At 33.5% G+C, this 72,089-nt stretch overlaps 3 long non-coding RNA genes across 3 annotated transcripts; 1 reads left to right on the top strand and 2 right to left on the bottom strand.

Moving 5' to 3' along the window:
• Positions 1-14,444: 14,444 nt before the first annotated feature.
• On the bottom strand, positions 14,445-15,269 carry LOC138141577 (uncharacterized). The gene is made up of 2 exons (XR_011163192.1): positions 14,974-15,269; positions 14,445-14,924 (listed from the first exon to the last, which is right to left on the bottom strand). It is a non-coding gene; the product is annotated as an uncharacterized lncRNA (long non-coding RNA).
• A 34,533-nt stretch (positions 15,270-49,802) lies between these two features.
• LOC138130769 (uncharacterized) lies at positions 49,803-56,219 on the top strand. Its single transcript, XR_011159645.1, has 4 exons — positions 49,803-50,025; positions 50,079-50,205; positions 50,255-54,599; positions 54,653-56,219. It is a non-coding gene; the product is annotated as an uncharacterized lncRNA (long non-coding RNA).
• A 3,713-nt stretch (positions 56,220-59,932) lies between these two features.
• On the bottom strand, positions 59,933-60,802 carry LOC138136851 (uncharacterized). Its single transcript, XR_011161459.1, has 2 exons — positions 60,330-60,802; positions 59,933-60,269 (listed from the first exon to the last, which is right to left on the bottom strand). It is a non-coding gene; the product is annotated as an uncharacterized lncRNA (long non-coding RNA).
• Positions 60,803-72,089: the final 11,287 nt, after the last annotated feature.

The raw sequence follows: 72,089 nt of genomic DNA, 5'->3' as shown, positions 1-72,089 counted from the left end.
ATTCAATTATATTTATTTCTGCAAAAAATTCTTTTTTCATTTCAGTCCTATTTATATTAAATGATAATTTAAGAACTTATTGGTTTTTACACCTAAGTACTAGAAATGCCTGAATTATTCAAAATCGTGGCCACATAAACGAAGAAAAACTAAATATATGTAAATAAGCTATAGTAATTTAATATAATTTCTTATAATGACAGCGGAATATGCAGTAGCTCTTCCAGGTCATATACAGATGAAGGTCAATCAAAAACCCCTTGTAGTCTATAATTATGCAACGCCGCCTCGATTTAGAGCAAATCCAGTAGCAAAATCTAATTTGGTAATGTAATTGAAATGCAAAGGAAAACATGTCATTATTAGGTTATTTCTCTTTCAATTACAGGAGCAAGAATTTTTGCTCTTAATTTTATTTCATTAAAATACCTTCCTTATTATACTTTATTAGAAATGATTTCACAACAGAAAGAAGTTAAAAAATAGCTTGTCTAGTTGCTTATTTATATGCTGTCACTGGCAAAAGATGATACGCTAGCAAAATAAAATAACATCGGACGTGAAATTCAAAGAAACAAAGTGTTACAAATTACAATTTCAGTGTAAATTTAGCGAATATTATTGACAATCAACCCCATTTGCGCCGTGAGAGAATTGGTTTGATGATGATTGCTAACCATTTGTCTGTTCACACGATCTGAAACCTGAACTATTATAACCAATTATTTGGGTTGTGTTATACATATCACGCTTCGCCTGATATGGAGATGCAAACGTGAACACGTATCGGTAATCTTTCGTTGGTATGCAGAATAAAAACCTTCTCGGAACAAGGTTATTAAGTAAATACTATATTTACGCTCTACTATTGTATAATCTTTTATAATAAAAAACGCTATTGTTATTTGACCTTTGAAAATATTTCCGCCGAAACACTTTTAATGAAGGAGAACATTTCATTATTTAAATGCGGAATTAAAAAGCACACTACCATTATCAAAGCGGCCTAATGGTCAGATGTCGAAAATCATTGTACTTTAAATTAATAACAAACGGGTCTATAAAAAATTTCGAAAGTTGTTGCTGAATTTATGTTCATTATTCTACAAGTGTGATTACATATTTCGTAAGTAAATCAGAGTGAAAAACACGTTTGAACTTTTTTGTGTAGTACAGCGGACCATAATTTGAGCCCATTTTCTTTAGGATCCATTTAGGAAGGTTTAACAAGAACTGTTTAACACAATGGCTATATAATTTATGGGAATGCGCAACTGCATACTCAGTTCGATACTGTACATCCACCCGTTGCAATAAATAAGCGGTTGCTGCGACAGAACAGCCCGCCTGTCTGATCAACATTTGGATTAAATGTTAAACTGTAATACATTCTTTTAATTCCTGTAGCTACGCAGTTATGTGAGGCTTCTTCTCGGAACTGCGGTGTTTTATTGATACCAAACCATACATTCAGGCTAGATGCATGCAATTGAACTATTCAATATATTTTTGTTGCCGGTAAAGTTCACTTTACCTACCTCGTATTTGTTGAAACTGTGCTGCTTAGTAATTGCTTTAAATGTTAAATGCGCTTATTACCGGAATTGCAAGGAAAATTATAATTGCAAAAACACAACTAAAATTTAAAGGCTGATTTACCTTTTTTTGGCAAATAAGAAACATTTTAACTTACTTTTGTATTAAGAATCGAAACACATTTTCAAAGTTTATTTTCTAAAATGCTAAGGTTCTAGAATAACGATAAAACATTAATTGTCATATAGCAGACAAAAAGTTTGTAAAATCGGCAATGAAATGGAAAAATTGTAATTTCTTGTAACAATATTGGGTGCCCCAAAATTCTTGGAACAGCTGAACAATATGTTGTTAAGTAATAATTAAAATATCAGGTAAAAATGATTTTAAAAAATCAATCTTTCTTTTTGTAGAAGATATGGAACTATTTTGTTACACGAAGACCGGGATTTATAGTCGCCATTTGAGTTCGTCTTATTATTATGAGTCCAACTAAAATTCTCAAATTTTATTTTATAAAACGTACTTGAGTGTCAAGTTCAACTCAAGCCTGGGATAAGTTTGAGTCACCTCAAACCGGAACTTAAGTCTAGTTTATGGAAGTGAATGACGTGAGTGACGTTTTAAAAACGTTTTCGTTCTTTTCCTTTATTGTAAAATTTTGAATTGTAAAAACGGAAATTGACAGATAACCTAATAAATACAATCTGACGCATTTTTCACCAAACAGTGTTGCCGGTTGTATTTCCAACGTACAATGCAGTGTTGGTGGAAATTTAGAATTGAGACAGACTTTAGCGTAATTATGACCGCGAGAAATTCGGCAACACGTTATGTATTGAGTGATTCAAAATGATTATGGATAAGTATGGCAACTATGTACGAAAATTTATGTGGCAACTGTGTGGGTGGGATAAAGTTGACATTTGTATGAGATTGCATTGATTTGACAATTTCTAAATTGCGCCACTATGAACTGTCAAAGAAATGTCAACTCTATCCTACAGTTGCCACATAAATTTTCGTACATAGTTGCCATACTTATCCACAATCATTTTGAATCACCCAATATATTTTGATAGGTCCACATGTCAGGTAGGTACTTTAGGTGACAGAAATCAAACAGTGTGTCCAACATTTAAAAATGAAATCATAGCCTCCCCTTATGCCAAAACAACGTGAATGGTATATACAGGCGGTTTCCTAAAAAACGCAGTAAGCCGTAGCTCCGTTATTTATTATCCGATTTTAATAAACAAAAGAAACAGTATAATGGTTAAAAAATACTATAAAACTGCGTAATTTTTTATTTGTTTCAACATTAACTGTTATGTCAAATAAGTGTCACTTTGTTTTTTTAAATGGAAATATATATTTATTTATTTTTATTCTGGTAAAGAATGTTTTTCTGATTTTAATGATGCCTAACACGTTGACTTTGTGCAATAAAAATTCAAGAAAATAAATAAAAAGATTTATTCTATTTTAGTCAATATACGCCTCCAAACGAGGGCATAAATTGGCCTTTATGGCACAGATCTGTCAAAAATTTGCCAAGCAACGGTTGGTTTAATTATTCAAACAATGGTATCAAACATTATTTTATTAAAGAAAATCGTACATTATACTGGGTGCCGCAAAACTCGCGGAACTCAATGGGGCAATGTCAACTCTTGTTAGAAAATAATGAGAGAAATAATTAAAAAATTCTATACCTCTTAGATTTGAAGAAATGGGAGTTCAAAAGGTGCAGCTTTGATCTCATTTATTTTAAACATTAAAAAGGATTTTGACTATTTATCGTGTACTAGCCAGTGGCATAATAATTCTGAACGATTGTGATCGGATTTGCAATTGTTTTCTTCATTATTTCCAGCATTTCCAAATAGTAATTTTATGTCCGTTTTACCTCAAATAACGTACGGCAACATGGCTTTGATTTTTCTCTCTTAAACAAAAGTGAAATATTTGCAGACTATTGGGATACATAGAATGTTTTTAAATGTTGCCACATTTAGTGTAACGAATAGATCCATATCTTCTACAAAAAAGAAGATTGAATGTTTTAAACATTTTTACCGGATATTTTAATGGCTACTTAACAACGTACTGCTAAGTTGTTCCGCGAATTTTGGGGCACCCAGTATACACAGTAACCCTAATAACATCAAAATAGCTAACTAAATTTGTATGGACACAACTTTTAGTTGATTTCCTTTAAGGAATACTAAATATTTGTTTGAATCTTTTAGAAATTATAAAATAGAATAAAACCTTGTATGTACGGTGTCGGAATTAAAATTTCGGGAAACATTTTTCTGTCACTTCATCAAAATCTCTGTAAAGCGCCTTCTACTATCATCATGACTGACATTAAATCATCGCTTTGATATGTTGCCTACCCGTTATTATGCCACAAATGACAACAACAATTTTTGAATGCCAAAAAGACAAAAACATGGCAAGAGTAAAAAATACGGTTATTAACGTAAAGGTTGTTTTAGAGTTTATATCATGACATTGACAATAGTGCCCGAAATTTTAATTCCGCAACTGTACCACGGGCATAGTTGTCGATTATGGCTCTCGGCAATGTTCGTTCCTCGGGCTTTAAACATTCCCTCGTACCATAATCTCCTGATTATGCTCTTAATACATAAATGATATTAATGTCCTATTGTGTTGTTATTGAACGATAATGACATAGTTTTCTGATAAGTTATTAGAGAAATAATCCCCTAGGGCATTATCTTCAAATAACAGGCTCTAGGGCGTTATAAGGTCTTCGTTGCTTAGTTACGACCAAATTTTAACTGATAGGTATAAATTAATCAAATCATTGTCAATCCAAAAACACACGAAATCAGTCGGACATTAAGTTTTGAAGGCACCACGAGTGTTGATACGCCCTTGGTCGGGGTACTCCCCTCGGGCCGGAGGCCGTCGGGTTTCTCTCTGCCCACCTCGCGCATTATCAACCTTATAACACCCTTGATACCTTAATAACTATTTTTGGAAATGGGCTACATTTTCTTATTACAAATCGTAAAGAAAAGTATAAAAACACCGGAATTAACCGAAATACGAATTACCTAATTAATATCTTTATAACTGGTAATCGGATGGGCACGATAAAAAAAATGGCACAGGAGTGATCCCACTACTGATGTTAGCAATGATGCAATAATTGGAAGTAAAATATTAGATTACTGAAACTGTACCAAAATCCTAACATGTATTATTCTTAAAAACAAGTAAGTTCTTCTTTACTCATCGCGTTTCTAATCTCGGCTGCGCCTCGATTAGAAAGATCGCGATTCGTAAAGAAAAAGAAGACTTTTCTTTCCTTATAATACAAATTACTATTTTTTATCATAATATTTTATTATTTTACAATGCTTTAAATAATGAACATCAGTAGATAACGTAATTTTGAAAAACTCGATCACTGAAATGACTTCCCATATTAAACATCAAGCTGAAAGCTTAATTTAGTAGATGACAAAAACTAATGCTTTCAGAAAAGTACATTATTTTAAAATAATGCATAAAATTTTAATTTATTGAGTACTTTTAATTCAATTATGCAAATGGAAAATTATATTTAGAAGCATTTTAGTAATTTATTTATAGACGGCGTCATAAAATTTCGTAACATTACGTTTAATAAAATTTATAGACCATCCACAGGTACCATTAAATAAAAATTTGAAGTTCAAATTAGACTTAATTTTAACAGGTTCGATAAAGGAAGAAAACATACAATTAAATTTATAGATGGTACTCACATTCCGGGTGAGCACTTTCGAAATTATTTATATGCAGACATTACCTGATGCGTTTATATAATAAAAAACAACTTGTAAGCTACGGGCTGTAAAATTTAATGCTTGAAATTTATAGCATCGCACCTAATAAAGTATGTCTTAGTGCAGCCGGCAGGTCATGGACATTTATATTTTAAAAAACTGGACCAGCCGTAATGAACTAGGCTAAAAAATATAAAGGACTATAAAATAACCATAGAAATGTGCAGAAGAAAGCGATACCTGAACTGAAGCAATTAGCTAATTCATTAATTAATTCTCTATTGACAGTTACAGGAATTTTAACAAGACAAATATAACAGCCGCAATCAGTTCAACTGGCAGTCAATAAGACCGTCACATGTATTTATGCACGTTCAATGGGATTCATCCATTAACAAAGGCATAGATATTCATTATCATTAGTATAATGCGAGTCGATATGTGTATTGCAGAAAACGTTGTCTACTTGCATATTACTAAGTAAATTATACGATGAAAATTAGTTGTTAAATTGTTCAAATTTCTCTGTTAAAAGTACAAAATTTATTCCTTGTATTCTATACAACAACTATCTAACTTTGATTAGAAAGATATTCTTGTAAATACCAAATTGATATTGGTATGACAATAACTGAAAATTTCTCAAATGATATTGGGATGAGTTTTGGTATTCATACGTGTAAAACGCAATCAATATGTCGCGGTCATTACGAAAATTTAGAATATACATATAACTAAAGAAGGAGAAATCATTAAAAATTTAAATAAAGGAGAATTTTCTAAATATTTAGGTATTAATCAATCGAATCATATTCAATATTCAATTATAAAAGAAAATTTAGAAAAACAATTTTATTTAAGAATTAAATATCTTTAAAATCAAAATTAAACGGTAATAATTTAATTAAAGCAGTTAATACATATGCTGTTCCATTGTTGACCTATTCTTTTTTCTTTTGGTGTAAACATTTAAACTAGAGTTCTCTTTACAAAATTTTGTTCACCCCAAATCTGCTATTGAAAGATTTAATTTACCACGCGAAAATGGTTATAGGGGTTTTTCAAATCTAGAAATTCTACAACACAATCAAATTGCTTCACTAAAAAAATATTTTCTCAATAGAGCTCGTGATAACACTTTTTTTAATGCCTTGGTTTCAGCGGATAAAGGTTACACACCTTTAAATTTAAATGATAATATAATTTCAGATATTGTTGAGCCAAATATACCTGACACTATAGCAAATATAAAACAGAAGTCTTTACATGGGAGATATTTTAAAGAACTAGAACAACCAGAAATTAATATTCAGGCTTCTCATGCATGGCTTAAAAAATCAAATATTCTCCCTGAGACTGAGGGTTTTATATTTACAATACGTGATCAACAACAAAGGCAAGCATATCTTTTAGATATAGCTGTTCCAAATTCACACAATATAACACAGACATATAACACAAAAATTAATAAATATTTAGATCTCTCCATTGCTATCAGAAATCTTGTGTGTTTAGAAAAATTTTCGATTTAACCACTTATAATTTCAGCAACGGGAATAGTACCGCAATCTCGTTTTAAAAATTTAAAAATTTTGGACTTGGAGAACAAATTGGTAGTTGAAATTCAAAAAGGTATATTATTATACTCATGTCATATGGTGAGGAAATTCCTTAACATTGACAGAACATAAAACACAAAAAAGTCAAAATGTGGAGGCGAGACGCCGGTAAGTATGTTGATAAGCACTGCACTATTACTTGATAGTATTATCCGTAATAGTGTATGTACTCCGGCAAAATTGCCGTGCCGCCGGGTGGTGGAGGGTTTGGAAATATTGATCATGTGTAGTTCTAAAAGCATAAGTATTTTTTATATAAAACACTGTCGCTGTCACAAATTTAGATCAACTCAACTTCAAGATTCCGGATAAACAACTGAAGTTAAAGAAACACTCCAACATTTGGTAAAACCACCATCACAATACGATTACGAATGGTAGGTTTTTAATTTATAAGTGTCGAAAAGATTATACACAGATATACATTTTGCCTTTTGTTATATGTTAAGAAAATAAGATGTGGACATTCAGTTGTAATACGATGAGTAGTCAATGTTTTAATTAATTACATTGATTAGTGGAAATATTTTCAGATAAAAACTAATCGGACAGCAAGAAACATAAAGTTCAGAAAAATGTGTTTTTGTTCGACACTGTCAGAATTTGAGAATTTTCTCCTGTGTGAAGGGATTTTGATAAATTTGACAACTTGTCAAAACGAAACGTCAAGCTAATTTTAAAGATTATAAGCGATTTGAAGCCTTTAAGGGGCTCGTCGAACAAAAAAAACCTGTATTCAACTCGTTCTTGTGTAAACTGGCCCACTCATGCCAAAAAAAGCCCAATTTACACACGAACTCGTTAAATAAACTACTATTATAGGGGATGAAAAAGCAAAAAGCATCAAACTACTTATAAACACTGGCCAAAATGTACAACAAAATAGCACAAATAGAGCTAACTTTATTGGCGATGTTCGTCTTTGTGAGTTGTTTTCTCGAAACAAGTCAATATTAACCGTTTGTTCTCAACTTTGACAAGACGACGGACGTGGGATTTTCTTTTTGAATTCTGAAATTTCGCACCCAAACTCATTATTATAGTTATGCGCACACAGTGTGCGTCGAAAAACGTTTGCGCAAGTCGTTGTGTCAGCGAGACGTTTCTGCCAAAATGGCGCCTCCGAGAGTTGCCAACTGCGGCTGGACTTAGTGTTATCTAAAATTCCCTATCAATAACCTAGCAACTGAAAAGTTACTAGGAACTGGTCACAATCAAAATGAGTAGATATTATATTACATAACAATTTTTTTGAGAAAATGACAATTTTTATTTCAAAAATCTAATCTAATTTTAAAGTAAACATTTTTTTTCTATGGGTTTATGTAGTTAAAATCGAATATTTATTTTAATACAGCAAACAATTTAGAAGATTTGCGGCAAAGAATTCGCTGTGAAACGCAGTGTACAAAGTACAAAGTGTCGGTTGGCAATTCAACATTTGAGTTGAATTTTATTGTTAACCTTAGATGTTTATTTTTTTTGAGGTCAATTAAAATTCTTACGTTAAAAATTACGAGTATATAACATTTTTGAACATTTTCATTCATTCATTCATTCATCTTTTAAGTAGTACGAAGGTGTATTAGAAAGAGAAGAAAAATTGGAGATTGCCATTTAAAAAATATATATTGATGACGTCATAATTAGGAGATGAAAAGCTGTCAACATAAGTAAAGTAGGGTAAGGTGGGGCTCATTGTGACACGGGGTACAGTGTTACAAATCAAATATCTTCGTCGTCTATAATTTCAATAGCGCTATGATACAGTTTTGACAAGTGCATAAACCGCCATAATGAAACAGACTGTTGTCATTTTGGTTTTTTCACTGGTTCGCGAAATTTTCGTCAAAAAAACAAATTTCGGCATTGGAAGTAATAAAAAATTATGAAAAACTTTTTCGTTTGTTTCCTAAAGTTGTGGATTTAGGTAAATGACTGTTTTTTCCCTGAATATAACGGGTGTTTTTTAAATTTGGCGTCGAAGTAGGCGTTGAACTGTCGATTGTGAACGCACTATACAGGTTACGGATCACGGATCAGCTGTTTAAATCTTACGCTTTATACGAGTGGTGCGATCTCAATCGACTCTCCAACGCCTACTTCGACGCCAAATTTAAAAAAACACCCTTTATTGTACGAGTATATTAACTGTTTCATAACAGTGAAAACTTTTGCGGCGAATATTACGTAAAAACATTTTTTTTCTATTTATACGGCCTGGGCACTGTGTTGCGGGGCACTATGTTACATGTCACAATGAAGACGATGAATGATCTGAGTTACTTGCAAGGTAGATAACACTTTCTATTTCGATATGGCAACAGTAGCATTAGGGGACATAGAAATTGTGCTTTATATTTGAAAAGTTACTGCAAGAAAGAGAAAACGCCAAGCAGGTGACTGTGGATCTGAAAATCTGCTAAGGAAATTTAGCATAAGTTACTGAAAACTGGAATTGTACTCCTATTGTTTTTCATTTATAATTTACGCAAAGATCTCTTAGATTTAAGCACTGTAACAATGTGCCCCAGATACGGGGTACATTGTAACAAACGACTGATCATCATTAAAGTACAAATTTTATTAGTTTTTTGTTATATTAATTCAAGTTAATAATATAAAATAGAATAACTACAGATAATATTGTTGTCACACTTAAGTTGATTAAATAAATACATTTTTTTGTTCGACACTGTCAGAATTTAAGAATTTTTTCATGTGTGAACGGATTTTGATAAATGTGACAACTTGTCAGAACGAAACGTCAAGTTAATTTTAAAGATTTTAAGCGATTTGGAGCCTTTAAGGGGGTCGTCGAACAAAAAAACGTTGTATTCAACTCGTTCTTGTGTAAATTTGACTTTTTTTGGCACTCGTGGACCTTTAAAACGCTCGTTTCACTCGCGTTTTAATCTGGCCCACTCATACCAAAAAAGCCCAATTTACACAAGAACTCGTTAAATAAATAGCTATTTTTCTAGAGAGGATTATTTTTTTTTTCTAACATTGTGCCCCACCTTACCCTACTGAAGAATATGCACCTTTTATAAACAAAGTTGACCTCTTCGAGGATTTTTCTTACTGTATATTTCGCAGTGTTAAAGCACAAGTGTTTAAAAGAAGATCATTAACTAGTCCTGAACGAGGACTATAAAGTGATTATTATGACCGAACGCCCGTCGTCACCACTGGTGCCCAATTTACCTGCAATTTAAAGGACCCATCAGGTTCCTGAATGTTAAATTTAATCAATGTGCGCAATTTACCATATCCCAATTTTTCAATTTTACGAAAACTTTTTGCTTTGACAATTTTACGAGTTGAATTTGGGTATTTTAATTCTGGTTAGACCCGAGAGCTTCAGCTCGAGGCTTTAACCTTCCAAAAAAAAATGCCCAAATATCAACCAGTAAAATTGTCTAAAGCAAAAATGTTTAAGCGAAAATTAGGACATTTTTAGATATTAAAAATTAGGTCGTGTTATTTTTGGCAAGAATAATTCCAGAATACAAACTTTAACGTTAGATAATTATTTATTTATAATAGGCGTAGCATGCAATTTTAATCACTTTTGACAGACGACAGAGGACGTTTTTATCGCGATAAACATTTTTGATTGGATGAAAGCAAGCGCTCTGATTGGCTGAACACGGACGTTTGATGTACACTTCTATTAAAAAAAAAGCGTACAAGTCGTGAGCAGAATTTTGGCTAGAATGTCATATTGTAAGCCTACCTTTTAATTGTTGTTACTTAGAAACCTGTAACAAAACCTGTGCTGATAGCTGGATTTTTCAAAGATTTTAATGTGTGTAAATGTTTTGCCTTATGTATTAGGCAAGTATTACCAATTACTACAAGCACAACTCAAATTTTTATTCATAGATTTATAGAAAAAGGCAACTCTGAACAATCTAACAACAATTTATAAAAAGCAATTTTCGCACATTTGACATACTCGTACATACAAAATGTCAGTAATACGTTTTCTTGGAAACGATTACCTAATTAATTTTATCCCCATTTACAGTAGCCCTCAATACGTGTACGCTTTTTTTTTAATAGAAGTGTACATGGGAATTAATCATATAAAAATTGAGGTTATGTATAGATATTAGTAGCGCAGCATGTTAATAAAGTTAATAACAACTAATAAGAACTAATATTAGAGTTTAATAAATGTCTCACTTTGAGAAGCATTTTTTATAACACGTTCAAATTTTAAATGCGAATTTGTGTACTTTCAAGCACATTAAAAGTGACAGGCATTGACTGGTATAGCCAATACATAATCACAATAAATTCTCTAAATGTAGTAAATTTTTATTATTGCAAACCTAAATCAACAGGTCGTGGTTCTTTGATGAAAACACAGACTATATATAAGGTGTAAGGTGTAGGCCGCCTTTATACTTTGCAATTATTCGCCCTGTCTACAAACACTCGCTTGATTTAAATTTAAACCTAAAAATTACTAACATGGTGTATTCAACATTTAATTAAAGTCTGAACAACCTTTATTCACTGTGATGCCCTTGTAAGATTATCAGGTATTCAAACAATATTGAATTTTGTATGTTCCTCGAAACCTCAAAAGCCTCCTACGCCGTATAAAAACCTTTGCAAAGTCGCCACTTAATTGCCTGTTTTATAATGTAAAATTGAATTACAATACAATACAGGGTTATTCGCGTAAGATGACGAGCCTGACCAGGTAAAAATGCAACCCAAAATACGTTTTACAAAGTATTCATTGTGTGTTGGTATTTAAAAATTAAATCAGGAGTCTAAGTATAGTAGATTCATTTTTGTAATGACGAACTAAAGTTACTCAATTTAGTAACTTTTGTCTTGTGAACCCATCTTTTTACCGCGAATTTGGGCTTTTAAAAAGTTAGGTTATGGGTCACGTCATTCGTTCTGTCAAAACTGGTCCCAATCAAAGTATTGTGAAATTAAATTTCTTTAATTATTTTGAAAAAAAGCAAAGTTGCACTAAACAAATACGGAAAGACCGTTGAACGTAACAATTAAATAATTTTGCATTTTGCTACTCATCCTCGTCATCGTCGCTGTTTTCTAAGTCCGAATCGGAATCTTCAACCAAATTAACAATAATTGGGGATACCTATGTCATGGATGCTAAAGTTCCTATAAGCCTTGTCCTTGTCCTTCATTTAAAATTTTGTACATACTTCTGAAGCCTGTACAGCACTTAGGGAGAGTTTTATTTTAGATTAGAATTTACCGAAAAAACATCCGCCACTGCTTCTACAATTTTGTACTTTTCGTACTTGCGTTTCCATTATCTCCATGAGTAATTTCTTTTATTTTGTTGAAAGCCTTTAAAATGTGCTGGTTCGTCTGCTTGCTTATTGATGCTTTACTCCGTTTTGGAAATTCATTCATTTTGGCAGTGACAATAATATGACAATTTAAATCATTGCTAACTGTCTAATTTCCATTTATTTTGTAAAAAAATCTAACAAAAAAAAAGTTACAGTTAGTTCGTCATTACAAAAATGAATGCATTATAGGTATTCTATTAGTTTGAAAGGTATATCTGTCATTGCATTTTTCGTTCATATTTAGTACGGCGTGATCAAGAATGACTGAATCTATTGGTAACAATGAAATTTGGCAAATTTGAAATTTACCATTAAAGGTTCATTTTTGTAATAGCATAAACATAACCGACATAACCAAAAATGTTTTTAATGTCGTCTCAAGTTAAAAAATCCTGTCAGTGCCAATTACGAGACAAAAAACACCAATACTTTTCAATTATTTCATTGCCAACAGACTCAGTCATTGTTGATCACGCTGTATTTGAAAAGGTTTTCGAACGATGACAGAACCGACATTATCCTACTTACCCATTATTTTTGTGATTTTAATTGCTTATATTAAAATTAAATCATACTTTGTTGAGAGAGGTATTTTTCTGACAGAACTTGACATTCATTAGCCTGACATTAAAAACTATCTATATATGTTTTATGTGCGTTATGATTAGGCTTGGGCAGATATGCCGTAAAGAGACGGCATATGTGCACGATAATATGCCGTAAAAAATGATCAAAATATGCACGAAACATGCGGTAATCCTAGGATATATGCGCTAATATATGCAATAAAAACAAAAATTAACTGACGAAAAACACTTTGAAATGTTTAGTAAAACATGCACACTAAACCCAAGTAAATCTTATACTTAAGGTAATAAAAACAATAAAATTTTAATTATAAAAGCAACTTAATTAAATACAAAACAATACGTAAATTTAAGTGAAACTAAAGTAGGTACAGTTGGTTGCAAAAAAACGAGAACTGTCAGAATAAAATTGACACATTTTTACAATTTCTTCATAGTGTGAAGCCTTCTTAGGAAAGATGGGTTAGCGTTAGAATTAACGTCAAATACAAATACAAATACAAATACAAAATCAAATTTACATTAGAAAAATTTTCGTTTCCCTTTTTTTACAACCAACTGTATCTAATCAAATTTTTATTATTATCTATTACAATAAATAACTAAATTGCATCTGCATATGTATCTGTCTGGAACTCAACTATTTTTAAAGGACCTGGGTTGGATTTTTCCAAGAAAGGTAAATCAGAGAGTTGTGGTTTAGCCGATTGTGTTCTTTCAGATTTTCTATGAAAGGAAATTAAATTTTGACCGGTCCAATTTCGTTGTATTTTACTTATTTTTACGAATATATGCTTTTATATGCTATAAAACAGCTATTGGCGATTTCGGCTACCGTTGGGGGCGCCACTGAGCGCGCACTGTTGCCAGATTTTAAATCATACACCGCTCGATTCTGCTTATGTTTGTGCATTGTTTTGTTGTTGGTTTTACGTGAATTTGCGGGTTTTGTGATGGTTTTCTTGAGGTTACACAAAATTTTAACTTATTTAGAGACAACAGCAGAACGCAGATGTGTTGTGGAAGGCGAAGAAGTGTTGTGTGCGAAGTTTTTAATTTTGTGTGGTGTTATTAAAGTAGTGGAAACAAGGTAGGAAATTTTTGGATTGTGTCTACAAACAAGTGCCTTGAGTAGTGCTCCACATGAAATTAGAAGAGACAGTTATCTGTTAACGATAACAACGTCGAAGTAGACTATTTTACCTGCAGCTGATGTACTTGCAAACATATTTCGCCGTGTTTATTGTCCAAGTGGTATAAATTTATAAATTTTTTGTTGTGAGTGGCAAAACATCATGGCCCAACAATTTTTATTGTAAGATTGAACACATTTTGTGTATATAATATATGTATGTTGTATATAAATATAAATCATGTAAAAATATAACCTTAAAATACTATTTAACCTGCAAATGTAGTTTTCTTTTCTAAAGTGTGTTCCAGAGACCCTCATATAATTAGATGAACGTTATTGTTCAATTATATTAATTAAATGTTTCTCGGTAGGTACTGGGTGAAAGATGAAAAAAAAATGGCAATATATTGAGTTTAATAGCTGTTTTTAATTTGATAATACCAACACCACTCTATCCTCGACAGAAAGCTTATGAGTGCATACTGTTGGATAACAGTGTTTAACTAGTGAAAAAATATCATTTAACAATTTAAAGTTTGATAACAGTAGTGTGAATTCAAATTTTTATCATTCTCTATTTTACAAATAAATGTACCTAACTAAATCACTATTTGTCACTTGAACACCTTTATCTTCAACATGATGGTTTTGTTGAAAATTTACAAAAACTGATCCTAAATTTAATAAACTATCAACAGCATTACGTTCATCTTCACACAAATCAGATGTGGTGTAATTTGTGACATCAGATTCTTCCTTTAACATTTGTTTTTTTCTTCCCCTACAACTATTCTCATTTGTTTTTTGAGAAAATGTTTTCATAGGTAAATTTACAGAAGGAATGGTATTTTCTTTCAAACGTGGTTTTTTGGTCTCTGCAGGTGATACTTAAATAAATCATTTCAAAATATAACCTCAAAATACTATTTAACTTACAAATGTATTCTTCTCACTTAAAGTGTTTTCAACAGACCCTCACACAATAAGATGATGGTTTTCCCATTAATAAAGCATTTTCCTATGCTTTTCTTCTCTCTTCCCGGTCTTTAAAACCGAAAACATTTTCGATGTAAACATAATTTGCTTTTACGCGGAAATAAATGAAAACATGCTTTTGGTTCGTTTTTTCGGCACGTGTTACAGCCAAAAATACAACAATTTGTTTTGCCGATCTTGTTTTTAGTCATTTTTATAAACAAACTTCGATTAAACCCTCATTTTGCCTAAAAAACACAAACAACGGCTTGTGCTGCTTTAACATTTTGCACACAATTCTCACCAGATGTCTCACTGATAGCTGGAATCGCCAATACAGGCCGATTCACGTAGCCCGTTCATTAGAAACTTTCTGATTTCCCCAAATCATATTAATATGAAAATTGGTAGTTGACTATAATCGACTACTCCAAGTTCAAATGAAATAATTTCAAAATGGTGGTTGATGACGGGAACTACTGGAAGAAAACAACAGACAGACAAAGTGAATATAAATGGTGCAAAGAGGCTGGGAACTGGGAATGGTGGACTGAAGAGGACAAACAGGAATTAGATAAGAGTGGAGAAGCAAAAGCAGCCAAGGCCTGCTTGGCTCGCAGAGCTGACATTATTATACAGGCTGTCCCACAGGTACCGCATTTCCTTAAAGGTGCGCCATCTAGAAGTATATTCGAGTGCTGAAAAAGAAGAAATGGGACACCACAATCAAAATCAAAATTTAGAAGTAAACGAGCTCAGTTCATAACAAAAAAATTATGGATAACTCATCGCTTTGAAGAGTTTGAGATAAAAAAATGAAGGAAGTATTGTCACTAGGGTTTAAAATCATTAATAAAATCATCACTTCAAGAATTGGGACTAGATGGCAACATAGCCAGTGCACCTAATTGAGGTTACAACGACGGATTGTTACTCCATGGTTCCTAAAATAAAATCAATATTTCTGACAGCTGTTGTTTTGAAAAAAGTGTCAAAGTCACGCTACAATGTACGCTTTCAATGAATACGCCGACATTTACATATTTGATTTTGGGTGAACGTCTCGGAAATGCATCTACAAAAATAACTATTTTTGTGATTACTTATAACGGGTGTTTTTTTAAATTTGGCGTCGAAGTAGGCGTGAACGCACTATACAGGTTACGGATCACTGATCAGCTGTGGTGCGCTCTCAATCGACTCTCCAACGCCTACTTCGACGCCAAATTTAAAAAAACACGCTTTCAATAGAAAACTCTGTTTTTTTGTTCGACACTGTCAGAATTTGAGAATTTTCTCCTATATGAACGGATTTTGATAAATGTCACAACTTGTCAAAACGAAACGTCAAGCTAATTTTAAAGATTTTAAACAATTTGGAGCTTTTAAGGGGCTCGTCGAACCAAAAAACGTTGTATTCAACTCATTCGTGTGTAAATTGGGCCTTTTTTGGCACGTGTGGGCCATTTTAAAACGCGAACAACTATTTTTGATCTATCAAAAAATGACATACTTTGCGACTTGATAATGATGCATAAATGTCGCGTTTTTTGACGGTTGTAGAAAAAAGTATAATTTCTTTAGTTGGAAATGTAGACATTTCAAACTAAAGAAATTAATTTTTTTCTCTTTTTAACAAACACAACTTGACTTGATTGACAATATCGTTCGATTGCGAATATAATTTTTCCTTAAATATTTAATATCAATTTTTTGTCTTACCAGGACAAGTCGCCAGATGTGCGACAACTTTTTAAACAAAAAAAATCAACGTGGTTGCCCCGACGGCCCTTATCACCACCCGGAATGGAAACTGTTAGCAAAGTATGGTCAACGAAGTATGTTTTATTAATAAATTGCTTTATTAACGGAGGTACAAATTAACTTGACACATACAAAAATATATAATTAATAACAAATTGTTTTCTCATCGCACACTATTACTATTGTGTCGATCACTGACTCGCTATTTCTAACAGAAACCCTGGAACGTTCGTAAATTTACGAGAAAAAAAATGGTCGGCCAGTCGGCTAAAGGCGTTTAAAAATAAAATTTGTGAAATTCGGTGTGGAATTGTTTAACTTTTCCGTACTCAGTTGAGTGTTGAAAAGTTCAATTTATCCTAACTAGAATGGAAAAATAAAACAAAAGAAAAACAATGAAAGAAAAAACAATTTTAATGTCAAATGTCAAATATAAAAAGCTAACCGTTATCAACAAATAAGTACTCCCTATTATCAGCTTCTTTTAAAAACTTTTCTACCTCTAACTTTGCAAACACGCTGAATTTCTTTGAAACCTGGCCGACTGACTTTCTTTTGATAAATGCTATCAAACTTGAATAGTTTTTAATTTCGATCTTCCTGATCACATTAAGGGTAGCTCGTAACATTGAATAGATACTCCATAGTGTAGAACCTTTAAAAGTTCTTGACTTTTGTTCAAAGTATGCTAATAATACCTCTTCATTAACATGTTTAACAATCTTTTCTGAACACCAATTCTCGAAGCCTTTGTACCCCTTTTTGTACTTTTCTTTCGATTTTTCGGGCAGCAATGAATTAAATGCCAAGGCCGCTGACTCTTCAATATCAGAAGATGGTTCATCTGCTTCCTCAAACATTTTTTTCAAGCAAATGAGACGAACACACAAATTGAAAATATTTTGTCAAATTTTACTTTGTTTACTTTTATTTTTCCTAGGTAAGAATACATCAATAGGAACTTGATTATGGTTTTCACATAAAAAGTATCAATTAAAATTAATTATTGTAATGTAAGGGCTTCTTTTCCGAATTTCACAAAATCTTGTGTGCAGTTCGATAGAAAAAGCCTTTTTTTCCATTAACGACGTCTTTTTTATCTCGGCTTCGCCTCGATAAAAACATCTGACGTCTAGAATGGAAAAAAATCGCTTTTCGTATCTCGTTGCACAAATAGCAATTTTAAAACCCAATTTAATTTACAAAATGTAATTAAACAACAACAAAAAATTATAAAGAAGGTTACAGTAATGCGTTTTCTTTCTTTAAGTAATAAAGTAATAAAAAACAAACTCCGGCAACAATATTCGAACTGGAGCGTTGGGCGTTCGGCTTGCCCCACCGGCCGACATGAGAAAGGCTTCAAAATTTGCTATTTTTTTTCTCGTAAATTTACGAACATTCGTGCGTTTCCGTTCAGGGTGGTAATGTGGGCAGTCGAGGCAATCACCCTGATTTTTTTTTTTTTTTGTTCAAAAAGCTATCGCACATCTGGCGACTTCTTGTTAGACAAAAAACAAAAATACAAAAAGTTATTAACTGTTATGTGCGGTGACAAGATCACAAGATCAAATAACAAGATTTTTTTTTCGATTATCTTTATTATCTACACGGTTGAATTTGGAATAAACACGCAGTGTGTACCAATGATAACGCTTTACGGTGCTTAATTGTTTATCGAAACAAGCAAAGGATGTCAGTGTGTCGTACCACTATGAAAGTACTGATAAAACACAAAACATTTCCCATATTTTGCATTTCATCAAATAGATTTCTAATGTTCAAGCGTACTACAGGAGGGAGTTGTTCAGATCATTTATCACGTACACCTTTAACACAACCTAAAATTTAAGTGAAGAACGTTTGAAATATTGGATGGTGTTACCTTTCCAGTAGTTCGCGGCGTACTGTGAGAAAGCTGAATGCATGTCACAATTTATTGCTCTTACTGAGTTATTTTTGTCCAGATATAGCAACGTTAGATATCACAAGGGAGATTTAAAACATCTTCGGACACATGATTTTGTCTTCTTCGTCTCGTAACCTGTCTCCAGTTCTCGAATGCAAAGAAAGTTCAAGTATCCAAAAAAATTACGTTACGTGAACTAAATCTGTAAGCAGCTTCAATTTACATATCCTTACAAAACTGAATATTAAATGAAACAAGCAATCAATATTATTATTAGACTAAATTAATAACATAACTTTGTAACCAATTTGCTTTATAATATTTCTCTTTAGAAATTTGTCATATTTGATTTACATTAAATAAATTTTTTAACTTGTCTTTTATTTTTAAGAATATTGATTAAGGAAAAATAAATTTCAAATTAGTAAGTACAGCTATTTTCCAACAGAATTAAAAAATATAAATTTTGTCAGAAAAATTTGTTGAATTTCTTTTTTTGATTTAACTTATTCTAACCCTAAAGATCATAAGAGAACAAAGTTGAATGATTTTTAAATTTTGCAACATATGTACATAATAGTATATTAAAGAACGCGTTTTATAAGGGTTGATTTGGCGCACGAGTCCCAGGTGTAGAAAACGACCCGTAGGGGAGTTTTCTATGGGACGAGTGCGCCAATACCCTTATAAAACAAGTTTTTTATGTTAATTTTTAAATAAAAAAAATAAATTTTCAAATTCTAGGGAATTTCGTATTAATTGGTAATTCAAGGTAACGGATGCAACTACATCTGCAACAGATGTTAAAAAGTAGAGTTTGAACATTAATATTGGAAGTTTTTTGGTATGATACACTGAAATATTGATAAAAATTTCATTAAAGTACAGTGTACTTTTATAAAGCCATAAACGACTCCTACTGACTGACGTTTATAGACGTATTATAAACGCAAATTCAAAAATATGTATTTTTAAATCTTTAAATTTCTTATAGCCTCATATTAAATTATCATCATTTTATATTGTAATTAAATAACAAATATGAAACGATATTAACAGGAACCTTTTTGAAAATTCTTTTATGTTAAAATTGACAATTTTTTTTTTGTCTCATAAAAACCTTGAAAATATTAGGTAATTCTTACCTGCGTAAATAATTGATAATGAAATTATTAAAAATATAACACTATAAACACTATAGTTGGATGCGATTAAATATTTCTTACTGTCAAAATGTCTAAATTAGGTGATATTTCATTAAACCACAAAAATTATGCTTGTTTTTTATTGTTTAAAACTCTTAATGTTAGAAAAGAAAATTTATATTCTATAGACTTCGTCAGCTTTATTTAGTACCGATAGTTTTTAAATAGTATTCGACAAGAAAGTTCATATAACAGAATCAAAGGAAGCATCTCAATAGCGCGGTACTGAAGAAATACAAATTTCCGCATTAGAAAGCGTTGGCGCGTAGCATAAGAAACACAGAAATCTCCATACAAATAGAACACACCGCCTCCACTGACATTATAAAAATGTGTTTCTTTTTTTTTCTAATGTCTTTGAGTTTCAACTAAATACAAAATATGTACCTAAACGGAAATTCAAAATTTAACAAAAAATATAAACTACAAACAAACAAACAAACAAAACTTGTTCTTTTTTTATTGTTTTTTAAATTTAAATGTAAGTATTTCAGAATTTGTGATAAATATATTCACTCCAACATGAATTATTTATATCTATATCTACCTATACAGGCTGTCTCAAAACCACCGGAAGATTCTTTACTATGATCTGAGACAAAAATTCAATTGCAAATATGTTGAGACTCCAATCGTTTTCAATCGGGACGCTATTAAAGTTTCGCTAAATGTTCTCTTGTGCAAGAGTAGTGATTTATTAAATTTATACGTTGGTGCTGAAAACAAAATAAATCAAGATATAACCGTTGTCAATTTATTAGTAGTATCTGCCAGTTGATTGTCAGCTAACTTCACATATTTGCCATTATTAAGTTTCTTAATATCAAAATGAATTATGTTTTGCTTTAGTTCGATTTTATGAAATGTTGTGTTCAAAGTCTGTTGCTCAGTCAAAAAGCAACAGTAGTTTATTTAACGAGTTCGTGTGTAAATTGGGCTTTTTTGGCATGAGTGTGCCAGTTTAAAACGCCCACGATATTTAAATTCTTAAAATGGGGTAGGTCGATGTTAAATATATCGATTAAGATTGTTACAAAGAATTTATTCTAAAAAAAAATAATGCCCACGTGCAAAATTTCAACACAAAATATTGAATTAGCCCCAAAGTTACTTGGGAAGACATCCCAAAGGAGTTATGAGATGTTACATTATCAAAAAAACTCATAACTCCCTTGGGATACCTATTTCAAATTTTTTCGCCCATTTCATTGTCCTTATGTGTATGTGTAAATTTGAAATATCCCAAAGGAGTTATGAGATGTTACATTATCAAAAAAACTCATAACTCTACATTGTTTACAACAAACCCACGAGAACCAAACTGTAGCAACCATATATTCACGCAATCTTCCCTGCAAAATATTTTTTTTAATGTTTTAACTTTTAAGTACAGACACTAAAAAATAAAATATTGAATGCACCACTGGAGATATTCATGTTTTTCCAAACAAATGAGAGGTCACCGTCGTCAAGGAATTGATTCCACAGCATTCGATTCTTTATTGACCATGTCAAATTCTACAATAAAATTAGTCTTGCTTTTTTAAAAATTCAATATTTTGGTCAGCCGAAAAGTCTAATACAAATGTCGTACGGGAGGTATTTTCCGGCGCTTCAACAAACCAGGTAGTTGGCTGCGCCTTCGTGCCCGAAACTTAGTTGTGCCGGAAAATTCACCTCCCGTACTCTAATGCAAATATGGTGGGAACTTTTATTAAAATGAATCGTTAATGTTAATTTTTTCTGCTTATCGAATTGTCGAATCGTCGTGCGATTTTCAATTGAATTGTGATTCTGTTGTAAGTTCATCGCAATTCATTTCTTTGTTTTGATTGTTTACTTGAACATCGATCTTGCAATCGAAATCGAAATGTAACCTTCAGATTCATTGTGATTTCAAATTTAGTTGAAGAAAACATTTGTTTGACATGAAATTCTGACTTAATTAAATTGTGGCTTTAATTTTGGAACAAATCCGCATTGTTCGAAGTCGATCGCATTCCAGGCACATCACAGATTTCAAGCATTTCAGCATTGTATTGCCGATAGAATTAATCTCGCATGTAAATTTTTCATTTTTACTTTGTTTACACATTTCCAATAAGTTTTCACAAATTCACAAAACGATCACAAACAAATTTAGGTATTCAAATTTGGACAAGACAACGTCTGTCGGGTCAACTAGTGTAAAATATAACAACAATGATATCATTTACTGTTGTAGTACCTACATTTCGTGCAGACGTTCTTCTTATGTGTCCTACTACATATTTACTTCTTTTTTATTAAGTGGAATTTTATTTTTAAGGAGTAAGACTTCACTAACTGGTATTTCATATATCTAATTATTGTAATATTTTAATTATTTATAGTTGGACTCTAATCCTTTTAGTTTCAGTTATCGATGTCGAAAAATCATAGAGAAATAAATTTAATCGAAGGTAACAAGACCCAACTTTTTTATAGGACAAATTTTTCAATTTTACGAAAACTTTTCGCTTTGACAATTTTACGAGTTGAATTTGGGCATTTTTATTCTGGTTAGGCTCGAGAGCTTTAGCACAAGGGTTGAACCTTTGAATAAAAATGTCCAAATATCAAGGAGTAAAAATCGGGAAATTTATCAGATATTAAAAATTAGGTCGTCTTTTTTTTGGCAAGATTAATTCCAGAATACAAACTTTAACGTTAGGTAATTAATTATTTATTTATAATACAGTTATTAAGAACATAATATAATTATTAAAAACAATTTGAGAATCTGACAGGAGCAGCATGCAATTTTAATCACTTTTGACAGATGACAGAGTAGTAGGACGTTTTTATCGCGATAAACATTTTTGATTGGATGAAAGCAAGCGCTCTGATTGGCTTAACACGCACGTTTTTGTACGTGGGAATTAATCTATTATTATACAGTGAGTTTTTTTTAAGACTGGCCATAGGGTTTTACATGCTAATTTTTCAACCCCCTGTTAACTTTTGTTCCGATAAAAATATCCAAACCATTTTTGGAACAAAGTTGGAAGATATCGGATAGATTACAATTTAATATCCCAAACCGTCGAAAAAGTTGTGAAAAAATATTTTTTAGGGCGCCGAAATAATAGTACGTCGAGCGGCCGCCAGTGTAGCGCCATTGTCAGCTCAACCAGCACCTGACGATCTCCAATTTTGGACGCTTTCGGCGCGCTAAAAAATATTTTTTTCACAACTTTTTCGACAGTTTGGGATATTGAATTGTAATCTATCCGATAGTTTAAAAAATCTTCCAACTGAAAATATTCAAACCATTTTTGGAATAAAAATGGTTTGAATATTTTCATCGGAACAAAAGTTAACAGGGGGTTGAAAAATTAGCATGTAAAACCCTATGGCCAGTCTTAAAAAAAACTCACTGTATAAGGTTATTATAAATGATTTTAGTCGAAGCCGGCCATGCCCATGTTATGAAGTTTTTACCGCTTTCATGTGAACTGTCAATTTTTGTCGCTGTCACTGTCATTTTTTAGGGGAAAAGTGCTGTGATGAGGATTTTTTTTTTTTTTAATTAACGACTGAATCCAAAAATATTGAGTTGTTTTGCACCCAATTTAACTCCTGTGTGTAAAGGGTGTATACTCACTTATTCACATTATTTTGATGTTTTTTATAAGGAGCGGCAACCATACATTTTACAATCATTTTTAAGCCTATTTGGACTACAATCATTTATAATAACCCTATACAACATAATAATAGTAAAAATGACGATAATAACAATTGATACTGGAATTAAACTTTTTAAATTCAACCTCTTACAATTATTAGTTTCTAATTTTGGCAAAACTATTCTATAATTTAAAATAATAGAAAATTGCTACGAATTTTCTGTAAACAAAGGTAGTAAATCTATGCCGTGACATGAAGTAAGAGTTCCATAATTCTTATCGGCATTCTGCAAACGACCATCGAGATTATCGTATAGTAGTAGAGAGTACGGTAACAAGGTAAAAAAAGATAGTGGAGGTAGCAGCAATAGCCTTATCTTAACGGCGAGAAATTTTTTACTAGTACACACCTAGACGCTCCACAATGTAATGAGTCAATTACAGTATCCCATCAGATAAGACAATGCGGACCAGGACACTACTTTATAATTACCAGGCGCTGCTCTGATACTTGCGGAATTTACATAAACACGATGGCTTAGATTCATTATCAGTACAAGGACCGAACACGTCTTTATTGCTCCTTTAAATATACCCTACCTTGCGACCATACTCATGTTATAATTAGCAGGTCATGTGCCGCTAAAGAACGCCCTTTGTTTACATTTCCTAATGAATCCATTTACATACACGTAATAGTGGTGCTCAGTACGTTTACTGCCATTGTAAAATCCTTGAATTGATACAGGAATAAAACATCAATATGCACATTCATCTTAGCAAAAATTACGTCGTGCTATCTGTACATCTGACCATTGACCCCAAGAAACCAAACCCCAATCTTCTGTTAGAAAATTAACAGCTACTAAATATTATGTTTCCTTTGCTGCCACCATTAAGACTATTGGACTATTTACATTTATATTGTTGATTTGTGGGAAAAATCCTATCCGAGGTTTATACAGCCTGTCCCAGAACTGCCTCCCCATAGAAAACAGGCATGTGCCGACAGCAAAAGATAGTCCAAGATGACTAATAGTTATTTTCATACGAGTAGCGCTGCCAGATCACTTTTCAGGTATGAGGCCGAAGTTTGCTGCATGAGGCGCCAGCTGAGTGATGCAAAATAGACCGAATATCTGAAAACTGACAGCGCACGAATATTGAATAAAGTTTTTGGTGTCCGTTTGGGCAAGGTCTTAAAGAACATTAATTTATTATAAATTTTGAGGTTATCTTTGACAGATGTCAAGTTAGGTATAGGTATAAACTGAAAAATTTATAAATTTAGTTATATACCACTTTTCACGTTATGTATCTCAGAAAACGAACACGAAAACGCTTGTGTGAAATTTGTCACCCAACGTGCTCCGCAGGGGACAAACAAAAATAGCGCTAAAAGTGATTTTTTCCCCATTTGAAATACATTTTCTTTTTCTATAACCATTATGCAATATTTTAAAAGAACTTGTAATAAGATCGAGCAAAATAACAAAGTAAGATGTACATAATTTTTTTAAATAATTGAGTTTGTGAATCAATTTCTATACAGTGAGGGGCAAAAGAAACGCAACAATTCGATACATCATAAACTGTTGAGTTTTGACAAAAGAACAAAAATAGGTCGATTTTTAATTTCAATTTCACGTTTATTGAAGTAAAATTTTTTTATACAGGGTGCTCCTTGTCAAAGTAATGACGTTATCATCTATTATTTAAATAGCAACCTATATGTATTTATTCGTCATCATTTTGATAGGTCTTTTAACTGTCAACATAATAGTATAAAAATTTTAACCACTTACATTTAAAAAAATTTGAGAAAAAAATTGTTGAAAATTAAAAAATGTTTTAAATTATTTTCTTTATTAATGATATACAGGGTGTAGAATGGATTTTGGTACATAGGCACTTTACGTGCAATAGTGAAAATCCTCTGATATTGGCTCCCCTAATTATTTTGCAACAAAACCTTAAACACAAGAGTTGTAGAGTAAAAAAAATATACCTTGATTCTTTTCTAACACCTTCTGGTTCTGTTGGACAAGAAAAATTAAATATTAAAAATTTACCGACAATAAAGTTCATTTTTTGACAAACGTAACGAGTTTGCTGATTCGTCAAAGAATGAACGCTTTTAACAAAGAAGAAAAAGTTAACTTCGTATAATGGTATTACTCCGAATTGCCTTTTAGAGACATGCAAGCAACATTTTCTGTATTCTATCCGGCGCGACCAGTTCCAAGTTTGACATGTCAAATATCATCCATTGTCATCTTTGGTTGTCACCTCGGTTACACTTCCCAGCTATTGCTATTTTGACAAATTCTTTAATTCTTTTTTCCATTATTGTGTACTTCCGGAAGATATTAAAAAACAAAACAAATAAATATTGGGAACCATTTTTAAAACTCTACAACTTTTGTATTTAAGGGTTTGTTCTAAAGTAATTAGGGGAGCCTATATCCGAGGATTTTTACTTTTACACGTAAAGTGCCTATGTACCAAAATCCATTCTACACCCGGTATATATATTTGCGGGGTCCTACGGTATCTAACCGTTTGCGCTTCTGTAGTGCACCGAGCCGTGGAGAGAGAGAGATATTTCTCCTCCACCATACTAACCACTATATCCTAGAGCCTTTTTAGTACACCCTTAATTGCTGGCCGGGCAATGATTAATTTACTAAGTAGTTAGTACCCATAGGCATTACTATTAGGTCAATATCATTTGAAGGTTTTCAACAATAATCAAACACGAACAATGCTGACCTAATAGCAATGCCTTTCGGTACTAACTAGTCAATAAATTAATCATTAATAAAGAAAATTTAAAAAAATCTTTTTAATTTTCAACAATTTTTTCACAAGTTTTTTTTAAATATAAGGGGTTAAATTTTTTATACTGTCGTATTGACAGTTCAAGGACCTATCAAAATGATGACGAATAAATATAGGTTGCTATTTAAAAAAATAGATGATGACGTCATTACTTTGACAGGGAACACCCTGTATAAAAAATGTTACCTCAATAAACGTGAAATTGAAATTAAAAATCGACCTGTTTTTGTTCTTTTTTCAAAACTCAACAGTTTATGATTGATCGAATTGTTGCATTTCTTTTGCCCCTCACTGTATAAAACGTCACATCCTGTGTAATGTAAATTCATATTGTTGTCCATAACCGGAATTATCAGAGGCAGCAAATGAAGCTACTTTAAAATAGTTTCGAACTAAATAAAAAAAAACTACATGAAAACGCAAATTCAAAATTTTTCGAATGGGACAATATTATTAATATGTATACGAGTATTTTTTGAAACAGTGGCATAACCCGTGTGAACACACTATTATATGGTTAGAAGCTAGAAGTATCGCGCGTTCAAATAAAAGCCTCGGCTGAATAGGCGTTGGAAAAATTAAACCATTTAGAACAGTGTAAGGTTTGAATTTCCAGCCATTTGAAACGAATGACATTTGTTTATGTTTAATCGGGACATATTTGTTTTCAGTAAAGGGTGCCCTTAGATATTTGGTTCGACAATAGGAATCGTTAAGTTGTCTATTTTTAATGTAAAACATTGCGAGGAAAAAAAATACGATTTTTTGGCTCTAAATTTTAGGTTAGCTGTCAACATGCTCCAATTAATCTACGCTTTAAAAAAGGAAAACAATTGACGGTTTCCAACGCCTTCCCAGCACAGGATTTTATTTGAAAGCGCGATATATTACACACTGACAATGGGTGGTATGCATAAAAGTTAGCAAATGCTTTTACTTACAATTTTTAAGCAAATGGTGAGATTCGTATGCATAATCCTAGTAACTACTTAATAGAATTTGCTTAAATAATGTTTTAACTTACTTGGTTAAGGTTTAGTTTAATTTTGCAGCAGCTACTTAAAACAGTATGCATAATAATGAGTATTTGTCCAAAATTTTAAGTAAATACTTATATTTTTTCAAGTTACTATTCAACTAGCTTGAACCAAATATTTGACAGTAGCGACTAAAAGTGTTGTGAATAATTTTCGACAAAATGGCTCAGTTTGTTCTGCGAGTCCAAGAAATTAAAGTTTATAAACTACGAAAAACCGGTACCGCAAACATTTACAAATCAATGTATTGATTTGAGAAAGAAAATGTCGAATATCTTGTGGAAACCTTGTTAAAGGAAAAAAAATGAAACACGACGTGGAGCGCTCTCTCCTATACGGAAGATGTTAACGTATCTTCTATTTGTGGCAGATCCGGGTTTTCAGGTACATATTTAAAGATGTGCGAGGAGTTAGACTCTTTCATAAATACTTTCTTTATTGCCAGCTTGGAGTTGGCGAAGATGCACTGTCTCGGTTTTTAATATTGTTTATCTTTTTTAAAATTTTGACGTCTGTAATTTCTTCATCAAAAATGTGTGCATAAGATTTGCAAAGTTTCTGAAGAGCCCTTCTTTTTTTTTCACTGCACGAATTTGAGACTTACTTAATACCACCGGCCATTTTTTCAACAAATTTAAAAATCTTCCTTGATTATCTTCGGACCGTTTACCTTCCGATCCGATAAGCCGTTCATTTCGCATTCGATGAATGAATCGTTGGAATACAGTGAACACATTTTTATTTTTTATTTTACTTTTGTTTATGCCGTTTTTGTATTTCACGGGTAGAATATATCTGTCTGATTATAAATCAATCTGACAATCTGACCTGTGAATCTGACTGTCGACTTTTTGTCATGCATTGACCATTGAAGTTTTAAAATAAAAATAGCATTTGCTGGAAAATTTGGTAGCATTTGTTTAAAAAGTAAAATCTTATGCATGCGAAATTAAGTAAATACTTCTACTTATACCTCTTACTTTATAGTATTTAACACCACTAGCACGGTAAAACGGTTTTTACTGGCGACAGAAGGATATGACTGGAAAGCCAGTCACCTTCTGGAGCCAGTAAAACCCATTACCTTGCGTGTATTGTTGAATATTATATTTGTTCCACACTTGTAAACAGTTTTATTTGTTCCCTACTTGTAAACATCAGTTTATTAAGTCACTGTATTAACCTTGAAAATGTCTCTTAACTGACTAGCATGTAAAATTATACTAGCAAACATGTAAAATTTTACTGGCTAGCCAGTAAAATTTTACAGTTACAAAGCATATCGAGGTGCACTGAGTTCATCTCGATTATTTTTGTTTCGTCGATTTCAAATTAAGATACGTGCTGTCATATCACCTTAAGTCTTAATTTACAATCTTAAACATTAGAAAATAATTTTCAACTTCATTTACTTTAATTTATTTGTTAATGGTCTAAGTTGTGATTATGTACCTACTTGATTTCTTCGAATTTCTTTGATTTTTAATTACTACTATACTTATTTTTCTTTCATGACTCTTAAGTAGTAGGACAAGCAGAGAGTTACATGAACCTTTGGAGAAAGTTTCAAATAAAAATTCAGTTTAATACTACTTAATATACCTACGCAAATAAAACCGCAGGCAAAAGATAGTAGTCTACAGGAGTCATTCAATTTCTCTAATTAAAACAAAACAGGAACATCGAAGTAATGATAAACAAACTGTTTGTCTGAGATGCTGCTAACACACGAGTAGTTAGTGAAACTTGTCCACGTCTTAACCATTACATAATTGGTTAGTATTACAGCTATCAAGCAAATACAAATGAGATAATTCAAATTAAAAGTGAATGTGCAAACGGAATCAACAACGCGCTTTGATAGGTTTCTGTAAGATCCGTAAACAAAAATAATGTCATGTCAAGGTGAATCTTTAACAAATAATTCTTATTCTTATTCCTGCATTATAAATTTTGTTACCATTAATCAATTAATCATTTAAGAAGAGTCATGATCTGTGTTTTTACAATTACCGATATTGTAATGTACTGTCGCGAGCAATAAATTTTGGTCGTCAATGTCATTTTAAAATTTGGTTAGATTGTCACAAATTTAAAAAAATTTCCTGCCTGATTATACCCATGTCAACAAAGTGCCAAAAAAATGAGAACAAGATGACAATTAATGTCATACAACATGATGATAGGTTATGACATTTACGACTGTTTTAAAAAAAGATACAGATATTTTAATTTGTGATAGAACCCCACAAAAGGTAACGATTGAGCCAATACATACAAATATTGACAGATAGATAGATGGATAATTAAATAGATAGATAGAAGAAGAAAATTTTCACGAAATTGAATACCAGCCACGAACAAGTAGGTACTCGTGGTCTTGCAAATCAACTGAGAGTTTCTCAATTTGTAGTTTGACGTACCGTAAAGGAACAAGGCTTACATCCATATCACATCCAAAAGTTGAGGCTCTAAAACCGGAGGATTTAATTTTGCTGTTTCATTCTAAAGTAAAATCGTTATAGATGTGAATTGTCAATGTCAAAGTTTTTAAAAATCCAGTAACGTACCGCTATAGTACAGGTGGTCCCGATATAAGCTGCCAAAAAAAATTCTGGGTCATTAGAAGAATCTAACAAGTCTGGAAAACCCCTTTTTATTAGGTCCAAAATAATGGGGATAAATTAACCCCTATCTACACCCATTCGACGCTGCTGACCACAAAAATACGTACCTAGTCAGGAACTAATTGTTGGTGTTTGTAAGGATGCCGTATCTAAGCAACCATACCTGAATCGTTTGTGACAAATCTGACAAATTGAATTAAATTAACAATGTGTGTGTGTATATATACCAAATCTTTCGTGTGGCCCCAAAAATAAAAATCCAAAGGGATTGAAGGGGATCGAAGGATTGGGGACACCATCGTCAGAAATTCTCACATAAACGCAGATGTACCTCCACAAAAGTAGAATGGGACGGAAGGACTCCTTCAGGAAAACGCTCACTATATAGTCGCCTTGCCGCTCTTGAATTACCACGTTTGCTTCGCCATAGAGTAAATGCAAATCGGCGGATTCTTGTTTTGTGAATTTCATAACTTTTTGTAGAATTCGCTAATTTAAAATTAAACTGGACAAATGTCATAGGTGTTACTGGTACCGTTGCGATACGTTTTTCGCACAATCGCCTATACGACAAGAATTGACTATAAAGTAATTTTTTTGACAGAAGTATTTTGAAGACATTAATGTCATTAATGACTTAGCGCAGTAGGTATCGGTGTCGTTATTTACTTACAGCATTTAAGGTACTATATCTTTAGAAGGTAGCGCCATTCCGCTCCACAATTTTTTCGCAGAAAATTGAAAACATTGTTAAAAGATTAGATTAATTAATTATAAATTAATTGTTAAATTTCTCTGTAAAAGGCATAAATCTGGGTTTGAAGTTTGAACGACAATGTGGAGGTCATCGAATGTTGGAAAATGTCTTTCACTAAAATGTTCGAATTTACAACTTTTATAAATCTACCTGTCACGTTTGCCGATTGACGCCAGAACAAAAATTTAAATTCAAAAATCCCGCCTAGTAATTTTAGTTGATATCAACCAAACGTCATTTTGACAATTCACATCTATAACAATTTTACTTTATGCTTTTACTCACAATTACAGCTTTTGACTTTGTTGTTTAAGCCTTTGTTGTTTTCTGAATAAACAACATGAAACAAAAAACTTAAACGGTAGAAATCAAACATAACCTCAAATGACATAAAAACTTGACTTTTTAGGTTCGTCGTACGTCAAAACTGCCCGCCAAATTTGAAAATTTTCAACGGTTGCCAAACAAATTGAGTCCTTTGATTCTTTTGTAAATCATTAACATTTGTATACTTAAGGCAAGTTGGGTTATTTTGCCTTCTTTTAACACGTACTACCTCAGGTTAAAATATCTGTACAACTTTCAAAATCAGACTGTATATTAATTTTAAAATTAATAAAATATTCACTTTTTACCTTTTAAATTACCGCCCTAGGGCTCTTTTTGTAACTTACCGCCTAAACACAAGCTACCGCCCTGGAAACAGAATCGGTAAACACGTGTAAACGACCGATCGTGTACTTTTAATAATGTAATTCTCGTTACTTACATAATAAAAATGGAATTCCAATTTTTGAAATTGTCTGGCATTTATTACTTTATCTTGAATTTTGCAAATTTAAATGGAAGCCTACACAAATGCTGAAATGACCGACTTGATCTTATTTTATGGAAAGGTATTAAGAAACACTCGTGATGCGCAACGTCTTTCACGAGGCATTTCCTGGACGTAGATTACCGAACTAATGCACATGTAGTGCCACTGTTCAATGTCTTCGAGAATTTTAACCTAAGATCTGGTCGCGAAAAAACGGAGAATGTTTTGGATGTTGAGCCGACCATGCTGTACCTCGTCGAAAAGAATCCAGGTATTAGCCTGAGATTATTAGCTTACTGGGAAGGAGCTTCCCCATTTGTTGTGTGGCGAATACAAATAAACAAGGTCTTCATCCCTAACACATGCAAAACACATGAAACGAGGAGATTTTCCTCATACAATTAGATGTTGTCAGTGGTTACTCCAAAAAATTATTTAGTGTTAATGTTCGGACGGGTGGGTTGGCAACAATTTAATAGATCCATACATCTTCCCGCCTCGCTTAAGGGATGCTGGGTATTTAGAGTTTTTAAACACCAATCTCGGAAATCTGTTGGATGATGTAGCTTTGATTACTCGACGTGATGCGGGGTTAACATCTTCATGATGGAACTCTTTCTCATTCTGCTGTGATGCAGAATTTTCCATGGAGATGGATAGAACGGAATGGACCAGTGGTATAGCACCCTCGTTTATCGAATCTTAACTTGTGTGATGAAACTTCCCTAAATCTAAGAGTTAACAAATCAGACAACAAATTAGAGAAAATTCAAACATGATCAGCAGAATGCAACAATTGTTCATTTGCCGTACCAGTGATAAGGCACATGTGAAGAACGGTGGATGTCACCCTTTGGTATTCCCCAACAGCAACTGGAGTTTGGAAAACTTTAACATTGTAATACTTGAGTTAGGAAAAGTGAAAAATTTCCTACTAAGGGCGGAAATAATATTTCAACACTAAAAGTTCAATTTTGGTCGTTTCCTGGGATACGTAACGGCATGTTCATCTCGATCAAAAATCCCATGCCTAATACGGAAAAAAATTTAATTTCCTAACTTATGCACAAATAGCTATTTTGTATGTGTATTTCAATCCTGTATAAGAAACGATGTCCCGAAGTATGCTCCTGTGCATCGAAACTAATATGCCCACCAAACCGAGTTGACTACACATGAATTGACATACGACAAAACAGGAAAGGCTCTAGACTACCGACTGTACACCACGTCCTTTCCAAATCCAGAAGCCGTAGGGTCAAATAGTGAACTTTGGTGCGGTTCGAATAGGGTACCGTTTCTTGAATTGGCCAGGCCTGTTGAAATTACCTCGCACAGCGGATCATTCTTCGCGCTCGCCTTACGGCTGGGTAAGAAAATTCGGTACACGATCCTTCTCCCCTTTTCAGGGGCAAGCAGTGCCTCTGGGTAAAATGTTGTATTCGCGGCAAGATCGAATCGGGAGGGAGAGATTGGCAGCAATTTAACCCCGACAGACACTCCACCCAAGGACCGGAGACCCTCGGGAGGAATACGTTGCAACACGCCGACCCTGACCTGATCTCCATTAGAGCCGACACACCGCACGCGAAATCCTGTGGACCTCAAGCATCCGGAGCAGGTCACCGGCGAGTCCAGCGCAGAGGAAGCAACCCACAGGAGAAATTGCGTAAATCACTTTTTGGCCTCCTCAACTCTAAATGACATGTTTACACATTTTGAACAGTTACGGGTATCTTGAGTTTTACACACTAATCAAACTATCTGTCATTTTACCGCACGGAGTGTGTAAAATACCACGAAAATTTTAAGCTTTCAGGAACCTCCAAAAAAACTGTTAGCTATAAAGCTATAAAGTCCATTTATACTAAGACAAGATACCGCTACCATTGATCCGTTCAGTTTTCGAAAATGAACATAATTTAATTGTTTTCTTCTGAAAAATTGTGAATTATGATGGCGCCATCTTGTGGTATAAATAAATCGTAAGCATATCAGTTATCGGTATAATAGAGACCTTTCTGGCATTTTATTAATCAAATGTCAGTCTTTGACAGGTTTTGCAAAATTATTGGTTACATTTGTTAAAACACTCCCACTGCGCGGTCGTGTTTCAATCTAAAAACCTCGCGCTGTAAAATGTAGCCTACCGCATTTGTAATGTAAATTAATTATTGTCTTGTTCAGTAAGTGATAAGGTTTTGCCTTGTTTTTACTCGTTATCAGCGGTCTTATCGGGCCGGCTGCTATTTTTTTTTTATAGATTCAAGTTATCAGAGTTCCTATCGCCTTATTTTTGTAATTGTAATTTTTGCATTTATTTGTAATTTTGTCTTTGTTATTTTCATTATTGTAAAGTCATTGAATCAGTTTTAATTTCTTAATATAGCGGGACTCTTTGGTTTTCCAAGATTTCCGTTGTATCATTTATTCACAACCCCCCCACTGGTTCGCGTTCCCAAGACCGAGTCGTCGGACACCTCAGAGCGCGAGGCTAACACCCACGAACAAGTTAATTTAGACCTCACCCTACGGGCTAAGAAAAAATTGGGGACTACAACCTAAGACTATTCACCAAAGTAGTGATACTCATCATAACATATAGGTCACGGCTGTGGTGGCATAAAATCAGCAAACAGATCACAACTTTAAACTAGGCAAGCTTTTGAAACTAACTTGTCCTGGGTTCACGGAGGCGATGACTTCCACGGTTACCACGGTTATGAATACTTACTCTTTTGGGGTTCCCTTCTCTATATACACCAATCAAAACGAAAAAAGAGCCACTTTTATGAAGGTGAATATTTTTTTACTTGAATAATTTATTATGATAAATTGTTGTTATTGCAATATAGGAGACTGTTTTCTAAAAATTACTAACAATCTATTGTAATCTGTTTGTGATGCTTCCAGGAAAAAAAATTAAATGCAAAAATGTGTATTGAAATTCTTTCTTGTTCAAATGAAGACATTCTTGAAAAGAAGCAAAAGTGCAAAATTAATAATAGGTATGGTCTCTTGTAACAGTCAAAACTTCCGCAGAACGACGAGGCACACTTTCAAGTAAATTTTGAATAACCTCTTCCCATTCTTCCAGAAGGATTTCCTCGACGTGTTGAAGGTTCCGGACTAGCTGACATTCTTTCAATTGCTGCCCAAGTGTGGGCAATTCGTTACCTGAATATTATGGGTATTGAGGAAATTTTGCACTGCTCTGGCTACGTGTGGGCACTATCCTGCTACATAATGAGTTCTGGACTCATAATTATTCTCTGCAAACTGTATCACATGTGCTTCAAAAACATCGTCTATATACCTCCGAGTAGTCATAGACCTCTCACGAATTACCACCAGCTCCTTGCGTCCATTCAAAATTATCCCACCCCAAACCATTACGGACTCTCCTCCAAATAGAACCTTCTTTTCTAGGGTACCGTCTAAATACCTTTCCCATGGGATCTCCACACTGGAACTCGTCCATCGATGTGATGCAAACAGAATCTGGATTCGTCAGTTAAAAGCACGTTACTGCTTCAAGTTCCAATCAATATGTTCTTGAGCAAATAACCTTCTTGCTCTGCGCTGCTCAGGGCTTAAAGGGGCTACGTTAGCTGGTCTTCTCTAGTTAAACTCACGTTCATGAAGCTTGTTCAGTGTTGTTTGGGTACTTATTTTGTTTTCTGTCGTCTCTACCAGCTCATTTTGGAGTATTGCAGCAGTACTTGTGCGTACTCTGAGGGCTCAAAGCCTTATCAAACGGTCTACTCTGTGGGAAGTTGCCCTTCCACGAGGCAGATAAGGTTGTCTTTTAACAATACTATAGATTTGATACCTTATCCAGGCCCTATTTATGGCAGCGCGAATAACATTTAAGATTCGAGCTATTTGTCGTCTTGAGTGGCCCTCTTCAATTAAAGTGACGGCTCTAGCAATCTGAATCTCTGATAGGTACACTCTACGCCTTCGTGATCTATCAAGAACATCAACATTCAGGTTGCTTTTTTCACAGTTGTAACGAAATAAAAGAAGAAAATGGATAAACGCATTTATTTCTTTGTAAAAATTGGCACTTTTTGTGTTTTATGGCTTCAACAGATCAACTGTTGATGAGATAACTTTTTACTCCAAACCTCTATTCTCGACAATGTTTACTATGTGAACACAAACTTTTATCAGTGTATTTAGTATTAGAAATAAAATTTAACATAATAAAGAGTGGCTCTTTTTTCGTTTTGATTAGGGTATAATCGTAAACTCGGAGACCCTTCTGGCCGCATATACAGGCTGTTTGTTAAAAAACGCCTCAACCCATAACTTTTTTATTTATTACCCGATTTCAATGAATAAAAAAAACAAAGATATGGTTTTTCATGCGCTACAAAACAGCCGTAAAATATATTTTTTTGGTGTTATCTTCAATAAGGTAAGGTAAGTTTTTTTTTTCTGAATCTAATGATCTATTGAAAGTTGTCATTTGGTCCATAGATAACTGAAAAAAAATTTAAAAAAAATTGTGGTTCAGCTTATTATGAAATTTTTAAGAGTCCTGTGAAAAACAATCGGAATACAAAGTGCGGTAAATGTCATCCAAACGTCAGCTTAGAAATGTTCATCTTTTTTAAACGTTTTTTATTTAAGTATAAAATAACAACATAGCCAGTCATGCAGTATAGCAGTCATTTGACTATTATTTTATATTCGAGGGTAATAAAAATCGTAATTAGTCAAAAACAAAAATTTAATAGAAAAATAATAATAATAATGTTTTCCAAGCCTAAGGGAGTCCGTTTCGGCTCAGGGACGCGAGGGTCGCGGGTTCGATTCCGACCCAGGGCGAAAAAAAAAAGGCTATATTCTATCTCGTGATTCGGAAGTCACGTTAAGCTATTGGTCCCGGTCTGTTGAGTTGGTCATCATGCCCCTCATAGATTTGTAAACCAGTCCTAGACTGTGTAACAACATTTTTTAACACCTCAAGATTGCACCTGAAAATTTTCAAATTGACACTTGACATTTGTTGCTATTTATATTCCAATTGTTTTTCACGGCTTACTTGAAAATTTTATAATAAGCTGAACCACAAGTAAAAATTGTTTAATTTTTTTTTTCAATTAGCTAGGGACCACATGATAACTTTGAATACATCATTAGATTCAGAAAAAAAAAACTATACCAGACTGAGCCTAAAAAACTACATGTGTCGATTTAAAAAAAAAGTTGACTATCGTTAGCTATTGAAAATAACGCCAAAAAAAAACATATTTTATGGCTGCTTCGTAGCGCATGAAAAACCATATCTTTGTTTTTTTTGTTCATTGAAATCGGATAACAAATAAAAAAGTTATGGGTTGAGGCATTTTTTATCAAACAGCCTGTATGTAGATTGAAAATAGAATATCACGAGAAGAACTCGCGGAAACTATATCCTAACCATGTAATCTCGAACACGACTTTCGTAAGCCCTTCAGGGTAGAGAAATCTATAGAAGATGACAAAAAGACTGAAACCATATGATACACAGATGACTCCAAGACGAATCGGAGAGTGACAGAGCACCCCTCTTTACACTGTATGATGAGAAAAACGAAACTCTCTATTACGTTTTTGTGAGTTCCCCAACTTAAATAGGAAGGTACCTGCACTACGGCGTTTCGTTCCAGAAGCAGTAAGAAGTAGCAAACGCGCCCATCGATGTTGTCATTGCCTCTGAAAAAATTACGAGTCCGTAGGGCGTTTTGGCAGTTTTTTGAGTTTAATTGCCAGACAACAAAACTAGAATTATAAATGTCAAGTTTACTATGGCCGTTTGCACCGCAATGCTTAAGTACTGCTTAACTTTAAGTTCTGCTTAAAATTGGAAATTTCGTTGCGCCATCGCCTAAGCAATGCTTATATCTGTTTAAACAGTGCTTAGTTTAAGCAGGCAAAATCGAGGGCTTAAAAATTTTAAGCAATGCTAAGCGCAAAACATAATCAAATTTTTATCGGCGCGGCGGCGCGGCATTCAATGTTTGGGTATTTAATTCAATGAGAAATAGAAACAATTAAATGAATGTTTAAAATAAAGAGAAGAATATACATATTTAAAGGCGATTTGAACTGGATCTGAATATTCTAGAAATAATTTAACTTGAATTTCATGGTGGAAGACACAAAAAGGACGAGTCCATAGCTTATTTATTTTTCAACGAATTTAAACAAGTGATACATGAAATCAAATCGTTGAACAATACGAGGATTGATTGGTAAGTTTCCGGAATACCAGTGAAAAGAACATCAATTTTATTTAAATTATATTTTATTTTTCGACATAATCCCCTCGAAGTTTAACACACTTGGTCCAACGTTTCTCCAGCTTTTCGATTCCCTCCCGGAAGTGTCTTTCTTCGAGATCCTCAAAATAAGTGTTAGCCGCATCGATCACCTCCTCATTCGACCGAAATCTCTTTCCAGCTGAATTTTTTTTCAGTTTTGGAAAGAAATGAAAGTCCGAGGGAGCCAAATCAGGCGAACACGGTAATGCGCAAGAAGTTCAAACGTCAATTCCGTTCGTATAGCGTATTTATTCTTTACTAAAACCTTCGGAAATTGAGGGATATTGTGAGAATCCGGTAGCAACTTGTGATATGTGTCATAACATAACCTCATAACAATGACTGATTGAGTTAATCCGTACCCTAAGTGGAAGTTAATTTTTAACTATGAGTTATAGTCCAATCAATAGGGAGTTTTACCTTGCAAAAGGTACAGAAAAGTTTATACTTGGCAGGTATCTTCTATCAGGCACATTATTAATGTTGTTGAGTTTGCGACCTTGGGGGGTTGCCGCTCGCCCCGCCATACTGGAGAATAGGGGTGGAAAATCACATTTTTGCGATTATTTCATTATCCGTGCAAGATACCTCTGTCCAAGTTATTATAGAAAATGTAGAGCATGCAATTCTCTACATTTTTTGTTCTTCATGTTTTTTTGACAGATCAATAGTTTCGTAGTTACAGCGTGTAGAAATCGAGAATTTCTTTTATTTTTGTATTTTTTATTCTTTTCCACACCACCACAGAGGTAGAGCAATAGGGTGCGTTTTTTTTTGGATGTGGTGTCCCAGTGGGCATAGTCCACAATGCAGTAGAAATTTACTGTTTTACTCTTTTTGATCTCTTCGTAGCGTAGACGGACCCTAATGATCTGATCAGAGTTTATGAACTCGGGAATTCCTCTTGAGAATTTTCCTCTTGTTCCTCAGGGTCATCATCATCATCATCAAGATCATCTGGCGTTTGCCAAAATAGAAATTCATTGATTTCAGGTATTTGTTCGTCTTGATCTTCAGATTCTGGAACGTCTGTGATTATTTCATTATCCGTGCGAGATACGTATATCTAACTACTTACAAAAAATGTAGAACATACTATTCTCTATAATTTTTGTTCTTTGCGTTTTTTTTGTCAGATCAATAGTTTCGTAGTTACAGCCTGTAGAAATCGAGCATTTATTGTTTGCCCGTCTACGGGAATATCGGACTCCAACATGTATACTAATGAAACAGGTAAACGCCAAATGATCCTGATGATGATGATGATGACCCTGAGGAACAAGAGGAAAATTCTCAAGAGGAATTCTCGAATTCATAAACTCTGATGAATTCAGGTCATCTAAACCGATCGATCCAGATCATTTGGATCCGTCTACGTTACAAAGAAATCAAAAAGAGTAAAACAGTTAATTTCTACTGCATCGTAGACTATGCCCAATGGGGACACTACGTAAAAAAAAAATGCACCCTATTGCTCTACCTCTATGGTGGTGTGGAAAAGAATAAAAAGTACAAAAATAATAGAAATTCTCGATTTCTACATGCTGTAACTACGAAACTATTGATCTGACAAAAAAATATAAAGAACAAAAAATGTAGAGAATTGTACGCTCTACATTTTTTATACTAACTTAGATAGACGTATCTCGCACGAATAATGAAATAATCGCATAAATGTGATTTTCCACCCCTATTCTCCAGTATGGCGGGGCGAGCGACAACCCCCCAAGGTCGCAAACTCGGCAATATTAATAATATGCCTAATAGAAGATACCTGCCAAGTATAAACTTTTCTGTACCTCTTGCAAGGTGGAGCCATTTTTATGTCTCTATTGATTGGACTATTAGGCATTTAAGCTCTACTTACGGAGACCGTGCAAAGCAATTTGTCTTTTAACTATAAGTTAAAGTTAACTACAACTTAACTATAAGCGGTGCAAATGGGTGTAAGAGATTGATCGCTCGTATCTCGCTGTTTTGAGGCGCCACCTTTTCTCTAAATAGATTTTTACACCGACAAAATTCAAGATCAAAGTAAAAACGTTCCGAATCGAAATTTTGTCGTTGAACAATGTAATAAAAATTACAGATAGTTATTTTGAATCCGTTTTTACACCGGCAAATGTCATTTTTTTTTACACAAATACAGGGTCATTATAAATTATTGTCCCATGGCAGTAGGCGTTGGTCCGTTGGTGACGTAGTTGAATGTGCCGCAAGCCTCATAACATGACTGAGACTAGTATCGCCGATAGGTGGCGCTACCGGCGGTAGTGGAAATCTTTCTACTTGTTTGTCTAACGTTGCTAGGCTGGAGGCACGTCCAAAATTTGTGTGAGTTTTCAACCCAACTGCGATGGGACAATAATGTTGTGATGAACCAAGTGGGTAATTCAAATTTCCCACCAAGCGTCCATCTCATTTTTTTTTTCTACCAACATACGCAATGAAAATAACACCCGCGAAATTCAAAAATGGCCAAGAGCGCGTGATCGTACCTCGTTAATTTCCCTACGTTGTGTTTTTTTTTTATACAAATTGAACATTAACAGATTCGTCCCAACAGGGTTTGTGAACCACACAGAAGAGTGCAAATAAAACAACACAATAATTAAAACCAGCTATTTATTCAAAGTTATGATTTTAGTTAACACCGGGATTCATGAATAATAAAACGTCTCGGGAGAGGGCACCCAAGTCTCCTCAAACGTGAGAAGACTACTCATTTAGAACTCTAGGAAAATGGTGAGCTCTGGCCATTCTCCCAGACCCCCGAATGAGGCTCCGCTAAAACCTCTCCTGAAAATACGAACAAGTCCGAAGTGACAACGTGGACGGGACAGTTAGTGAGAATTGAGCAAAACTGATTTCATAAACAACACAATTCAAATTCAGAAAAAAACAGGAGGGTCATGTACATTACAAACAAAACAGTTACTTCGGACCGTTCGAGCGAGAGCGGGCACTAGGCGAGAACTTCAGCATGTTCTTTTTTTTTCTTTTCCAAGTTAATTTACAAAATACGGCAGATACGCTATAGAAGGAGTGAGTGGCTTTGGGTGGTCCGGGGGTCTGTGGTACCTATCCTTACGACTTTATCATTTCCCGCCTACCCGTGATTTAGTGCTAAGGGGAAAAATCCTAACTGCTTTACGTTAAGTCAACAAATTGAGGTACTCTAAGTTCATCGGTTGAATTGAATATGACTATTTCAGAGCAAAAACAAACGACGCTTGTCAAGTACCACAAACTTCGAGAACAGATTCCCATTCCGGAAGCTCTGTGCCAAGGAACTCGGATTCAACTTACACCATGAGCGACGTTGCGGACCAGCATTCAGCAAGCCCCGCCAAGCGTTATGGTTTTCGGGTCTCTCTTGGGGCACAACATGTTAAACGAGGGGCCGCGGGGTCGTGTTCAACGATTGGATGTTAGGAGCAACTAAACCCCTCAAACAGAGAGAGACCCTCGCGATAAGGAAGAATTGACATTTACAGCAACTGGAAAATGTAAACGAAACCGCGACAAAACTTTGTTGACGGAGTAATCTAAGAACACTTTCAGTTTGGGATGGAAAAGTGGTAACAACCAATAACACATACATAACAATAAAACAAAAAACACAGTCCAGTCGACCCTAGCCTATTAGAGCCGGATCATCGACAAGCCCCCCCCCCCCCCCTTGAATAATATGGAGGGCGCCCCGGGACTAAACGATGAAAATACCTAAATGTAGAAGATCCCTGGATAAGGAAAAAGCCCGCGCAGATACCTGAAATATAAACCCAATTGGTTGCTACCGGGATGGAAAGTGGAAACTTTCAAATTTTGATTAAAAATGTTAAGCAATAAATAAATACTTGTTACACCAAAAGCGTCACTCGGAATAATTAGAAAGGGGATCAAAGTGAGGGAGTGCGCTGATAAAAAGTGAAAGCCACAGACCCACGCTAAAACTTGGTGTCATTTGCTTTTAGGAAAATTAGTGAATTGTAAAAACCTGCTTTGACAACAAAGGGAAAACGTGATCCGTCAATTTTATAAATTTAGCAAAACTAGAACCAGGCTGCCTTACGCTCCTTCGCAAGCTTATAATGTTAAAAACATAATACATGGGGATGGTCGAGATAAATGTGGATTTTGTAAAACATGGTGGAAACCCACGTGCGACCCATTTTTGTCTTATTATTGTTAAACTACATTTCGCGCGAAGCAGAACTAATTTTAGTACCCCAAACACATACCTAGTTCAAAACAGAAGTTGGACAGCAACATTTAGCACAGTTCAAAAAAAAAACAACTAAAATCGCCCAATTAGCACACAGAAAAATACACGGTACTTCTGTACTACTCTGCGGTCAAGAAAAAAGTGCCCTCCAGAAAAAAAAACATGGCCGTTCATCCCCTGTCGACTTTCACCCACGCCCCCAAGCGGTCGCCGACGCTTTCATTGGCGGTTAGTTTTGAATTCAAAAGCGGTTATCTCAATGTATAATGAGTTAATGACACTGTATTATTGAAGCACACAACTTTTCCACGTACACAATGTTCCGGGTACAATTAAGAGTTTTCTTGCGTTTCCGATTAATTATTGTTTTTTCGTAGAGCCGCAGCACGAGAACATTTGTACTCGTTTATGAAGGAATTTAAATAAAAAAAATTTAAATTACAAACAAAAAAATTATTGAACGGTCATATAAACACCTGCCTTGCAAGCAAACCGATGGTTCCTAGTAGTGCCACTGCGAGCGCTGGTGTCTCCTAGACCTCTGATCCCGCCTACCTGCACACAGCCTATATCGAGAGTCTTGTGGGATTCGAATATATTTGATTTTTGCCGCTCTGTAGCACAATAGCATGTACCAAATAGAAAAACAGAGGTTAATAACTCCATTAATGATAGATTTTAGTAAAGATTGTTGTAAGATGAAAAGTAATAATTAGAATATAAAAAAACTGAAAAAAATCACAAGCAAAACAACTAAAGCTACGGTTTCTTAGAAAAGTACGCGACGTACAACTCAAGTGCGCTCAAGTCAACGACTGCGTCCAAATCAAGTCGAAACTGATTACGACGTACACCACCCAACTCATACGCCAACAATGCGTTCAGCTGAACTTTTTCTAAGAAAACGCTTCCATCAGTATCAACTGATTAGATTTACGCGGTTGTGCGCAGCGCACGACTTACCGTGAGTTGTGCACGGCGTACTTCTCTAAGAAACCGTAGTTTTAGACGTCGAACTCACAACTCACGCTAAGATTTAATTTAATTTACATTTTACTGTTGACATCTGATTTGACACATTTAATGGCTCGACATAGTTCGACACAATAAAATTATAGAGCCGCACAATTCCACAGGACTCTTGATATACGTTTTTTAGAGACATTTTCTATAAATTTGGTTTGCCCTAAGCGAAAGTCATCACTGGAAGAAATTTGATGAAATGTACAAGCTTTCATTGCCCACTATTTGGCATTTTATCCTGCTGGAATTAAAAGCCATAAAATTGCAATAAAAACTGAATTTAGTATAACGCCCACTTTTACTTGGTATATCTTTATATCTATAAAGTGTAACGCTCGACAGGTATACCACCCAAACTGAGGAAGTATCAACAAATCTTCCGCAAAGAGAATGACACTAAACAATTTAAATCACATCCGAAAAGGTCAAGCATTCACTTTCTCCTACCAACATTTTATAATCTTCTTCATGAAGAATGGACTCTTGACAAAAAAAAATGTAGAAAAGAAACTGGAAATGTTCGAAGAGTGGCATAGACTAACATGATGTATTTACAGCTGAAACAGAGGCGGAAACAGCACTGCACGCACAAACATCTAGTCTCTCCATAAGTGAACTCACTCACAAGTCATTTCCTATCATCTAGTTCACAAGACACGCCGCCGGATTCTTGTCTTAGGATGAGTGGAAGCGACAGAAATTTACGTCTAGTCCATATCGGCAGCAGGTTCAGTGGTTTCTGTTAAGAATACATACTACTGTGGCTCTCTTTTATTTCGCTGTATTAAAAACTGTTGAACGGGAGACGGTCCGTTTCACTTCCAGGTTCCGTAAGGAAATGTGGTGACAGGATCAAAAATTATGTCCATTCACGATCATTTCTGCAAAAATCCACCAATAGATTTTTTTTGTACAAAATGCTTGTGTCAGGCCTATCGATTTTATTGCCAATTGGAAACATACGGAATTTTATTCAATTTATTTCATTTACGATAAGTTATAGCTAGGAATGTTTGCTTGCGAAAAATATTTGTAAAATATTAGTAAAGATTCAAGGATTATCTGTTTTGAAAATATGCACAATTTTGCACTTATCGAGACTATAAATAAAAATTTCGTCAAGAGTACAATGTCACAAATGCTGTTTATTTTCCCTCTGTTGTATCGGGCGTTCATTTAAATTTATCCTCAAATTTGGCGTTAAAGAATCAATTGTGAACACACCACTCGTCAGCCTGCAGAGTAAAAACACAAACAACGCAAAAAGTGAGGTTAGATTTAAACAGCTGATCCGTGATCTGTAATCCGTTGTCCATTCACAATCGACTCTTCAACGTCTATTTTGAAGATACATTTAAATGAACACCCGATAGCTTATGAAACTCCGTAGCTGTCACCACCTGTATTATGAGGAAGCAGACGATCGTTATGACATCTTCATTTGTTTTTTGCCATATCGCTGCATCAAACTGACAAATCATTGAGATAATAATAATTGTCTCTTCATATACTACGGAGTACCGATCTGATAACATTCAGCCCAAATCCCTATGGTGTCAATTCTCAATGTTTCCCAATCTACCAGTCAATACAAACATTGTAGTTTATTTAACGAGTTTGTGTGTAAATTGGACTATTTTTGGCATGAGTGGGCCAGTTTAAAACACGAGTGAAACGAGTCCCAAAAAAAAACCCAATTTACACACGAACAAGTTGAATACAATGTTTTTTTTTGTTCGACGAACCTCTTAAAGGCTCCAGATCGCTTAAAATCTTTAAAATTAGCTTGACGTTTCGTTTTGACATTTATCAAAATCCGTTCACACAGGAGAAAATTCTCAAATTCTGACAGTGTCGAATAAAAAAGTTTGTAGTAAGTATATTATAATAAGTTATAAATCGTTACAGTATTTCAACTGAACAACAGTGTCCACGGTGGGTGTCTGAAGATGAACCTACATAAAATAGATTATTATACGATTTTTATAAAATATTGCAGAACTTCTGTTGTTGTAGCATTTGCCTGTTCCATACTTCTTTTAATAGCCTCCACTTTGCATCTTGTGGCTTTAACTTGATCCTGAAAATAAAGTTATAATTAGGATACAGACTTTTTTACAACATATGAAAAGAAAATTGGCCTGAAAAAATCCATAGAGAAAAATCTAATCGAATTTATGAATATAAATTTTAATAGATTCATATACAGCGTGTCCCAGACCTGTCTCCTCAGAGAAAAAACGGAATATTTGGACAAATGTGATAATCTGAATTTTAAAGAAAAATAATCCTATTTCAAGCGATAATCGAGAAAAGACATCCTAAACTGAGCTGAGCACCATCAAGGAAGGATGACCTCAATTTTGCGTCAAGTCAAAATTCCAAGTAAACTTTTCGCTGATTGTTGCGATATCAATAATTATTTTTGCTGCTTATGATGCATTTCAATTTCACCGTGTATATTACAGTAATAGCTTCTGTATAAAAATTGGAGCTGTACGTTTTGGCTCCATTAATATTTATTAGGTACTACTGTTAATAAAACTGTTATTATTTTTTATTATGATTTTTCTTTCCTGTTCTCTTTCTAGTTGAGACATCCTGCTATACTAGATGATTCACGTAGCCTGTTCGTTAGAAATCAGAACATTTCCCAAAATCGTATTAATATGAAAAATTGGTAGCCGACTATAATCGACTACTCCTAGTTCAAATAAAATATTTTCAAAATGACGACACTTCCGGAAATAGCGGAAATCGATGCCATCTTCCTTTTTTTTTTAATGGAAAGGCCCCATTTTGATTTCAAATTTGGATTCTACGTTAAATTTTGAGTTTAGAACGTTCTTTTGTCAACACTTATCTGTCATCGTTTTGGACCTATGTCATCTTTTTCGCCTGCGGGGTTGCAGGCCTTCATTAAAAAAAATATAACTCCTGAACCATTGGAAATAAATGATTGTTTTTTTTTTATTGAATTCCTAAAGGTTTGGCCCATCTTTGGTGCTATTAGTGACATTTTTTTTATGTTTCATACCCTTACTGCAATTTTTCAAAGTTGATAATCAGTAAATATCGAAAACTTCATTTTTTTTTAAATGGCAACTATATCGGTGGAGTAGAGTTGACATTTGTATGACATTTCATAAACGTGGATTAGATTTTTTTATATCATTGGACATTGATTTTACAATTTTCAAAATTGCACGACTATGAATTGTGAAAGAAATGTCAATTCTATCCTACCCACACAGTTGCCACATAAATTTTCGGAGATAGGCGCCATACTTATCCACAATCATTTTGAATCACTCAATACCATTTCTGCCACTTATAGTTGGGACAACCAACAGATATAGTAATAAAACCGTCCCCTAGTGCCCGCGTATTTTAAAAACAGTAGCTTCCAATTGGCTTATTCAAAACGTGCGTATATTTTCGAAAGCCTGATGTACTATCGGTGGACATAAAAAACTGGGACAAACATCAAATTTGTATAAAGTCAAAATTCAAAAATATACATTGTGTAAATTTGGCTTTTTACAAATAAGGTTATGAAAATTATGACATACTAATAACATATTGTCAAAAACATCAAGTTAAAGTTCAGTTCTTTAATGACAATTTTAATTTTGAGTGACAATTCAAAAGTCTGAGACACAATGAGCAAATTTTGGCTGTCCCAGCTTTTAATGTCCACCGATAGTACATCCACAAAAATTACTTGACGGGATTTTATTAGTTTTCGCTTCGGCAGTTTGATCATGTGTTCATGTTTGGAAAAGATCTGCACGTCAATGAATGCAATATTTTTCTCAGTCTATCAACTATGTATATCACATTCTTATAACAATGACAAATGGCAAAGAACATGCTTCATTATGAAACAGGCTTCGGCGTATATCGTTCTGCGCAACTAACGCCACATTCCTTTTTTTTATTACTATATCTGTTCATTGGCCCAACTTTAGATAAAAATGTAAAATTTAATTTTAAGGCTACTTTTATTAATATTGTGTATGCCAATAGAACCACCTTAGTTCGTTTCGAACTTTCCATTTTAACCTTTTTACAAAATATACTTAAATAATTTTGCAATTTATTTGACAATGCCAATTTAAACAAATGATTACTTTGAAAAATCAAGAAATCATAGATACCACCCGGGCAATATAAAAATAACTAGTGATTTAACCAACCTAACAACTGCAATTTTGATTTTGACAGTCCAGATGTTTTTTGAATGTACTATGGAGGCCAAAAAATTTGGGCCGTCACTTTCTTGACATTCAAGTAATGTGTAAATAAACCTTTAGGAATCGTAACCCCACTTTCGATTCTTGTCAGTTTGACAAGCAATTTAAACCGTTTGAAGCTCAGATATTCCAAAAATCCGACATGAATGAACAAAATTAGAGCAATCGTACATAGATAACCTGAGGTAAACGTTCTGTGTAGTAGAAATGACAAAATAATCTTGAGTTTTGAAATTTACCACTCAAAAAATAACGTTCATAATCAAGACGGTAATCATGATGACAATAAAGTACGGGTTACAATTTTATTTTTTGAATTGACAGACAATGACGGCCAAAATTTTTTGGCCGCCATAGTACTTTACATACTGTATACATAACAGACAGGGTTATTCACATACGATGACGAGCCTGACCAGGTAAAAATGCAACCCAAAAGGCAATTCACAAAGCAATCTCGATCCCTATTACATTATCCGGCATTATCATAATGCGCATAAAACATAGATAGCTTTTAACGTCAGCCTAAGGAATGTCAATTTGTGACAAAATGATTTAATAACAATAGTAAGCAATTAAAATCACAAAAGTAATGGGTAAGTAGGACCATATCGGTTCAGTCATCGTTCGAAAACCTTTTGAAATACTAAAAATGAGCGAAAAATGCAATGACAGACATACTCGTATCTTTCAAATTAATAGATACCTACTATTGGGGACAAATCACAGACAATTAAACATAGTAAGACTGTCTAGATCTATTCAAATTTCAGAGACGCGCGATACTAGCGACGCGCTAACGTAGGGCCGAACTAGATGTATAATAAGTTGCATATTCCTCAATTATTGCATTCGAATGTATAATTAGTTGCATACCGACATATTTTTTTGTTTTTATTTACCTATTTTTCATATTATGGTTTTATTTATTAAAAAAAAAAACAGAGACAATTATCCAAACATTTTATTTCATTATTTTTAGAGTTTTCTTATAAAGTTTTTAATTTTGAAATTGTTTTTCGCTTATAACGATCCATGTAATAGATTATCTTTTCTCTGAGATTGAGTTCACAAATTTTGGTACGTTGAAAAACCTATAACATTTTGCTTGAGAAGTTTGTTGAATGTGCACGTTCTGGGACAACTTCAGGATCAGGAATCACAACTTCTGTAATTTACATAGTCATTAAAATCTTCGAATTGTCTGGGAAAACTGTTATTTTGTGACACTGTGAATTTGGAACGAAAAACTGATGGGAATGGCACGGCACACCTATAAAATCTAGTTTTTTGAGAACTTGTAAAATAATTTTCTGAAGAGTGGTCTTGGCAAATGAGTGAATTTTGTAATTTTGAAGGAAGTATTCCAGAAGTATCTAAAACCTTTATCCACCTTTTTTCAATTCTGAAAATAACATTTTTTGTAATAACTTTTTTTCGAAAGTATTAGGCACTTACCGAATACGAACTTTTTGATCAAAAACTATTCAAACAAGTTAGTCAGGCTTCGACATCGCAGGTAGAAGAGGCTCGGGACAAGTACGAAAGTCGTTTTGGATTATTTTATAATTTTTATCATAACGAAATTGATTAGCAAATTTTTGACAATGATTAATAAAGATTTTTGAAACGAATAAATCATATTTCCCGCTGTCAACGTAAATAGCCGATTCATCATCGACTAAATACGGTTATTTAGTTCGGCCCTACGCTAGGGTTGCGCTAGCATCGTCCACGTCTCCTAGGTTTTATATGGACTTTAACAGTCTTAATTCGTTATTGGTCTGTGGGACAAATTACTTTGGTCGTCAAAGTCAGTTGACTGACATAAAGTTGTAAAGCAAGCATTAGGACGGTTAACCTTATTTTTTACTATTTTTTTACACTGTCACTATCAAACTCATCATTGCAAAATGTTAAATACCAAAAAATGGACAACTGAAGGAGATATTCCAAGTAGGAAAAATTGAAAAGGTTTCCACAAGGCAATTTGGTCCATGGACAATCCCCCAGAATCAAGGGAGATGATTCTAAATTTTTGAATAGTGGATGGTGCGATATTTTGGACAACAGAAAAGTCAATAATTTGAAATTGTCATCACTATTGACTTGACGTTAATGCTTGATTTACAGTAATTTGTTTTGAAGTGACAGAAAAATGACGACCAAAGTATTTTGTCCCCAATAGTACTTACCTAGTTGGATTCATGATTTAATTTTTAAATACCAAAACACAATGAATGCTTTGTAAAGTGTATTTTGGGTTGCAGTTTTATCTGGTCAGGCTCGTCATCTTATGTGAATAACCCTGTACATAATTTAACATAAATGTTTTAAGTTTCTTGATAACCCTAAACAAAGATGTGTTAAATTAAAACTGATAAAAGTAATAACAAATATAGTACCTACTTATCTAATATTAAAAGGTTATAATAAATACGTGGCATACAGTGATCTATATTAGTTGTTTTCTGAATATCAAACGAATAAAATGAAAGTTACGTTTTTCAGTGTAATATTTGCAATCCTTCCTTTTTTACAAGTGCAAGGATGGATAGGGGTTATAGAATTTAATTTTAACAAAAGTGAGTAATATTCGTTAGTATGTTTTTAAATATACAATTATTTTTTCTTTTAGATTATACAAGTCACTGTTTTGGAGAAAAGTACGATATTGGACCAATGGAAAAATTAGAGGTCAAACGAATTAAGGGCATGTGCGCAATCAGTTTGTGTCGAGAAGATAGGAGCCTTAAATTAACTACGTAATCAAATTTAATAGTTATTAGATCAATCGTTGAAATTTTTTTGCAGATGTGCTCCTGTGCTTATTCTTCCACCTTGCTACATCGTTCAGGGTAATATGTCAAAGCCTTTTCCTCAATGCTGTTACGAAAAAAAGTGTGACGATGAAAATGAAACCAAATAATAATTTTTACAAATAATGAGTTGAGTAATCACTCCTATTTTATATGTTTTTCTTTATACCTATATTAATTGTGAACAGAAACAATAAAACTACGGTTGAGAGTTTTTAGAGATCTCGGCCGTCTCTTTATAGGTCAAGTTTGTTTAATGTTTTGGACATGGTCGTTTTACAAAGTGTGGCTGCTTAGAAATCGTGTGTGGTCTTCACAGCCATCTACAAAAAATATTGATACTTAAAAAAGACAGTAATTGAACATTACATAGGGACCTAAATATATTTTTTGAATTATCATAACGTCGTATTCCGTTTTCATTCCGTCCTATTAATTTTAACACTTACAATTTTTGTGAAACAAAACAAATATGGCTACAGTTATGAAGGTTTTTCTGATGACGTAACCTAAAACTTTGTAGAATCTGCATACTTATGCATTTATTATTTGCAAAATATTTAACAGACGTATTGTCCTGTACTGAAAATGTCAAGTTCAATTACCTGAAATGATTATGTCTAAATCAATAAATGAAGATGCAGAAGAACAACACGGTGTGACTTCCCACGAGCAACTATGTGTTTTCTTAATATCTACTAACACGCAACGAAGTAACCTGCTATAAAATAAAATCTTATTAGACTATTTATATTGTTTCTTGCTCTCACAAAATAGTTTTAATAAGTTTACGGCAACATAATGATTTCAATTAAATTCAACTTCTATGGTTCTACTGTACTGTTATTAATATTGCTTTGCCCATTAACTCCAGTCTAATAAAAATATTTAACTTGTTTCAAAGCATTATGTATAACGACGTAATAACATAACTGAACAATAATCATCACACAAATTCCTGTAATTTGAAATAAAGATAAAATGTTCAACAAAAGACTAATAGGTATCACTCATTATTATTGTTTAATAAACTACAAATGCCGTTTTCTAATTTTGATTTTCAATATATTTATTAAACTTTTACGTGTAGTTAACATGTAATATGTACAATGTATCGGTATTCATTTAAATTTCTGGTCAAAGCTGTCGCTGAAGACTCGATTGTGAACGCATCAGCTGTTTAAATCTTATCACAGTTTTTGAGTTGTTTGTGTTTTTACACGACTGGCGCATTCACAATCGACTCTTCAACGCCAACTTTGACCGGAAATTTAAATGAACACCCCCCATACAAGCTACATAATTATATTAATTTAAATATGCAGTGAAGAATTAAACATTTTCACTATCTTCAGAAGAATCAAGTTCTGAATATTTGAATTTTGTTATCTCTACTACTATACATTCTTGTGGTGTTATTAAAATTATTTTTTTCTAACACTAATATCTTATACTGTTTCCATGGTGCATTTGAGCTCACACCTTATGTTTCCCATAAAATACGCTTTCCTCTATAAGACACGTCGTCAATAGCAACGTATCTTATAGAGTCATAAAATACGCTCACATTCAAGTAACATTTTATTCATCATTTATACAGTAATTATCACAAAAGTGAAAAGTACAATTATTGAATTGGAACTGCCATATTAGCTTCGTGCTCTTGTTCCTAACATCTTCTTCTTTAACTTCTGCTGTTTCATCCAATGCAAGTGCCCGGCCATCGAAAATGGCAATCTTTACATTTTCTTCAAATGATTCTTGCCGTAGTGTGAATTAACTTTTAATGAAGTTCTATACGCTTACCCCATATCAAGAAAAGCCAAAATGACATTTTCCGTTACCTCCGTGATGCTTTTTTTATTGTTCCGGCCTTGAAACGAAACATACACCTTTTCGTATGCATTTTTAGACTTCTTTGGTAACAAATTGCTCCTTTTTTCTTATTTCTTCTGGAACGTTTTGGCACATTTCAACGATGAAAATTGTTTTTTTCCAAATTTGTTGATATTATTACCATAGTACCCACGGCAACCTCCGCATTTTATGTATTGTGAGGCGCCTCGAATAATTTCTGAATTTATTAAAATTTCTGATAAGATGTTAGTGTTAGAAAAAATCTTGAAGACAACGCGTGTTTTATAGTTTAAAAATCTCGATCTATTAAATCCTCGCTCCCTGCGGTCGCTCGGATTTAAACTACGATCTCGATTTTTATAATCATCTATAAAACACTTGTTGTCTTAATAGCTATTAATAATCTAGGAGTAAATTTATATAATTTATTATTATATACATATACATTACAACTTATAAGTTATAACGTATGTAAAATAGACTTATGTTATGGGAAGAACTTACATAATACTTCACGACGGATATTTAAGTCTAATTTTGCCCCTACACGAAATACCTATTTTGTTAATGCAACAGATTAATCAAGTATTTATAGTAAAAAAATGAAAAGAAATACATATGGTTACAGAAGATGTGCGATTTCATTTGATACCGCGTGCGTTTTATTACTTGAACTCGGTTAATCTACTGTCTAAGCAGCCGATGTCGGTATTCAGTGTTTTTCCATATTTGGCATAGTCTCGGTTTCATTGGCAATGGTTGTTTTTGTCACATAATCTCAGTTGTTGACAAATACTTAATTCCCTATTGGATTTAACTTAGACATGTTTTATTTAATTAATGAGGTATCGGCGCGTCCACTTGCCGACATCACGTATATTCATTGATATTTAAATAGGCGCGTGGAATTCCAGAACGCTTCCCGGATTCGTTCTGGAGATACTGCTATTTGCAAACGATTCTCAAACGTGACTTTATTTTAATTGGATCGCAAAGTAATTTAATTAACGTAGAGTTCTGAGAAAGTGTTTGTTAGATTTGGGGATCAAGTTAATTCTGAACATCAAATGTAATCCGTCATACTAATTCCTAGTAATACTGAAGAATATAGTTTAAAAAGAAATCATTAAATAATATCTTTGGTTATTTATAAAATAATCTTTAATAAAATTAATAATAAATTATTATAGAGATAATTTTGTTTAAAACCAACTATGTTTATATAAATGATCCACGAACGCGATGAAAATGTATAACCGGTTGCGTTGCAATGTTTGTAAGGCCCGTTATTATTCGTGAATAATCCTGTATAGTTGAGATCTGAAGATATTTCGTTAGTTTTTCTTTAACGCATACAATTAAAATGTATGTACTACTGCGGGCAAAAAAAGTGGGACATCAACGTCATTGTCTTGACTTTTAATGTGAAATAACCCTTATCTCATTCTAACCCTACTTTGAATTGATTGACGTTGTCATTAAGTATTGTAGGTTGTAGGGAATGATTGTAAGTAAGCACGTAGTGAATATTTATTTAACGCAAAGTCTCAATCAAAATCTACCTTTATCAAAAGAAAAGGGCATTTGGAAAAGGAAAATAGGAGTATAAAATAAATTTTTAAACTGTCAGCTGGAGTAGTGTCAATAAAAATGACAATAAAGCTTGAACTACATCGAATTTTTCAAAACTGACACAAATTTGATGTCCCACTTTTTTTGCCTGCAATTGTACTATGCCGGCCAAAAAATTTTGGCCGTCATTGTCTGTCAATTCAAAAAAAAAAAATTGTAATTGTGTTACTTTTTTATCATAATTCGAGTCATGCTGTTATTTTATAGTGAGGTTATGTCATATTTTAACGCTGCGACATCCGTTTTTTAAAATAAAAGATTTCCATAGGTGATGCTACCAGAATATTAAATGAACACCCTTTAGTTATTTACACTACGAGAGAGGAAGGTAAAGCTTTTGTTCACGCGAATTGCATATTCGGCCACGACGCGCAGCGGAGTGGACAATGCAATTCAAGTGAACAAAAGCGGCCTCACTCTCGAGTGCTGTATTTGGTTTTGTTGGATACCTGAGATACCTCCTTGCAAAATGAGTCTGTAACTTTATATTCAAAATTTTAAATAAAATCAAGTATAAATCACATTTTCGGAGAGATCTGTTGCTATGGAAAAAAATAAAATTCAAAATAAACAAGGTTTTGTAAAGTCAATAAAGTCATTGTGTACACGTTGTGGAAATGGATGACGAAGAATTCTATGTTCCTGATGACGTCCTGGAAGAGGCAAGTGCCGCGAAGTACCAAATGGTGCCTACGAAATCAAAATTACGATACCAGAAAGAACTGGAAATATTTACACAATGGCAGACCGAGAAATGGATCAAGGGAAAAGACGAAAGCAGCATCAGCGCGGTTGTGATATTCAATGTTGAAGAGTACACTGTTTGTATTTCAAAACGTTGACATCTCTAGGTAAGAGGTTTTTTAATAAGCTATTAGTCGTTTTAATATAATAAATGGTACAGGTTCAGCAGTCTCACCTCCTTTTTGCTGCAACTTTTTCAAGAAACGATGTTTGCAAGTTTTTACTGGAAGCGGCGGACCAAGAGTGGATACTTCAGAAAGTTCTACTGATGATGGGCATATTCGGTGGCTGTCGTTGTGATGGATTATGTAAAGTGATGAATTGTTAGGTATACAGTGAATTTTTTTTAAGACTGGCCATAGGGTTTTAGATGCTACATTTTTCAACCCCCTGTTAACTTTTGTCCTCATGAAAATATTCAACCCAGTTTGGTAGTAAAGTTGTGGGGTATGATAATGTATCGAAACAATTTCAATTTAATAACCAGAAGCAAGGAATAAGTTAGGAAAAGACATTTTTCTATTTTGCACCTATAACACAGTCAGCATAACACTCAAACGGGTTTCGAAAAGGAACTCTTTTCGATACGCGGTTTCAGGAACATTTACTTAAATTTTTAATGTTGGCAGTGACTCATAGTGAGTTGTTACTAGGTGACCACTGCATTTCACGACACTTTAAATTCAAAACTTACAATTGTTCGTCTATTTACCAGCCTTACCAACCCTTATATTTGCCAAATATAATTTTCCTAGCATTATCTTTTGGACTTTTTTTTAAATTTAAGGGGCAAAATAGAAAACATATTGTATTATACTTGTTTTATAAGCCATTTTGTCGCACTTGTTTGCTTATAGTATAGCACTCGTCGCTGTGCCCCTCGTGCTCTAAAAAACGCGTGCGACAAAATGGTGTCTTATAAAACTCGTATAATAAATAACTATTTTTGAATTCCGTTTGCTCCAATTTTAAATTTTCAGTAGGCTAAAATTTCACCTGACATTTGTAATTTTGATATGTAATTAATTGATTGTGTGATTGCTTAACTCCCTCTGGAGGCCATTTTAAATATTTCATTTAATTTTTATTAAAGTAAAGAACCTTGTTCTAACAGAAATAATGAATCCATTGTTATTAAATGTAAAATATTAATGTTCACACTATTTTTTGCAAATAACATTTTATTTGTAAATTGTCTATTACAACCATCTAGGTATTACAAAATGAAGTAAATGACTATAGGCCGTGCCAAACCCAAATAACCACCACCTGTTGAATTATGTTAGTGAAAACAAAATTACACTAAGTGTACAATGGCGATTTTGATATTACTAGGATGCTAGACCAATCAAATCTAAGTGTACAACGTTGCCCGTTGATTTTTTTGGTAGAATGCAGTGTTGGTGGTTATTTGGCTTTGGCCAAGACTATAGAACTAGATAATATTATTGTTTAATCTAAAAAGAGCGCTAGGTTTTGTAATTTTCACAAAAATAAAAGTTAACAGGGGGTTGAAAAATTAGCATGTAAAACCCTATGGCCAATCTTAAAAAAAAACGCACTGTATACGTTATTCATGTTGAAATGAACATTTCAAGGTCAAATAATTTTGCAAATAGTGACATGCAGGTAAATACCGTTCACGTTAGATTGAGCATTGCTAAATCGCATTATGTTGGTTAGCCGCATGTCACTATTTACAAAACATAATTACAGAGCCAAAAATAAAATTATTTGACCTTAAAATGTTCAACTCAACGTGAATAATGTTTAGTTACTATTGGTATGTAATTATTTTCAATATACAAATTCTTTTTCATAAAATCGAATTTCAATTATGCGTGAGCGAAAGTGCGTGAGCGAAAGTACGTGAGTGAAAGAGAATGAGCGAAGGTGAAACGTTCACCCACTGGTAACCATGGATACAGACCCACTTTCAAGGGAGGTATCGAACAAAATCACATATCTAGCTCGCTTATTTCTGAGGGCAGGTGATTATAACTAAATGAGACCTATACTATCTTGTAGAGGACATTTTAGGGCATAAGGCCTTTATACGTAGTTGAGGTGTAGTCCGAAATACTACGTTTCTCCTAACATTTAACGCTGTGTTAATTCAACTATTGAAGCTATAATTATGGTTTTCTGTATATTTGTAGTAAAAAGTACAGCGCTTCCAATAGTGAATCGGAAATTTCGCAAATATCGATAGTTTTGAAAAAATAATTAATAAATTTAGATTAATCAAAAATGCGCATCGTAAACTTCACTCTGCTGGGACCTATGTGAAATGTTGAAAATTTCGATACACATGCAGCGAGTCAAATGTAACTAAGATATTGTAAAAGTTTTTTAAAAAAGAATTTAGTCAGTAGTCGGTATACTTTTCGAGAAAATAATTTTTTTATACAACTGACATTAAAAGTGACGTTTTTAGTGGAAGCTAATTTGATTAAAAATTGCTCTTTATAACTTACCGTGTTAATAGTATATTATGCAACAAGATTTATAAACGGCACTTTAGACACGCGTTTTATGTTAGGCACGAGCGAAGCGTAGCGGAGCGAGTGTTTAATAAACAAGTGTCTAGAGAAGTTTATAAACGAGTTGAATACTATACTTTTTCTACGACTAAATTAACAAATGGAACACACAAGCGAAACAAGCAACTTTTTTATTAAACGTTAATTTAAACATACAAACTAAATAGGAATATATATATTTCTCAGGATACAAACTGTTGGTGGCTTCAGGTCCATATTTGAAAAATACAACGAATTATTCCACTGCAATGACGTTTTCTTTCACGCCGGATGCGAAACTGATAAACGTCAAAATACCAACTTGATCTAGAGCTAAATATGTCCAAAAAATTCAAGCCGTGTTTAAAGAAACTTCGAGCGTGTTTAATATCCCGAAAACGCCCGAATGGACAGCAAGTTGTGACTAATGAACAATCGTTTTTAAAGTGACGGTTTGTACACTATTTGTCCGTGCAAAATGTGACACTTTAGAGAAGGAAGTAGAAAAAAGTATTTTTAACACTAGTAAAAAAAAAACTTTTAACACTAGTTATTTTTTATTTATTTCTAAATGTTAAAGTGGCTCTATTTGCCGCTTTTTCAGTATCTGCGGGAAATCTGTCGTCGATATCGGCATCATTAACGTCGTTTTCTTTACATTCCATGTTTACGAATGCAATAATGTGGAATTGAAAGTGTTTTACAAAACGTAATGAAAACTTTTTTGACGTTTTGACGCAGAAATTAAAATAAACATCAAAAATACGACTGGGTTTTTTAATGCAATGCAAACCAGTTGTATAAAAAATAGATGTATGATTGTCGTGTTAAAAGTGATTTTATTTTGTTCGTGGGGTTGGTCAACTCGCTGCGCTCGTTTCCCAATCTACCCCACTTACAAAATAAAATCTCACTTTTAACACTTACATCATAAATAACTATATTATTCGACGAGGGAACGCGCCGGGCGTCTCCTGGCAGGCAGATACAGGGTTATTATAAATGTTTGTAGTCAAAGAGCCCATGAAAACAAATGAAATTTTTTCTTTTGCCGTTCCATAGTTCAATACGAAAATGATACGAAGTAGATTATTATTCTTGACATTAGGAGGTTATGTTTACCTTCAAAAAATTCTTCGAATTATTAACCACAACAGTGAAGATTCGTTTAAAGAGATTGTTCCAACGTTTTAATACCGTGAGTAACAGTGACTAAAATCCATCAAGACGGGATTTGTTATCAAAGTGAACTTTAAAGTTCATATGGTTCAATCCATTTTGATGTTTTTTATATGGAGCGGCATCCATAAATTTTTCATTCAGTTTTTACGCCTACTTGGACTACAATCTTTTATAATAACCCTATATTTTGGATGCGTGACGCATCTTTTGGGAACCGAAACATTTTTATACAAGTTTCTGATCTGACAGAACAATTAGGTGCCGTGCAATCAACGATTTCGTCGATCATTTTTGCTGCTTTGATTTTGGCGCTTGACCGGATTGACAGATAGTTGACGTTTGATAGTAGACAGTACCTATGACAGTAGATGCTGCCAACACAAAATCTAACTCTCAAAAGCTCCCCTAGGAACCAGGACCGAGCCTACTTTCTCTTATACAGGGTGTTTACGAAGTTGAGGCGTTCCTTTTAACATGTGATAGTATGCGTTGTTCTAAGAGTTTTAGCCAAAATCACCTTAGTAAAATGTGTACAGCAATGAAGATAAAATAAATATTTGAAACCGGTCCTGATCAAATTTGCGCTAATTTGTTAGAAATTAGAATTGATTAAAAAAATCAAATGAGCATGGACGTTAATCAAAAATACTGTCAGAGTTGTCATTTAATTAGATTATGTTGCTAATGTGTGGGCCACGTTATCACGTTGTCAGAATGCAGCTGCGGCGTCCAGAGAATACGCAGAGCGATTTTCAGAAAGACACCATCCTGGGTCACGTCAGTTATTAATCTAGTACCTACAGCGGAGAAATAGACAGAACCGGACTCAAAATTTTAGAAAACGATAAAAATATACAGTCAATTATCTCCGTTAATACAAACATTTTACTAAGAAGATTTAGGCTAAAAATCTTAAGAATAATGTATAGTTACAAGGAACGCCTCAACTTCGAAAACACCCTGCATAGTACTTTAGTTTTGTCTTTACTAGGTATGTTTTGTTTTTTTCTATGATTAAAGATTGAAATAAAATACATATCTTGACCTACGTTAAAACTAATTTTCTCATGAACAGTTTTGCGTTACTTGTACAGGGTTATTCTAAATGATTGTAGTCGAAGTAGGCATGAAAACTGAACGTAAAATTTAGGGTTGCCGCTCCACATAAAAAAACATCAAGATGATGTGAATAAGTGAGTACACACCATTCACACACGGGAGTTAAATTGGGTGCAAAACAACTCAATATTTTTCGATTCAATCGTTAATTGAAAAATAATAAACAAAATCCTCATTACCGCACTTTTCCCCTAAAAAATGACAATGACAGCGACAAAACTGACAGTTCACATGAAAGCGGCAAAAATGTAATAACATGGGCTTGGCCTACTTCGACTACAATCATTTAGAATAACCCTGTAGTACAATGAGTCACAGTGGTCATCTATTCTAACTTGTTCCACATGGAAAAAGTGCAAATATAGTGTACAAAGAACCCCTGACTTGAAAGTGGTAGTGCATTATTTTTTATTTTGGTAATTAATAATAGCGATAGCCCTGACTCCGTTCATGTAAATTTATATCTCTTCTGAATCTATCTATGAAAAAACAGCATTCCTTACTTTTTTGCCCGATTGTAGGTACTCTATTTGCTTGTTTACCACGTCTGTTTCGAAGACGGTAAGCTCTGTTTACTCGTTCCTAACGATAAACTGGACGGTAAGTAATTTTTGATGTTCTAGAACGGTAAGTAAAGTTTATTCAAAATTAATAGATTATTATAATAAATTTTATGTAGACAGAAGTTGAAGGCAAGTTGTGGGGGTACTTTCTGGAAACTCATAAATCTCTTGTAGGCGGCTTTCCTTGCCGCTGCAATGAAATAGCATTAGCAAACTTGCCGCGACATTGGCATTGTCAACATTTTCATACCCCGCATTTTCCTTGTCTTCTTGATTACACATTGAGGTCGTTGGTTTCGAAAATTCTTCATTTATGTAGATAGAAGTTGAAGACAAGATGTTACCACTTTCTGGAAACTAACACGGCTCTTGTAGTCGGCATTCCTTGCCGCTGCAATAAAATAATATTAGCGGATTTGCCGCGACATTTGTATTGTCAAAATTTTCATACCCCGTCTTTTCCTTGTCTTCTTGATAACACATTGAAGTCGTCGATTTCAAAAATTCTTTAGTTGTGGCGCCGTGAGGAGTTTTTCTTGTAAATTGAATCTTGTTTTCGACACAATCTTCAATGTAGCTGAACTTCGAGGAAATCGGGGCTGAACGCACCCCACATTCCAAGTTTCTTCTACAGTTTTCGGAATCACTAAGATCACTCATTTTACTGCAATGGCGGTAACTGTTGGCAGATTGCCTTAGAAACGCGATACAAAAATCGACATTATGGCAACACAATGTAAAGAAAGTCGTATCGCATTGTATTCTAGTTAGGAATGTTTTGTAATAAATATTCAATCGCGCAGAAAACCTCATAAGCATCACGAACGTTAATGACAATGTACCGACCTCAGACAATATTTGGAGTCGTCGCTGCGCTACTCCTCCAAACAATTGTCTTCGATCGGTACATTGTCATTACCGTTCTTTATACTTAATATACTACTACTGTTCAGCGGAATCCACCCGTGTTTAGCCGAGCTAATATCTGTTCACGTTGGAAAAAACAACTGTGGTACAAATGACTGACCTGTTACTTATGACAACTCATATGAAAGTTAATGCCAAATGTGTGTGATTTGCACCACTAATGTTCATTCCAACGTGAACAGGTATTAGCTACAATGCTTATAAAAAATATATTGTAATAACATGTCTGTCAATCTGGTTACGAGTAATTTATAATTTTTTTCTAACACTAATATCTTATACTGTTTCTATGGTGCATTTGAGCTCACACCTTATGTTTCCCATAAAATACGCTTTTCACGTCGTCAATAGCAACGTATCTTATAGAGTCATAAAATACGCTCACACATATTATTCAAGTAACATTTTATTAATCATTTTTACACTAATTAGGACAAAAGTGAAATCTACAATTATTGAATTGGAACTGCCACATTAGCTTCGTGCTCTTGTTCCTAACATCTTCTTCTTTAACTTTTGCTGTTTCATTCAATGCAAGTGCCCGGTCATCGAAAACTGACAATCTTTACATTTTCTTCAAATGATTCTTGCCGTAATGTGAATTAACTTTTAATGAAGTTCTACACACTTACCCCATATCAAGAAAAGCCAAAATGACATCTTCCGTGACCTCGGTTTTATTGTTCCGGCCTTGAAACGAAACATATATCTTTTCGTATGCACTTTTAGACTACATTGGTAACAAATTGCCCCTCATTTCTTCTGGAATGTTTTGGCACATTTCAACGATGAAAATTGTTTTTTTCCAAATTTGTTGATATTATTACCATAGTACCCACGGCAACCTTTGCATTTTGTGTATTGTGACGCGCCTCGAATAATTTCTGAATTTATTAAAATTTCTGATAAGATGTTAGTGTTAGAAAAAATCTTGAAGACAACGCCTGTTTCATAGTTTAAAAATCTCGGTCTATTAAATCCTCGCTCCTTGCGGTCGCTCTGATTTAAACTACGACCTCCATTTTTAAATCGTCTATAAAACACTTGTTGTTTAATAGTTTAATTTTTGATATATTTTTCAAATCGTAATGGTGTGTTCATACCTTTAATTAAACTAAAAACATTCACATGCATGCACTGATGTGATGGTGACCTTAGATTATAACATTAAAAAAGTGGGGTAAAATTAAATTTAGCAGGCTGAAGAAAATTTAAAATGTATAATTCTTTAGGTGATACATGTTATTGGCTTTTCAATAGTCAAGTCCTGCTTTAATTTGAAGTAGGTAGTAAAAATAACGAAACAAACACCAATAAGTAAAACAACAAAAATCAAGGTTTTTTTATTACTAAAATAATGAAAGAAGCTAAGCTAGAAGCTTGGAAGCATAATTAGAATTGATATTGTATTGTGAAACTATATTTTATTGAAAAGCATCCTAACCTATCAAAGTTACTTACGCTGGTTCATTTCACTTTTATTTTATTTACTATAAGCATTCAGCATTTTTATATATTTCTTGACATTCTTTTAGTATTAATTACTGCTCAGAAATGTCAAGGTTTTAGTGGGAGCTCTATATAAATTATATTACGGTTTTCTGACTCGCATATTAATTGAGGATGAGCAAAACCTTGAATATGCAAACAAGTTTTAAGCGTAATAAATACAACGTTTCGTCATTAAAATTGTGTATTAGTTACACAATTTTCTCTACTGGAGCAGATTGTTGTTACAAATAAACAGTACTCTAACATAATGATATTTTTATTTAGATTCATAGGCTGAGTATTAAATAATATGAACACAGTGCCGACTAGAGTTATCAGAACCTTGATTGTCGCATCCAACAATTCTCATTCCTTTCGCCGTTCATTTTTTACCTATTAATGAACAAGTAATAAAATGCAATAACAAATATTGGAATGAGATCATCAAAAAACATGACAAGTTAACCTTTGGGATTACAATTTGCCATTACTTACCAATGCATAGTTCTTTGAAATTCTCATTTATTATTTATAGGCGCTCACGGTAGCTCATCCTATTGCAAAATAACTACCTCAATGCTATTAGAATTTTCTTTCAGTGATATACCCACTAATACTGTTTCATTATTAAAGACCACCGTCTGTAATTTATGCAAAATGAATGCCAATATCTATAGACGTCTCTCTCTTCAGACGTCACGTATCTAACCATGGTATGCACAATACGAACAATTTCTACAAAGATTAATTATTTGTTGTTGCATATTTGAAATTATTATTATTCTAGATGTGACGCATACTTCAATATAGAAAAAAAAAACAATAAAACAATAAAATTTAGGCAATTTTATTGCCAAATATAATTCTAGAACGCAAAGATTTTAAATGTAGTATACGTAATCTTACAGAGAAAGTATATTTGAATGAACGTTTAAGTTTTCTATCAAAACTTGAATATTAAGATTTTATTTATCCATTGTTAAGAAGAAAAACACGGTCTATTTAATGTTAAATTTGAAATTTTAGTTTTTAATGGTTACTGAATATTATGAAAACCTGCAAATTCACTCTGAATTTAAATTATTCTAAAGTACACTTTGCGGCATAATTATTAAGGCACATTCATGAAAGTCGTAGATATGTTTATTTGCTATACATTTTTGGCAAATATACAATAACAAATGTGAAAATATAAAAATAAATGATGTTTTACATATTTCCATTTGCTCAAAATTGGATAGAGAGTATTGCAAAAAAGAAAATATAAAACATTAAAACAAAACATTTAAGGCTAACAATAAGATGAGGGAAAAGTACAATGTTTATAATTCAGAAAAAAATACATATTAAACACGCTAAAAGAAGAAAATAAAAACATTATATTTGTACTTCGGTGTCACAATGAGCATTTTGTGACACCGAAAACAGTTTCACAAAGATCAATTTTATAGCACCGTTTCTAGTGATAATTGAATGTGGGGTTGGTATTGAAAGTAAATTTCAGTGTTAAATGTGATGTCATTTGAACCTGAATCCATGTTTTGGATCAAAATAAACTATTAAGGGGGTAAATTATTATTGTAACAACATCTGGGAGAGCATTTTTCAATGAAATGCCATTGCTTCGTCAATACCAACCCAATTCCATTAAAATAAAAGTCGGTAGATAATAATTTTATATTTAAAAAAAATTAATTAATGAAGCCGAAGTAGAAAAAATAGCATGTTAAAGTTTGTCTAGCGAGAGATTGGTTGACATAAAAACCATTAAATTGTACGAGAGGAAGTAGTACCTAGCGCAAGTGAAATTTGAAATATATCCTTCAAGCAGTAACATTTTTGTCCTGAAATTATGCCTTAATTAATGTATTCTAGTGCATTTTGTAGTGTTGGGTTAATTTAATACAATTTAAAATCTCCCAATCTCTCGCTGGACAAAGTATACACTCGTTGCACAAGACACGTTGTCGAACTCGTTCCTTTAGAACACTCCTCACTGCGTTCGTCGTGTTCTAAACCCTCTCGTTCAACAATAGACTGTCTTGTGCAACTCGTATAACAATATACTATTTACTCGTAATGTATTATCTTGTTTTTTATTAAATGAAAACTTCTTTAGGCGCACCACATACATTTTATTCCTGGGCAGTGAATTAGTTTCATGCGACACGGTAAAATCGTTAGCAGCACAAGCTAAAATCGTTCGCAGCACAAGCGAAAATCATTCGCAGCTCAGCGGAAATCGTTCGTAGCACGACACGGCAAGCTAAAATCAAGGGAGTCGAGTTTTTTAACGGAGCGAGCGAAAAACAATCAACTGTGCGTCACTTGTCAATTTTAAATTGACCTGACTGACCTCAGTAGAGAGCTGCAGGAGAAATCCGGTTGCCAAGAAAACCTAGTTACCTTTGAAAAATATGACATGCGAACCAAAAAGGTCGGCTTTTGAAAAAGTGAATTCGTAATAATTGTGCAGTTATGGAGCTATAAAATATAGAAAACCCTGCTGCACTACCTGCTGCAATGTTGGTTAGTGCAAACAATGCATGTTCGAGGTTGTTTATACATCAAAATGTCAAAATCGCAAAAATCGTTGATTAATGAAAAATAGTGTATTAATGAGGTCCATTTTCTACAGTGTGAAATGCACTTAGGTATATTTTTTGTCAATGTCACTTTTGACAAACAAAATGGCTAATCTAACCGAAAACGCAAAAATGCTCATTTTTCCAAACTAAAAAAAAGAATTTTGGAAACCAACGACCTCAATGTGTAATTAAGACAAGGAAAATTCGGGGTATGAAAATTTTGACAATGCTAATGTCGCAGCAAGTCCGCTAATCTTATTTCATTGCAGCGTAGCGGCAAGGAAGGCCGACAATAGTGAGTCTATCGATATTTTAAAACGACCTTTTGATTCCTGGAGTAGTTTATTGTCCGCTTAACGAGGGTTGTCGTAAAAGTGGTGAGTAACCGATGCTCAATAATCCGCAGGTACAGTCTTGAACGTTGGAGAGTTTTTGTTACAGAGTAGGTAAATAATCCCCTAGTAATGAAACCATCGTAAACGACCCAAAATGTTAACTGGTGTTTAAAAATTCGTTTTAAAATATCCATAGAGGCACTATACAAGAGCTGTATAAGTTTCCAGAAAGTGCCAACATCTTGTCTTCAACTTCTGTCTACATAAATATTAATAATAATTGATTAAATTTACTTACCGTTCTAGAAGACCAAAATTACTTAGCGTCAAGTTTATCGTTAGCAAGGAGTAAACACAACTTAATTTACCGTATTGGAAACAAACATGGTAAACAAATAAACACTGTAGAATCGCGCAAAAAGGAATATTTCATAGTTTTTATTTGAAGCATTATTATTGAATACAGCATTTCTCCAAATTGAAAGCAAAATTAAAATCATCTCCGTTATTGTTGATTACAACAAAATTCATTTCAGTATGTTTAATATCACACGTATTAAGTTTAATTGTATTTAAATACAGAGATTAAAATTAACATAATATAATTATTAAAAGTAAGTATATTTTCTTTCAGAGACCACGACATATTATAATTTATTATATTACTTAATTATGATAATTCAATTACTACAAATTAAGTAATTAATTATGCGGTCGTTATTAGTTTCAGTTTTATTTGATATTTAAAACTGGTTTTATGTTCAAAATGTAAATATTTATTACTTTTTTACATGGCTTATAAATGTAAACGATAAGACGTTTTTGAAAAACTCTAAGTTATTAAATGCTACATATTAAAGATATTATACATATTATAGAAGCTAATTTTATTCAATGATAATGTGTTTTAAATAACATCTTGCAGTTGTTAAAATGTTTGGCTGTTGTTCTCTTATGCTTTGTGTTTTTTATCTCCGTATTTCTACGTTTGAAATTTACTTCAAGAAAATGTAATTATTGTATAGGTAGTAGATAATTAATTATTTATTTATAGATAATATCCATTAGTGACAGAATAAGTGAAATATTTTGAATCAGACTGTTCCAAGGTTAAGTCATTATCTCAACGTACCTACTACCACCGTTTTTTATCTTTTAAAATTTATTTTGGAGTTTACATCATGCAACTGTCCACACTTGCATTTTTACAAGACTATAACGGGTGTTTTTTTTTTTTTTTTAATTTGGCGTCGAATTTGGCGTCGAAGTAGGCGTTGAAAAGTCGATTGTGAAGGCACTATACGGATAACGGACCACAGATAAGCTGTTTAAATCTTACGTTTTTACACGTTCTCAATCGACTCTCCAAAGCCAACTTCGACGCCAAATTTAGAAAAACACCTTTATAGTAATTACAATTAGTACAAATCAAAATTTCTTTTTTGTAATTTGCCTCCATTTTGATTCTCTAATAGACATATTAACGAACGCGACGTCATCATCTGGGATGTCCTTATAGCCATTATTTTACGGAATATTTTACGAAAATTTTTAGGTTGGCAAAGCTTGATCCGTCATGCGTGTCAGTTTAAATTACAAAATGTGCAAAGAATTATTTATCAGAATTTATCAGGCAACAAATTCGCGACCATATTTTTGGCAATTTCACGTATTTCAGCGAGCGTACATGAAAGATTATCTTCCATATTCGTGTTTTGTGACAGAATTTGGATAAAACAAAAGACGACTTTGAAGACTTGATCAAATTTTCACTTTTAAAATTAAGACATTACCAACCGCCACAAAAATCCCTAAATCGAGAAAAGTAAACATTTTTGTTTAAAAACGGCTTAAAAAGGGCAAATAACAAAAAATAGTATAAAAAAACTCGTTTCATAAGACCTTGAAGCACTCATTCCTTAAAATAACTCGTGGCTACGCCACTCGTTTTTTAATCTTGAATTCGTGCTTCAAGAATGGTCTTATGAAACTTGTCTTTTAATATACTATTGTGAAACTGTTTTCGGTGTCAAAGAGACAGAACTAAGAGCCATCGTGGATTCAGTTATAATTATTTTTAAAATTTGAAATCAAGATATTGTTGCAATGTGTATAATGGGTTGCGGCAAAAAGAAATTCAGAAATACCGCTCTCGTGAATAACCTGTATACACTATTCTTTATATTGGTGAGTGGTTGATGCGATCAAGTAAGCTATGCATGGGTAGCTGTGTAAGTTTTACTTTTTTTCCTAAATTTTTGTGTGGTGTAAATCACATATTAACTATCATCGTTATCAATCAGATTCAGAATCATCGTCAAGCATTCATGTCTAAATCTCGCAATCTTATGACGCGAATTGTAAATACATAAGCCGTATACCGGGTGGGGCATCGTATACGCGCACGCGAGAAATCGCGACTTCTAATTAAATAAAATTGTCGAAATTTTTCAGACTTACCCGGCTATTGGTAAGGTACATTTCATAATTTTTTGATAATTTTTCACTTACAAACAAAGCCAAAAAAAAAAATAAAATATAAATTTCAACCAAAAAGTCAAATTCTGATTTTTATACTAACCTACCCAGATTCACTTCCTATAATTATTTACGAAATCTACGGAAAAAAATACCAATTAGATTTTGAATTAAACGCAGTTTTACATTTCAATTTTCAAAATCATTTTTATTTATGACCTGCTATTTGTGCTATCGTAAATTTAGGTGACAATGGAAACTGTCAATTTTATGGCAAAAAGGTTTAAAACGGTCGGCTATACCTTTGTTGGGAAATTATACCATTGTGCCGTAAATCACCCGTCTGGTTTACGTTTAAATAAAAAAGCGAATTATTTAGCTAACCAAGTCAAAATTTGTAATTGTGCCACCAGGGTTTGATGGGCTAGCAGATACAGATTCATTTAGTGTAAAAACTTTATAGGTAAATTAACAGTTAATTTCAGAAAACTAATAAAACTGTTACGGCCTTATTTATTAACAAAAAAATTTTTAAAAATTCTCAAATAAACCTTATCAATAATTAGTCAGGTATATAAAATTTGGCCAATTTTATTTAATTAGAAGTCGCGATTTCTCGCGTGCGCGTATACGATGCCCCACCCGGTACATCGATTCTTAAATTTAACCGTTCCCGCTCTGAAAACTATCGGCGTCCGTCGTCGGTCAATTCAAACATTATGTCCATGCCGGGCAATATTGCAAAGAAGTTTGGGTTTGAGAGATCTACCGGATTCTTAAACCATAAACGAAACCTAATTTGACCGGAAAGTGTGTGGCCGGTCTGCCAACTACCAATACACTTTTCCATGGGAAATTCAACTTGACGGCTGAAAATTTCCCAAAGACCACTCACCAAGATAAAGAATAAAGTATAGACGATTATCTCATGCTGAGTTCGAGAGTATAGCGGAAGTGCAACGCACATGTGTCAAATAATCGGTAATAACGGCTCAGCTACTACACGTCAATTTTCTAATTTTCAGTGTGAGACTGGCTAACCTCGAAATTTTAGGTTGGTTTACTGCTTTGTCGCTTGTTGTTTTATAAAAAAATATCTAAAAATCCAAACGAGCTAAGGGAATATTGTGTCTTCGGTGTGTAAAAGTGACAGTCACAGTAACCGACACCAGTTTTGGTTTTGAATTTTTACGCATCGCTATGATTGTCAGAAATTCCTCACGTATCAGGTTAGAATGAACTGATCTATACATTTTCGAAATCAGTGAAAATTTTTTGATCTACCACACGTGTACCTAAATGTTCGCGTAGGATATTTTCGACCACTTTTCAATCACGTCTATTTCATAAATGTGTAAACTGGAATTGTCCGTGACAAATTAGTTGATCCTGATTGTTTAGCTCAACGAGTAACTGACAAAGATTACCAGAATTTTTTCACAAACACGCTAGATGGACTCTTAAGAAACGCTTCCCTGACAACGCAACGTGCTATGTGGTATACCTTCAATGTGCAGTTAGATTGTCAGAACAGTAAAATCTTAACTTTCCTGAAAAATTGAGAGAAATGATCTTTTGTCCCTCCTCATTGATCGGATTTTACCTCCTACAATTTTTTGTGTGAAGTACATGAAACGACAACTCGTTAATTCAATTCTAGTAAATTCCGTACAGAAACTTTATGTACGTGTGGAAAATGCATCAAGAACCATTCGTCACATGGCCAAAGTTTTTAATTGAGTGCATCATTCCCTAATTCCTCCAGTCCATACCTGTATCCATAACAAAGGGTATCATTTGCACAATTTTAATAATGTGATAACGTTTTTTGAAAACGTTAGCTTCCACACTCAAAACAGAAGGTTTTTGTTCTTTTATTGTGTGCCATTTGCCAATGATTACTACAGTTTTCCAGTGACCATCAAAAATTTCGATTGTTTTATTTTTCTGTTTTTACATTACAATGTTTTAATCATTTTATTTCTAATTTGCTGTTTAATATTGCTGTTAACGCATTCATTATGAATACGTTAATAAACCATTATCAAATCAAAATGTCAGGAAACAAGAGCGATGTTGATTTTAAAATTTACATGTTTAAATGTAAGTGTTGCCAACACACAAAAAGTCCCTAATACCAGTTATTAAAATAAATGCTTTAACTTCCATTTAACAAAAATCCGCAGAAGTCGGCACGAAAAATTTTGTGTATCACACGTCCAGAAACTGTTTTGCGAGCATTCGTACTTAGAATACTCGTCTATCGACTCGTATTGCAAACCGTACTCATGCTCGCAAACGTGCAGTTTCTGGCCTTGTGATACAAATAACTATTGTCTTTGAATATCGAAGTGTGCAATAGAGCATTTTCAGATATCCTATGGATCTCGTCCTCGGCACACCATTTTTCAAAATGACGATATTGTTTTCGCATTTATTCTGTAATTTTACCGGCAGCAAATTTCCTGTCGTATTCGCTGCTATTTCCTATATTTCTGGCGGTGTGGTGTGCAAGACATTTCTGAATAATTCATCTTTAATTGCAATTTCACTTGCGAAACGACAATTATGTTGAGTCTGCTTAATCAAATGTCAACTTTATTTTGTATGCGAATTAGAAAAAATAGCATAAAAAACTCGTTTTATAAAACTTGTCATTTACAGGCACTCTTGCTTGTGGCAGTACCTAATGCTGCAAATCTGACTCGTGTTTTAATATTAAGTTTTATAAAACTTGTGTTTTAATATACTGTTTCAGGTCCTTCAACAAGACCTAATCAGGCTCAAATATTTATCACACCGGTTGAATCACCCTGTGTAATAATGTCAATGACCTATTTACATTATATCGATAGTCCGAAACTGGACGCCGAATTCGCTTAAATAAATTCGATATGTCAGGCAATTGTATCCTTTCATCAGATTCGAGTTCTGCATCGTCCAAACAGCCAAGCATAATATTTTTCAAATTCTTGAGCTGTTTACGCTAAGCTGTTACCTTTACCTACCACGAATTAGGAGGAACAAGTATTTGCACTATCGACCTAGCGTAAATGCACCATAAAGTTACTAATGGAACTGATATTTCATAAATTTCAAGAAAAATTTACTTTTTCAGACGACCACTGTGAAATATGGGACATTTCACACGGTTTTTCCTTAGTGAAAATTTAAAATTGCAAACGATTCCAACTCGAACACGAACGAACAGCCTAACCGTGTACAATCAAAAATTTGAGAAATCTGATTGGCCGACAGCTGTGTGTTTTTATATTGTACACGGGCCGATGATTAACGATGACTATCTCCGCGCAACGGCATAATTATTTTGTCCGCAGCTCTGTCGAATGATATTTGAAGTTTGAAGGGATGCCGAATATTAGCGTTTTTTTTTGTGGTCGTCGGAAAAATATCGTGTATACCACGTGTTGAAAATTCGATTTCACACTCGTTTGCTTAAGCCACGCGCCTACGGCTTGTGGCTCAATTCTGCAAACTCGTGTGAAATCTTTCATTTTCAACTCTTGATATACAATATACTATTGCAAACATTGTTTAAATCAGATATTTAATATTTACTCTAGCGATTCCGTTGCAATCACACACAAAAACATCTAATCTATGATAATTTAAACGAATAATATTTATATTTATCTTATAATTAGAATCGAGTGTTTTCATCTTCGAGATCCGTACAAGAATTTTATTTTAAATCCTTATATGCAGTAGATCTTTTTCGTGTAATATTAAACAATTTACACAGGTGGCTAATTAGTTGTAGAAAGTATGTAATTTGAATAAAAATTTGTGAATAATGTTGTGAAGTAAAATAAAATTTTGCGTATCTTACAGATCACATACATTTAAGTTTTCAAGAATAATTAAGAATAAGTTTCGTCATAATTTTGTCGCAACAATCTAATTTACATAAAAATACAAGTGTAAAGATAGACATCTTGCTGTGTTACAAAGTTTTTCTTGTTTTCGATAAAATGTGAAATGGTTTTAGATTTAGCCAACTGGTTGCTTTGAACATCTATCTAAAATAAGTATATCTAATGTTTGCATAAAAGTAGAACTTTACTTGGTCCCATTAACAAGAAAAAGCGTCGTGAAAAAAATGTGCTTTATGATCCGTCTGTGTGGATGTTATCCATTAAGAGAACTGAAACGTCAAGTCAGTTCATATATAAAGATCGACATTAAAAATCAAATTCTCGGAGTCATAATACGCCTATAAAGTAAGAATTAAATAATCGTAATTCTGTCAAATCTGCAATCATTTTGCCGTGTATAATGTGCATCTATTTCTTGTGTACTCCCTAGATAGTCAATAGTGCAATTTGTATGTGTAACACCATGGTTACAGCAGCAGTTAATCTATTTATTGCT

Source organism: Tenebrio molitor, chromosome 1 (genome assembly GCF_963966145.1).
Source record: "Tenebrio molitor chromosome 1, icTenMoli1.1, whole genome shotgun sequence".
Classification (NCBI taxonomy): domain Eukaryota; kingdom Metazoa; phylum Arthropoda; class Insecta; order Coleoptera; family Tenebrionidae; genus Tenebrio; species Tenebrio molitor.
Note: the sequence above shows the minus strand (reverse complement) of the source record. Positions and strands in the feature narration are given on the sequence as shown.